The following is a 72,089-nucleotide window of genomic DNA, read 5'->3' as shown; positions in this document are numbered from 1 at the left end:
GTCCAGATCCACAATATCAACAAGTGCACTTTGAAGGAAATAAATGAGCAAAATAAATATAAGGCCCAATAAAGAGTCGAGATGCTCAGGCTCGGTTCTCCGAGAACTGAGCCAACCCGAACTTAGCAGATCCGAGTACAGAGCCAGCTCAGTACTTTCGTGCGCCTTCGGAATTGAAAATGAGGCAAAACGGTATTGTTATGTCGTCGGATCTCTTTAAGTACTGCCCTCCACGGCGATCCAGCACCATTTCACAGAGAGACACTGAAGGGGTAGCACGGTAGTCTCTAGTGCAGTTGGGCAGCGTCATAGCTAGAAAAGAAAGAGGAGGGGTAGCAGTGTCTCAAGTGACATTCTACTTATAGCTCACACAGAAACAGGAAAGGGTCCATTGCTAATTGTCATTGTTGAAATAGAAATAATAGGGCTGGCAGTGTTGTTCAAAATCTGCAGTCACATTGTACTGTGTTATATAGCTCACACGCAGACAGGAGAGGTCCATTGCTAATTGTCTGTCACTCACCGGACTGTGAGTGCTTCTTCCCGGACATTTAGGAACCGTGGTCGTCCTCCATCCTGAGGGACTGCGCATGCGCAGCCCTTTCCATACCTCCAGTGTATGTTCCTTTAACTAAATTGGCAGATCAGGCAACCTCCCTATATTAAGCACCTGTGGTCAACACCACGTTGCCTGATCTTGGAGTCTCATTCCCCATGAGTCTCTGAAGGTGTTCCTGTGTTTCCTCGTTTATTCAGCCCAGCTGATTCCTGTGGTTTCCAAACCACTTCTACCTCTGTGGTTTCCAAACCACGTCTACTACTGTGGTTCCCATACCACTTCTACCATCTACTGTGTCATCGTGACTGTGAGCTGATTCCTATCCGCTGCCTCCGTGCACTACAGTCTTCTTACCACTTCAACTCTACCTTGTATCATTGGGACTGTTAGCTGATGCCTATCCGCTGCCTCCGTGCACTACAGTCTTTCATTCACATCCATTCACCTGTTCCTGATTGTGTCTGCCAGCTGATTCCTATCCGCTGCCTCCGTGCACTACAGGCTTCAACCTGCAACTCGTCTGTGTTTCATCATCGTGACTGCTAGCTGATTCCTATCCGCTGCCTCCGTGCACTACAGTCTTCAACCTGCAACTCGTCTGTGTTTCATCATCGTGACTGCTAAGCTGATTCCTATCCGCTGCCTCCGTGCACTTCAGTCTTCAACCTGCAACCCGTCTGTGTTTCATCGTGACCGTTTAGCTGATTCCTATCCGCCGCCTCTGTGCGCTTCAGTCTTCAGCCCTTGTCAACTCTCCCGTGTTTCCTGGAGTCTGCTGCCACTATTGCTACCCGCTACTCTCCGTGATCAACTGTTCCAGTTCAACTCTGCTCTGGTGTCCCATCGTTACTGCACCTGCTGGTTGCTATTGGCTACCTCCGTGTTCCCGCAGAGACCCGCTGCTGTTACTTCTCAGCGCTACGCATCCATCTACTGCTGATCCGCTCTCCACGCCTTCCTGGGTTCCCTGCTGGTCTACCTACCTGTGCGCTGCACCTGCTAGACCTCCGCTTCACCCATCCAGGGACTTTGCATCCTGCCGGCCTCCTGCCGTTCAGGTATCTCTGCACTTCTGTCTGACTGCCTTCTCCTGAACCACGGTATGCATACTTCCCATTGACTGTGCTGTGTATTGCATACCTTGCTGGACTGTGTTGGTTCTCCTCTGGAGTGTACTATCCGCTGAGTCTATTGCCATCATTGACTGTGTTATCTCATGCTGGATTACTTCAAGAGACTTTCTATATTGGCAGTGTTGTTCAGTCATTTATACATTTATATTGTGCATATTACTGTGGATCAAAGTCAAGGTGCCCGTGTATATATTGTGTTGCAGTCTCTCCCCGTGCACCTCCTCACATATATATTCAGTGGTACAACTTGCTAGTGGCAGACCACTGACCCCTGTTTCCAGTTTCACCTGCTCCAGTATCCTCTCACATAGCAGTGGTACAACTTGCTAACGCAGACCACTGACTCCCCGGATACCTCCGCTTGGATTCCATTCCTTCACTCAGACAGCGGTACAACTTGCTATCCGCAGACCGCTGACTCTCATCACCTCCTCGTTTCTGTTGGACATTCCTCCTCACTATAGCAGTGGTATAACTTGCTACCGCAGACCACTGACTACCTTCACGTGTCCTTTGTCCATACAGTTCCTCGTGTATTACTACCTCCATATTGCCAGTGCTGCTAGTCATAGACTTTCCGAGCATCTCATCATCTGCTATTTCCTGTTCCGTGATCACCCTGCTACCAGAGTACCATATTACCACCTATACTGCTCTGGTAAGCCTATCACCTGGTGATCCCTGGGTAAAGACTCCTAGTGCCCGTGACAGTAAGATCAGGCCATGACAGACCCAGATACGGAACCTACCGCTAAAGAGATGCTGCAGCATCTGGTCAGCCGTGTGGAGCAACAGGATGCTCGCCAACAGCTGTTACTTCAATGTTACCAATCATTAACCTCCCAAGGAACATCTGGACAGACTGTTACAGCTAATATTGAAGCTCCTGTGCTTTCCTCCGTTTCCCCAGTGCCATCCCAGGTGTCTACAGCTCCTACGCTTCACCTGCCTACTCCGTCAAAATATGACGGGGACCCCAAAACTTGTTGAGGTTTCCTTAACCAATGTTCAGTCCATTTTGAACTCCAACCTCAAAATTTTTCTACCCATCGTTCCAGAGTGGCCTATCTTATCTCATTGTTTTCGGGACAAGCCCTGGCTTGGGCCTCCCCCCTGTGGGAAAGAAACGATCCAATTCTACAAGATAGTGCCAAATTCATTTCCACGTTCCGAAGTGTGTTCGATGAACCAGGTCGTGTGACCTCCGCTGCTTCCAGCATTCTTCGTTTGCGACAAGGCTCCCATACAGTAGGACAGTATGTCATTCAATTTAGGATCTTAGCCTCTGAACTTCAGTGGAACACTGAAGCATTAGTTGCCGCCTTCTGGCAGGGGCTCTCCGATAAAATTAAAGATGCACTGACTACCCAAGAGCTTCCTTCGTCACTAGAAGATTTGATCTCTCTTTGCCATCGTGTAGATATGAGATTTCGTGAAAGAGAGTCTGAGAAAACAACAGCTGTCAAAGCACCTCTTCGTTTAAACCCTCAATTTCGTCCAGCTCCATCCTCTGTGATTCCCATGGAGATAGGACGTTCCAAATTATCTTCAGAGGAAAGGAAACGAAGAGTAAAGAATAGACTCTGTATCTATTGTGCTGATTCCACGCATATGCTCAGCTCTTGCCCTAAGAGATCGGGAAATGCCAGGCCCTAACTAGTTCTGGAGAGGTGAAGTTAGGGTCCCTGGAGTCCTCTCCATTGTCTATGAAATCTAAAGTCTGCGCTTTTGATGTTACGATTTCCTTTGCTACCAAATCCTTTGAGTCACAGGCATTGATTGATTCCGGAGCAGCAGGAAATTTCATTTCTAAATCACTAGTGAATCAATGGTCCCTACCAGTGATCACTTTAAAAACACCCATTACTGTGACGGCTATAGATGGATCACGCCTCCTCAATGGTCTCATCACCCAGAGTACGTCTCCAGTAACCCTTCAGATTGGTGTACTACACCATGAAGAAATTTCGTTTTTAATTCTTCCAGTTACGACAAGTCCGATTGTCTTAGGCCTTCCATGGCTTCAGTGTCACTCTCCCCAGATTGACTGGCGCACCCCTCAAGTTACGTCTTGGGGGTCTGAATGTCACCATCGTTGTCTCTCTCAAGTTGTTCCTCTTAAAGTACAGCGATCTTCCATCTCATCTTCCTCCCCGGGACTCCCTCCTCAGTATGCTTCATTTGCCGATGTGTTTGATAAAGCTCAGTCTGAACGTCTTCCTCCTCATCGTTCTTGGGATTGTCCGATCGACCTTCTACCTGGCAAGACTCCTCCCAGGGGTCGGGTCTATCCTCTCTCGTTACCTGAAACTCAAGCCACATCTGAGTACATACAGGAGAATCTCCAGCGTGGGTTCATTCGACCTTCCACCTCTCCCGCTGGAGCTGGGTTCTTCTTCGTCAAAAAGAAGGATGGATCATTACGCCCTTGTATAGATTTTCGTGGACTCAACGCCATTACTATCAAGAATCGGTACCCCATTCCGCTGATCACTGAGCTATTTGATCGCATCAAGGGAGCTCGGATATTTACTAAGTTGGATCTTCGTGGTGCCTACAATTTAATTAGAATCCGTTCCGGTGACGAATGGAAGACCGCGTTTAACACCAGAGATGGGCATTACGAATATTTAGTAATGCCCTTCGGGCTGTGTAATGCCCCCGCTGTTTTCCAGGGTTTCATCAATGAGATCTTTCGGGACTTATTATATGTATGTGTCGTTGTCTACCTAGACGACATATTGATCTTCTCACAGGACCTGCCTTCTCATCACCAACATGTGGCAGAGGTCCTCTCCAGACTACGGAAAAACTCGTTGTTCTGTAAATTGGACAAATGTTCATTCGAGTTACCCCAGATTCCATTCTTGGGGTATATAGTTTCCGGAGTTGGCCTGAAGATGGATCCAGACAAAGTAAATGCTGTACTACATTGGCCTCAGCCAACTACTCTTCGTGCCATCCAGCGTTTTTTAGGTTTTGCCAATTACTATAGACGCTTCATTCAAGACTTCTCATCCATTGCATCTCCCATTGTGGCCCTAACTCGGAAAGGGGCTAATACTAAGCAATGGTCATCCGAGGCTCTCCAAGCCTTTCAAATCCTCAAAGAGGCCTTCTCGTCTGCTCCCATTCTGCGACAGCCTGATGTGACACTCCCCTTCTTCCTAGAAGTAGATGCCTCTAATGTGGGCTTAGGAGCTATTCTCTCCCAACGCTCGGAGCAACAAAAATTACATCCTTGTGCCTTCTACTCTCGGGGTCTTCTGCCCGCAGAGAAAAATTATACTATCGGGGACAAGGAGTTGCTGGCCATCAAAGCTGCATTAGAGGAATGGAGATACTTGTTGGAAGGAGCTCGCCATCCGGTGACGATCTTCACGGATCATAAGAACTTGTCATATTTGCAATCTGCTCAATGCTTGAACCCTCGTCAAGCAAGATGGTCTCTTTTCTTTTCCCGTTTTGAATTAATTATAACCTTCAAACCAGCCGCTAAGAACAAGAAAGCTGACGCTCTATCTCGAGCTTTTGTGACGTCCTCTGATGTAGAAGAGGTTCCCAACCATGCTATTCTAGACCCCAAATGTATTTCTCTGGCTGCTTCATCCACCAAAATGCTACCATTTGGGAAGACCCTTGTGCCTCCTACTCTGAGGAGGAAAATTCTTTCGTGGTTCCATGCCTCTCGTTTTTCTGGACACGCCGGTGAACACAAGACCTTTGAGATTCTCTCTCGTAGTTACTGGTGGCCTTCAATGAGGAGAGACGTCAAAGAGTTTATTGCTTCCTGTGATTTATGTTCTCAGTTCAAATCCTCCCGCAGAACTCCAGCAGGGTTGCTGCGACCACTACCCATTCCGTCCAAGCCTTGGACCCATATTAGTATGGATTTCGTTACTGATTTGCCACCAAGTAAGAATCACAATACTATTTGGGTAGTGGTAGACAGATTTTCGAAGATGGCCCATTTCGTCCCTCTGTCCGGTTTACCTTCCTCGTCTACTCTGGCTGAACATTTCATTAAAGAAATCTTCCGCATCCATGGATGTCCGTCTGAGATTGTGTCGGATAGAGGAGTACAATTCGTTTCCAGATTCTGGCGGGCCCTTTGTAAAACCTTGGGCATACGATTAGCACTCTCATCGTCTTACCATCCGCAATCTAACGGACAAACGGAACGAGTCAATCAAGATCTTGAGACTTTTATTAGGATGTTCTCTTCAGCCAACCAAGACAACTGGGTAGAATTGCTCCCTTGGGCTGAATTCGCCCATAACAACATGTACCATGAGTCATCATTCAAAACTCCATTCTTTGTGGTCTACGGTCACCATCCGTCTTTTCCGGAATTTCCTGCCCTCCCGCCCACCCAAGTTCCTGCTGTGGAGACTGCTTGTCAGACCTTCAAAAATATCTGGTCTCAGGTCAAAACCTGTTTAAAGAAGACATCTAACAAATATAAGTCTTTCGCAGATAAGAAGAGGCGGGCTATTCCACCACTAAAAATTGGAGATCGTGTCTGGTTATCTACCAAAAATATTCGTTTGAAGGTTCCATCTATGAAATTCGCCCCTCGTTTTATTGGTCCATATAGGATCATTCAAGTTATCAATCCAGTATGTGTTAAACTTCTTCTTCCTAAGAATCTTCGGATTTCCAATGCCTTCCATGTGTCCTTGCTCAAACCTCTCATCATCAACCGTTTCTCGACTCCTCCCTCAGCACCGCAGCCAGTTCAAGTTCATCAGGAGGAGGATTTCGAGATTACTGAGGTATTGGATGCAAAAATTTCGCGAGGAGTTCTCCGTTTCCTCGTTCATTGGAAGGGCTTTGGTCCTGAAGAGCGTTCATGGATCAAAGCTGAAGATCTTAATGCTCCTGCCCTTCTGAAGAAGTTTTATTCCAAAAATCCGGACAAGCCCGGTTCCAGGCGTTCTGTGCCCACCTTTAAAAGGGGGGGTACTGTCACTCACCGGACTGTGAGTGCTTCTTCCCGGACATTTAGGAACCGTGGTCGTCCTCCATCCTGAGGGACTGCGCATGCGCAGCCCTTTCCATACCTCCAGTGTATGTTCCTTTAACTAAATTGGCAGATCAGGCAACCTCCCTATATTAAGCACCTGTGGTCAACACCACGTTGCCTGATCTTGGAGTCTCATTCCCCATGAGTCTCTGAAGGTGTTCCTGTGTTTCCTCGTTTATTCAGCCCAGCTGATTCCTGTGGTTTCCAAACCACTTCTACCTCTGTGGTTTCCAAACCACGTCTACTACTGTGGTTCCCATACCACTTCTACCATCTACTGTGTCATCGTGACTGTGAGCTGATTCCTATCCGCTGCCTCCGTGCACTACAGTCTTCTTACCACTTCAACTCTACCTTGTATCATTGGGACTGTTAGCTGATGCCTATCCGCTGCCTCCGTGCACTACAGTCTTTCATTCACATCCATTCACCTGTTCCTGATTGTGTCTGCCAGCTGATTCCTATCCGCTGCCTCCGTGCACTACAGGCTTCAACCTGCAACTCGTCTGTGTTTCATCATCGTGACTGCTAGCTGATTCCTATCCGCTGCCTCCGTGCACTACAGTCTTCAACCTGCAACTCGTCTGTGTTTCATCATCGTGACTGCTAAGCTGATTCCTATCCGCTGCCTCCGTGCACTTCAGTCTTCAACCTGCAACCCGTCTGTGTTTCATCGTGACCGTTTAGCTGATTCCTATCCGCCGCCTCTGTGCGCTTCAGTCTTCAGCCCTTGTCAACTCTCCCGTGTTTCCTGGAGTCTGCTGCCACTATTGCTACCCGCTACTCTCCGTGATCAACTGTTCCAGTTCAACTCTGCTCTGGTGTCCCATCGTTACTGCACCTGCTGGTTGCTATTGGCTACCTCCGTGTTCCCGCAGAGACCCGCTGCTGTTACTTCTCAGCGCTACGCATCCATCTACTGCTGATCCGCTCTCCACGCCTTCCTGGGTTCCCTGCTGGTCTACCTACCTGTGCGCTGCACCTGCTAGACCTCCGCTTCACCCATCCAGGGACTTTGCATCCTGCCGGCCTCCTGCCGTTCAGGTATCTCTGCACTTCTGTCTGACTGCCTTCTCCTGAACCACGGTATGCATACTTCCCATTGACTGTGCTGTGTATTGCATACCTTGCTGGACTGTGTTGGTTCTCCTCTGGAGTGTACTATCCGCTGAGTCTATTGCCATCATTGACTGTGTTATCTCATGCTGGATTACTTCAAGAGACTTTCTATATTGGCAGTGTTGTTCAGTCATTTATACATTTATATTGTGCATATTACTGTGGATCAAAGTCAAGGTGCCCGTGTATATATTGTGTTGCAGTCTCTCCCCGTGCACCTCCTCACATATATATTCAGTGGTACAACTTGCTAGTGGCAGACCACTGACCCCTGTTTCCAGTTTCACCTGCTCCAGTATCCTCTCACATAGCAGTGGTACAACTTGCTAACGCAGACCACTGACTCCCCGGATACCTCCGCTTGGATTCCATTCCTTCACTCAGACAGCGGTACAACTTGCTATCCGCAGACCGCTGACTCTCATCACCTCCTCGTTTCTGTTGGACATTCCTCCTCACTATAGCAGTGGTATAACTTGCTACCGCAGACCACTGACTACCTTCACGTGTCCTTTGTCCATACAGTTCCTCGTGTATTACTACCTCCATATTGCCAGTGCTGCTAGTCATAGACTTTCCGAGCATCTCATCATCTGCTATTTCCTGTTCCGTGATCACCCTGCTACCAGAGTACCATATTACCACCTATACTGCTCTGGTAAGCCTATCACCTGGTGATCCCTGGGTAAAGACTCCTAGTGCCCGTGACATTGTCATTGCTAAATAGAAATAATAGGGCTGGCAGTATTCTTCAAAATCTGCGTTTACATTATACTGTGCCATAGCTCACCCAAAAATAGGAGAGGTGGCAGTGTTCAGTGCTGAAACACAAATTCAAATAATAAGGCTGGCAGTGTTTTTAAAAGTCTACTGTGACATTTTAGTGTGCCATAGCTCACTCAGAAATAGGAGAGGTGACAGTGTTTAGTGCTGTAACAGAAATTGTAATAATAGGGCTGTCAGTGTTCTTAATAGTCTCCAGTGACATTCTACTGTGCCATAGCTCACACAGAAACAAGAGGGGTGGCAGTGTCCTTGTCAATCTCCAGTCACATTGTTCTTGTCACTCTCCAGTCTCAGTGCTGATGGTCACACAGAAACAGGGGTAGCAGTGTTCTTGTCACTCTCCAGTCACATTATTCTTGTCAAGAGCTCTCCATGAACTTGCTTCAAATGACGTAACATGGATGAGGTTAATAGATGGTTAAGGTTCCTACCTCTACTGACTGTGGCTTTACAATGCGACAAATAGCTAGACAACTGTTGTCAGGATTTGGGTAAAAATAATTCCACGCATAATAGGTGGATTTTTTGGTGTTATGCCCAGACATGACAATGTCCTTCTTCCTATCACTGGCAAGAACTGCTGCAGTCATTGTTTGAAAGTGTATCCTCAATAGCGATCGGAGTTAGTCCTGCATCCAAGTTGCTAAGGCTAGATGACTCCTCCGCTATCCTGAATTCCTCAGAAGAATTCTTGAGCATTATTCCCACTGCTGCTGCTGCTGCTGGGGGTGAATCTTCATCCCAGACGCAGGCCAAGAAGAAGACTACTAGTAGTTTACAACAATTGACTGTTAAACAATCCTTTGCAAGAGGAAGCAAGTATGAAAGCTGTCACCCAGTGGCAAAGCGGATCACAGACGCCATGGCGACTATGCTAGTATTAAATCTGCGTCCAATATCCACTATTATGCAGCTGGTTTTAGACAGTTACTTGAGGTCTTCTGTCCCCGTTACCAAATTCCATCACGACACTATTTTACTAGAAAAGCTATTCCTCACCTCTACCAGACAGTTCGTAAAAATGTAATTATTGGGCTACAAAATGCCATTCTACCCACTGTACACTTAACACAGATATGTGGACAAGCGGAACTGGGCAAATTAAAGATGATATGATTGTGACAGCCCACTGGGTTGGTGATTCGCCTTCACCAGCAGCGACAGTCGCATTTTTCAGAGGCAGGCTACTCTGTGTATTATCTGATTCACTAAGAGGCATATCATTATTATTATTATTATCATATTTTCTAAGGCACCACAGTGCTCCACAGCGCCCTACAGTAGGGAAGACAAGTACATACATAAAATAAGACATACGTAAAACAAGAACAGACAAGGCAGACAAAATGAATGGAGACATGAAAACAAAGGGTATAGAGGACCCTGCTCATTAGAGAGCTTACATTCTAAAGGGAAGAGACAGCCCACTAGGTTGGTGATTCGCCTTCACCAGCAGGAACAGCAGCAGCATGTACCCAAGTACGTCACATTTGTCAGAGGCAGGCTACTCTGTGTATCAGCGGCTTCACTAAGCGGCATACAGCTGACAATCTCTTACAAAAACTAAGGGATGTCATTGCAACATGGCTTATCCCACTTTGACTCTCCTAAGGATATGTCATTTCTGACCAATATTGTGAGAGCATTACAGCTGGGTGAATTCCATCACATACCCTGTTTTGTTCACACAATAAACTTGGTGGTGCAGAGCTTTTTAAAAAATGTCTGTGGCCCGTAAAATATCTGGACATTCCCGGCATTCGGTAACAGCATGTAAGAGATTGCAACATCTAGAAGAACAATTTGATTTGCCTTGCCACCAACTGAAGCAAGAGGTGGTAACAAGGTGGAATTCCACCCTGTATATGTTTCTACGGATGAAAGAACAGCAAAAAGCCATCCATGCTTACTCTACAAGCCATGACATTGGGAAAGCAGGGGGGATGTATTTTACTCAAGCACAGTGGAGAATACTTTCCGTGTTGTGCAAGGTGCTGAAACCATTCAAAGTAGTCACCTATGAAGTGAGTTCAGGTACTGCTAGCTTGAGTCAAGTGATTCCCTTAATTAGACTTTTGGTAATGCAGCTTGAGAAAGTGAAGGAGGAGATTAAACTAAGCAATTACGCTAAGTATGTTGGACTTGTAGATCAAGTAATTTATTTGCTTCGCCAGGATTCAAGAGTTATCAAAATCTTGAAATCGGATCACTATATTTTGGCGACTGTGCTTGAGCCATGGTTTAAGAGCTATCATTCTATTCTACTCCAATAGAGAAAGTAGAAGACTAGATTATTTATCTAGAGTAGATAAGATTGATAAAAAAACATTGACTGAGGTAAAAATTGATCATAATGAAGCTCTTCTGCATGGATTTAATAAATTAGAGAATCTTCTACAAAAAGAGACCCGCCATTGGTGGGACAAAATCTCTTTACAGCAATAGCTAAAGAGAAAATTGATTCCACAAGGTTTGAGAATACAAAAAACTCCCTCATTTGTTCATGATGACTCTTTAATTAAGAAATGGAACTCTATTTTGACCTGCTGTTCAGAGTCCCTCATGGCATTGTTGATAGAATATTGCACTTCAAAATAGAGAAACTTGAAGAAATCAATGCAGTCAAAGAAGGTTTAGAAAAATTTTAAACAGTTTGAGTTATTTAAACAAAGAGAAATTGCTATTAACAAGAAAATGATGCACTTTGAAAAGGTCTTATTGCAAATAAGGAAAATAAATTGATTAGAGATCACAATGATTTTCTGAAAGGGGACATATATGTGTATCACAAGTCCAAATATGGTATAGGACAACAGCAGAGACATGATAACAGATATAGAATAAATACACACTATACAAGAGACAGTCCGCAACATAACAAATTGACCAGTACTGATAGGTCTTTGTCAGTGGGTGAGCATCTTGCCTCACCTATTAAGAAAGACTATTCTACACGCCCCAAACATTTTAACACCAATCAGGATTTGGGAAATTTGCATGCAAAATCCCAATATCCGGAAAGTTCACATTCCCCTTTTTTAGGGAAAAGTCCAACCACCTATCAGAAAGAGAGGAGGAATGTACCTTTAAGATTGTCCAACCGATACGGACCACTAAGTCACAAATCCATATCTCAAGGATCCCCAAAAAGAAAAAGAAATTCACTTAGAGGAAATAGAGGAGGCTCCAAATTACTTAAGAAAAAATCCCAGACTAAGGTAACCTCTAAGGGAGTATTTAATTTATCCTCCCGTACTCTAACAGACACACAACTTGCACTATTGGCGAAAGGTTCTAAATTTGCCCCTTCCAGTAATCCCAATTTTTTAACATTTTGTATATCTTAATCGTTATGTACATAATCTTAGTGGCAAAATATATTTTGCATCTAAACAACTCAAGAAAAAAAGAATTGACGGTGTTTCCTATAGTGTTAGACAATCATGACACCGAATGTATTGTTGCATTGGAGAGTTTGGCCTCGGAAAGCAGTGGTGCCTCCCTAATCTATGCAGATTTGGAGACACCGCTCCTTTTCAATGTCAATAATTCTTCTTCACACACTACATTTAATAGAAAATCCAACTTCTATCCACTTCAGTATAGAGGCTAACATATAGATTATTTTTAAAAGTCTACTTTATGCCAACTGAAAGAGATGTGTGAGGAAGACTCAAATTCAAAAGGCAAGTATCTTCGATATTAATTTATTAAATTAGAAACATTATTAATCATAATTTTAACATTTTACATTCAGACCCTCTATTGAAATCTACGTTGGGAAGAGAGGCCAAGATAATCTTTAAAAAAGTCAAAAATCTTGGCAATTATCTGGCTCAAAGCCATTTTGTTAAACGAGCAAATACCAGTTTAAAAAACACTGTTACTACTTGGCTTCCAGCTCCCAAGTCTAAGAAAATTTTGGGATGTTTCAAATGTGGGGCCAATAAGTGTACAACTTGTAATTTCATAGACTGTACAAATAATTATGAATCTTTCTCGAGAAAAGAAAATTTCCCTATAAAATCATATATCATTTGCAATACCGAATATAGTGTGTATGTGTTGTATTGCACATGTGGTTATCAAGATGTCGGAAGAATGACTAGAAAGCTTAAAATACGGTCAATTGGACAAAGGCGAAACATTAAGAATAACAAACAAGATCAAAGTGTTCCCCCGACATTTTGATATTTTTCATAAAACTAATCCTGCTGGTTTATGTATTATTGGTTTAGAATCCATCCCTGCCACAGTTAGAGGAGGCAATAGACTCCAACATCTATGCCTCCGCGAAAAATACTGGATTGACCATTTAAATACATTGAAACTGGATGGTCCGAATGAATACACAGAGTTAAATTTTGATTAAATGTCAAATACAGTGACGAGACCTTTAAATATAACATTTTGGTTGTATGATATTATTAAAAAAATATATATAGAACCCAATTAAGGAGCTGGATATTTGTTTTTTCCTGTTTTAGTCTGTTGGGTTGCTGGGCGGCTTCTTTACCCGTTCAGCCATCTCCAGACTATATCTTTGTATGAGCTTTACATTATATTTATAGAGGTCATAAGAGAATCATAATTTTGAACATTGTATTTATTGTTTATTTCTGATTGTATCTATATGACTATGTATATGAAAGATCCATTGATTATTCTTTTAATTTTATTATTCACAAGCAGTCGCATTCCCTTTTTTTGATGTTATTGTTTCTTTATTCAACACAACCTGCTTTAATTATTTTACTGGCCAATGATTGGCTGCTATTTGAATAAATTACCTCTGGGTTCTCTTACTACTCACTCCTTCGGATGAAAGTGCCTCAGGGCACAGAAACGTGTGAAGACTTTTCTATTCTATTTTACACTAGATTGTGCACTTGCTCTCCAAGATCATCGCTGAAGCTTATTGTAGAGGTTTCAATACATTATTTCATCGCTATATATTTGGAACTCGTATATCAGTATCTTCCACAGAACTTTATCAGCAGCTGAGGAACTGTTATTTGTGCGGCGCCTGTGGAGCTTCATTACGGGCGGCTCTATCGGGGAATCCCCCACAGCCACACTTCAGTTCCAGCCAAATCAATCAGTGTGTGCTACTGTTTGCATCTATGCCTTACTCGTCACAGCTTATTTCAACTGGTTAACATCTTGCTATTAATGAGGATTCTTCAATCAGCCGAAGCATCGGTTATATCCTCTCACCTTTACCCTTTACATATTTTGACGTTTATTCACTGCAGTGTTTTTTGGACTCCTTCTATTTCACTTTCACAAACAGTAAGTAGCTCGCTACAAGCAAGCAAATATATTCAATTACCTCTGCACTCAGAACTTATGCTCAGCTTTGTTCTATACCCCCTAATATGTATTCGGGACATATAAGTGCACATCTATATTCACATTATTTTTTATTGTTAATCATCTAGATGCTGACTATATCAATATTATTGGATCTTTATATTCTATGGTGCACCATTTATATATTCAATTATAATTACATTTTTTATGTGTTTATATTTTTTTTAATATATTATCATTAATAAATGTTATTATATGGTTTATGTATGAGTATGCGACTCATGTGTAATTTAATTTTATTTACTTAATAGTTTTAGCGCAGACACATTTTTGTATCGGTTTAAGAGCTATGTCTTCTCTTTGTTTCCAACTGACCCAGATCTAAGAGATGCAAGGAGCTCCTGGTGAACAAGATGACAGCTCAAGTGTTAAGTGACAGGACGGCGTCTCCTCCTTCAGTTTCTCACTCAACTGCTGCTAGGAAAAAACTTAGCTTTCCTAAGAGACCCAGGGATGATGCAGATGACTCAGCACAACATTTTGACATCTGGCCTGCTCTAAAAGAATTGAGCAATAAACGTGACACCTCTGCCGTAACTCCACCTGATCCTACTAACAACATCAAAAGGATGGTGGAGGATTATTTTCATGACAGCATACAAATAGACACATCAGACAGTCCCTTTACATACCGGGAGGAAAAAAAGGAAATTTGGAGACCCATGTACCAACTCGCTTTGCAGTGCCTAAGCTGCCGACCCTCCAGTGTGTACTCGGAAAGAGTTTTCAGCACAACCTTGTCAGCGATTGGGGTAGAAGGCTACTTCCTCATGTGGAAAAGATGATGTTCATAAAAATGAATTTCAATTTCCATGAGGAAGGCCTTTCCCGCCAATTACATCAAAATACTGAGACTTCTGTAATAGTGGATTCCAGCGGTGATGAATTAATAATGTGAGGATGATGTACAAACTGATGAGGGTGAGGGTGAGGCTGAGGATGATGACAACATCTTGCCACAGAAGAGTTCATAAACAGCACTGATACCTTAGGTGCCTTAAGCTCATTGTTAGTTTGTTTTGTGGGGGCCCAAATAAACCAAGCACATCAGCCTCAAAAGTGGCACTCCTTGTCGCTGAAGTGCTTAGTTTGTTAAAGTGTGCATGTTCTTTTTAAGATCCAACATAAGGGTGAGTGGGAGGGCCCAAGGGCAATTCCATCTTGCACCACTTTTCCTTTCAGCTACCGCTGTGTGCCAATGTTACCTACATGTGCTATATACTGTTGTGTGCTTTGCAAAAATCAAAGACACCCATTGATGATGCAGATGACTCAGCACAACATTTTGACATCTGGTCTTGTCTGCTGTAAAAGAATTGACCAGAATTAGTGACACTTCTGCTGCAACTCCACCTGATCCTACTATCAACAGCCAAAGAATGGTGGAGGATTATTTTTAATTTTTTTGAACGGTATAAAGACAACAGTTTTAATAACAAAGAACAACGTTGCTTGCAGAAGTAATGTAAGCATGGATGTCTAAATAGACGTGTATATGTATTACCACTTTGCTGCTGTTTCATAAGTATTGCACAAAGTGTTTGTAATCTGCACTTTACGTCAAAGGTACCTAACTATATTATCATTTTTTGTGAATTGGGGCTGAGTGATGAACTTGCTTTTTGCTGTGTACTACAATGGCTCTTTTTAGTGCATTGTCTGGCACCCTGGATTGGTCTGGGTCTGATAAAAGCACGCATCCTGGGCGGGGGGGGGGGTGGGTCAGCGCTTGTCGCCATGTATTAGCTGTAGAATTACCACAGTTATCCAAGGAACGGGTGGAGCGATCAAATGAACCATAACTGATTTCATGATCCATGGACAATTCCATCTTGCACCACTTTTTTTTACTGACACTGCTGTGTGGCAATGTTTCCTAGATGTGCTATGAACTGCCGTGTGTTTGAGTCATTGCTCTGTCGCTTAGCATCCAGCCAGGTCACTGCAGTCTTTGTATGAAAATAATATTGTGACCTGTGAGGTGGTCAAAATGTACTTTGTGTTAATTTGTGTTATTGAGGTTAATAATAATGTATGGGGGAAAAAAGCAAAAATATGTGATCTTAGCAAAAAAAAAAAAAAAAAAAAAAGAAGTGGTTTTACAAAAAAATAGGGATCCAAAACCAAAACACGCAAGGGTGGTTTTGCCAAAACCAAACAATGAAGTTAATTCAGATCCAAAACCAAAATCAAAACCAGAACAAGGGGGTCAGTGAACATCTCTACTTTATGGGCTGTGTATTGTAGCTCCAAGTAACCTGGCACTTACAGGCTTACATGGCATTCATTAAATGTTTCAGCGCTGAAGCAACGCAAATGCCTGATTTGTAACATAGATTTTTTTTTGGGGCAGAAAGAAGAATTAACGGCAAGAACCGTTTACCTACCTGTTATCAAACAAGAAAAAATTGATGTTGAATACCAAGATATGAAAGAAGTTATACACGAAGGCATTTAAATGAACATGTGTAGACAACTAAATGCTTTGGGCACATACCTGTACCGTTATAATAACCAAAACAGCGCCTGTTTTCCAGAATCTATGGAGGTTAAGCCCGCTATTGTTGCAATTATGCCAGAGGGACCACAACATAAACTGATCTTGAGCAGTGTGCAAGGTGAGCAAATGAAACTGTTTCTTGTGTTGGAGTTAGACTTTTGTTAACTTTATTACAGATATAGAAAATTAATGCTAAACATTTTTTATCTCCTTGTTTCGTAGATACCATCATCATATGCGATGAAAGTTCTAAGGGAGAAAAAACGTTCTACAGCTGAATTATTATTTTAAAGAACTCAAAGGGAATATAAGCAACATCAAGAAAATTTTAAAAACCTTGAGAATAATTTTGTTGAAATGTGTATGCTGTTTGGAACTGTTCTGACACAAACTACTAGCACCTTTAAAATGTAATACTATTTTTTTCACTTTTAACATTCAACAATTGTCACGAGCCACGGCGGTACTCACAGCCGCCGCGGCTCGCTTCCTGTCGGCCCCAGTGTCCCGGCCATCACCATGACGACCGGGACGTCACTTCCCCTTCCTACCTGGCTGTCGCCAAGGCATCGGCTGGACGCCTGTCAGGTAGCGCTGCGTCCCGGCAGGGTTGGAAGCCAGGCGCATGCGCAAAAAAGGACACAGCCTGGGGGCTAATTAAAGGGACTGATAGTTACAGGCATTAGCCTGCATCTGTGTTAATCTATCAGGGACCAGCCCTGATTGGTCTGGAGCCATATGGCTCATTAGTCTGCAGGGGTGCATGTAAGTTCTTATTGGGCCAGCTGTGTATTTAAGGCAATGAGGTCTGCTGCCTCATTGCCGGTTATAGCTTCTGTGCTCCAGTCTGCTGACCTGCTTGTTCCTGTTCCTGTATTCTGATACCGCTACTGATTTCCCGTGTATGACCTTTGGCTTTGAATTGGACTTTGCTTGTGTATCCTGTGACCCTGATCTCTGGCCTGTTTACCGTTTCTGCTATCTGCCTGTGACCCCTGACCTCAGCTTGTTTACCGTTACCGTTGTCTGCTGCCGGCCCTTGACCTCTGCGTGGACCTCACTCCGCTTGCCTGGGTTCTCCCCAGCCGGTACACACTTCACGACCCTCTGTCAGTCTGCGGCCCAGTCTGTCCCCACCATCAGGGGCTCCAGTGAACACCTGATTGGCAGAGTAGATTCCGGGTTGTGTTGTGGCGGCTGGAGGGTTTCCTAACAACAATAAAAAATGTTGTACTTTTTCCTGCAATAAAACTGTTGCATTAACATAACACTGTGTGGTTTATTCTGGGTATTTTACAAACATTAGTTAAAAAAGGTTAATATGACTTTATAAGTTTAATAGTTTATAAAAGTATAAGTTTATAAAGAGTAAATATGAATAGGTGCTCAATATAGATGCAAAGGGTTACATAACACACGTGTTTTATACAGTGTACAACCAGACAGGTGTAATACACATGTATACAAAACACAAGTCAGTGATGTGTGGATAACCCACCACGTGGGACAGGTACAGGCATCAGAAATTTTCAAACACACGCCCTTAACAGAGTCCCAGGTCGAGGAATTATCAGAGGATTGTCGTGGATTGGTAGGAAGTTTATACACACCACACAATGGAAAGGAGATTGAAACGAAAATAATGAACGGTACAACCAACCAAATGAGGTGACAATCTTCCATTTGGGCAGACTTTCGACCATTGTGTCACTACAAACACTGACCCGACTTTCGAACAAGCGGCCATATGTCTGCTGGTTGAGCCGATTATTGGACGAAAACCCTGTAGTGTGTACCCAGCTTAAGGCATAAGGCAAAAGAGTTGTTGGTATTTTTGTAGCTTCAGAGATATCTTACCTTAGGACATCTTACCATAGGATCAATGTCCAGTTTTACAATAAGAAAAAAATAAGCTTGCTTAACTATGGATAAGAAGTCTGGTGTAACGATACTGGTGGTAATACCTGAAGCCCAATAGCCGAGTAGATATCCAGAGAGTAGTCAAACGTTAGCCGGGTCGGTACACAAGCGGGTAGTCAGACGTTTGCCAGGTCATTACACAAGCGGGTAGTCAGACGTTTGCCGGGAAATAATTTGCATGGGATTGTGTTGTTACAAGGGCAAGGGGATGAGAATGTGTTAATGTGCTGTTACGGCAGTTGGTGTAGACATGAGAATGTGCTGCATGGGGAGAATGTATTGCTACATGGGAAGAGGGGACAATGGGTTGCTAAAGCAGGAGAGGGGATATGTATAACTATAAATGAGATGTGATAGGGTAGTTTGTTAATAAAGGAGGGGTTGCTATTACAAAGATGAGGAGTTGATGATGAGGAGCAGGGAATGTGTTGAGCTAGGCCAAACACGCTACAGGGGAGGGACATGGCACGCTCCCTATATGTCATGACCACACCCACCACATGGGCTGGCCATGGCCTCTCTGGTGGAACACATTTCTGTCCCATGGAGACTCTGGACCATGTTTAGAGGTATGGCATAACTGCAAGAGGTTCCGGTTTTCTGTAGTAAATTCTATATATTTTACGTTTAAGCAAGTTGTTTTATTGCTGCCCCATAAAATTAGTACTAGTATCTCAATGCGGCCCTCAGACCAAAAACGTTTGTGTACCCATGGTTTGACTGTTAAAGTATTTAAATGAAAAAAATAGGCAAAAATAGCCTTATCATCAAGTTAAATGTCTCAGAGGACAACAGTATTCTGGAATTTAAAATAACCATATCTGGGTATTTTATAAACCAGCTTTATGTTAGATGCTTTACAATATATATTCAACTGTAACAGCATTAAGATTCTGAGTTTCGCATAAACACACCTACCTACCTTTTAGTTTACCTGTCATTTACGCCAAAATAGGGATGGAGAAGTATGGGGGCCATAGAGAGAATGGCATGCTCATAATAACATAAAGAAGTCAGAATTAAATTGTATACTGTACGCTTGTACTGTAAGTAAATCTTAAATCATGTGATACCTATAGCAACTGATAATCACCTTGGGTGTAACTTGGACACCTTTGTCCTTTCATTTTCGTTTCCTGAAGTTTGTTATGACTGTTTTAGTATATGAAGCCCATTTACAGTTACATGTCTAGATGTCACAGGCTGTTGATGGTAAACGTTTATATAACGTTATACTTTGGGGGGGCGACTGATACTATAGTTTGTATTTGCTAGTTTTATAGTGAATACAGGCCCACGTGGATGCCATATATTCTTGAGAATCTACCCGAACGCATGTACCTCTGCTATACTGAACTCGCACCATCCATTAATGAGGTGCTGCTGCCCTCTTGTGTTCACTTTTATAACGACCACCAAAGCCACGCTCAGTCATGTTGAGCGACCAATCAGAGGTGCCGCCTTGTTGTGGATCAGGATGAGGAGGTCTCTGTGTGCGCTGTGCTCCATGTCCGGCACTGACAGCCATAGCGGAGGCGGAGATCTGTGACGTAATTCCGTTATACGCCCGTCACACTGTACCTCCCTGTATGTGCAGCTGTGTCCGGGGCAGAGACCCTCAGCTGACAACAGGAACAGGAGGAGGGGACAGGTGAGGAGCACGGTGTCAGGAGACCACAACAACAAGGTAATAACACATCAACACTGCCAGTAAGATGTCCCTGCAGTCCTCCTGTAGCACTACTAAGAATTACAGGAAGACACCACAACACTAATAAGACAATACAGCAATAATGATAACAGCAGCAGAACACAAAAGAAGATACTTAATCAGTAATAATAATAGCGACACTCACAATATTAACTAGATACAGCAATGACTAATAACATGCAGCACTAATAACAATATAACACAGCATTACTAGCAACAACTGTGTATTCCACAGTGCTAACCATAGAAGCAACATACCTAGTCTGTAATATTTAGACCACATATCATTTAAATACACATTGCTAATACAACCTTATCTGCAAGCATAAAAAGATGGTGTTTATGAGCAAATTAGTGTTAACATTTGTAATGATCTCTCTTGAGAGCACACAGATTGTACAATGACCACAATAATAACTGTAATTGTCTCAAATTTTTCATATGACTAAAATAATGCCAGAGTGTATATGTATACTGCACCACTTTGATTATATATATATATATATATATATATATATATATATATATATATATTTATGTCATATGTACTGCATTATCATAAATAAAATATGTTAAGTCATTAAAAACTGGGGGTCACAGGTGTCTATGGGTTTAAATGTCATTAAACCTTTCTGATACCTTGTATCTGTGGGTGGAGTACGTATTTCCGAATGAAATAAGTGTACTGCAGCACATAAAATCAGAATACAATGTGGGCAACATGACTAAAATATAGGCTTAGTTTGAAAGAGACTCTGAATATTTCCGACCCAGCTCCTATAAATTACGACCGCAGAATATGCCGGCACTTGAAAGTGCCATCACTTCATATGGCGACATTAAGATTTTCTGTTTTAAAGTGGCAATGGCAGGACCCAGCGGCCAACAGTAATGTTAACCCTGACTCTTATTTTGTGATATCTAGGGGACGGGTCCAGGTATTGCCGCTTTAAAAGCGGAAATATCGGTGTTGAAATGTAAGGGATGTAATTTTAAAGTGCCAGCATATTCTGTGGTCGCAATTTATAGGAGCCGGGTCGGAAATGTTCAGGGTCTCTTTCAAAGTAAGTCTATATTTTTGTCATGTCACCCTCATTGTATTTGGAATTTTTGTGCCGCAGTAGTCGGTGCTGTTATTATTGCATTCAGTAATACGAGTACCACCGGTATTTGCTATCTGACCTTACCACTAATATAGTCTTATTCCACAATTATTTTGAAAAGTAAGCTACACCCCCTTACCCCTCTTTATCTTTTCTTGCCCTTAACATTTTGATGTGCAAGCCCCAATATCTGTCAAACTGGGAAGTGGCACAATTACGATAGTAGGTGAGAGGGACGATCGAGGACCTGGCTTGCAGCCTACTCGCGTATCTGGCCTGTATTGTGGGGGGCGGATATAAACATGGACCCAGACAGCACAGGGACCAGTGCTATGTTTCAAATGTTTTAACTTAAACTTGGGATTATCCTTTGGCTTCCAACCCAAGACCTGTTTCTAGGCTCAAACACCATGTAATGCTAATGCCTATGCATATAGCAAAAGCTATATTTGCTAATCCAATCACTTATTTTTTCATGTAACCTGTTCCCGCCTTCGGTCTGTAAGGCTCTAGCAGTCTGGCTTTGTATTGCCATATCAAGAGCCTGGCTGACAGTGACTGCCATGGATTCCTGTGATGGGGCCAAGAACCAGTACATTTGATTGCAAAGTGAACGCCAGGGGCCGGCTGGGCAGGGGGGCATCTGCCCCTGGGCTCTGTCCCATAATGGCCTACCTTGGGTTGGGTCACTGGGCCACCTGCATATTTTTTTTTCCTTTAAAATGTTCCTAATAGGCTGCTGACTCCAGTTTGCCCCCCCCCCCCCCCCACCCGCCAGGCTAAACTTTGCCAGCCCTCCCCCTGCTGAATACCGTCTTTAGCTTGGTACTGTGGACTTTACTTCCAGATTGGAAGAAGAAAATCCTTACAATGGTGATACAATTATGGATTTCCATGAGTGAAGTGAAGCCTAGGTAGCTGCAGGGGAGATCACCCCAACCTGTCAGCACTGATGGATCCAAGTTACACTGAAACTAACAGTATCGTGCATGGTTTTTGTAGAAAGGTCAAGGTTACGTTGAATTTACCAGTGCTGGCAATATAAAAGGCTTGAAACAGGCTCTTTGGGTAAAAAAATAACAACAAATTGACAAAAGGTCAATTTGAAAACATTAAATTTACCTTTTGGAGAGCTAGGTAACTTATTTTTGGTCAAACCTTTTAAGGCTGCACTGTGTTAAAATATTGATGGGAAAAATCATGGGAAAAATAATTCCTGTTTTATTTTTACTTGTTTTCTTCCTTAATGCACTTAAAATAAGTGTGTTTATTTTACTATGTAACCAAAAGGAGACATCTTTAACAAGAAAATCAGAATACAAATGTAAAATCACGTAGCATACACAAAGTAAAAAAATTGTGCTCAGTTTTGCAGTCACATTACAAAACCTCATTGTGATCTGGTCACAAAGGTGTAAAATATGATGCATGATCACAAAAGAGTTATAAAAATGAACAGAGGATTTGTGTTCAGCAATGTCTACAAAGTAAAATGGGTTGTTGTTACTTAGACTTTGGAAAAGTCAGTGTTGCAATGCTGTGTTTAGCATTCTGTAAAGCCATGTTGGAGTGCCGTTTTTTTTAAGCATTGTGATAATTAGTAAAGCTGGACTCTCGCCTACATAAAATATTTTTCTAACGGTGGCATGCAGCATGCTTCTGAGGACACACAGACGTTTTTTTTCAGTGCTCTCTCAGTCCTGTAATACAGAAATGCAATTCAATTTAGTTTACAAATGTTAATGGCAGCGGTGAAGGGGAAAGGTGTGATCAGGTGAACCAAACACAAGCCGCGGACTCCTGGCTGTGGATTGGGATTGGTCCTCCCACTCGTATCTCCCTGGTTTACGGTCAGGGCTCTGAGAGGAGCAAGCTACATGCAGTTGCTTTTCCCAAGGCTCCGGATAAGAGGAGCAAAAACCTTGGTAAAATATGTCCTGTAGGTGCATCTTTAAGATAGGCAGAATATGACTAGCCTTGGGACCAGGACAGACTAATTTTGTTATTGAAACGCCTCAACATATATGAACAAATGAGGACTAAAGAGAATGGTATTGACGCTATGCAGCTTTTCTATCTTTTTTTATAGTGTTTATGCAATAAAGGTGACTAATAGATATTTTATGTTGACTTGCATCCATTCTACAGTCTCAGCCTTTGGTTACTGGGATTTCCATTAAAGTATACCCACTTACACAGAGTGGAGAGAGCCATTGGGCAACACGGTGGCTAAAGCTGGGTACACACTACACAGTTTTCATCCAATAATCGGCTAAATCAGCTGACATACGACCGCTCGTTCAAAAGTCGGGTCAGTGTGTGCAGTGACACGGTGGTCGAAAGTCTGCCCAAATGGACAATTGTCGCCTCATTTGGTTGGTCGTACCGTTTAATATTTTCGTTCCAATCTCGTTTCTGTTGTGTAGTGTGTATAAACTTCCGACCGATCCACAACAGTGAGTACGGAATTACAGTCATTGCTCACGACAACATGGCTGTAAAAACTCGCTAAAGGGACGTCCGCTCTTCCCTTTATCGTCCTAAACAAGGCTAGTGTGTATGCAGTCCATGGACCGAGCGATCGGAACATCGATCGCATGTAAAATCGCTCGGCATAAAAAGTTGGTTGAAATTTCTGTAGTGTGTACCTAGCTTAAGTGGTTAGCACTTCTGCCATCATGCGTTCAATTCCCGAATATGGCCTTATTTGTGGGGAGTTTGTATGTTCTCCCCGTGTTTGTGTGGGTTTCCTCCGGGTGCTCCGGTTTCCTCCCACACTCCAAAAAACATACTAGTAGGTTAATTGGCTGCTATCAAAATTGACCTTAGTCTCTCTCTCTGTCTGTGTGTATGTTAGGAAATTTAGACTGTAAGCTCCAAAGGGGCAGGGACTGATGTGAATGAGTTCTCTGTACAGCGCTGCGGAATCAGTGGCGCTATATAAATAAATGGTGAGGATGATGGTGATGATTGTATATCCTGAACCAACATTCACAAGATTACTGGTTGTCAATTCACTGCGGTATTAGGCCCTTTGCAGTGTGGACACATTCAGCTGTGTATATGATGGCAAGGAGAATTCTATGACAATGGATATATTTTGCTTGTCTTGTGTTAAAAAGGGTAAAATGTAAATGAGGTGAAACGCTGGCTGTAGAACATCAGTTCAGTGATTAGGGCTGGAGGACAGCAGACATATGTCAAAAGCTTCAAAAATTTTTCTTCTGGCATTCTAGGAAGGACAAGACAGTGCAATTAACTCTTGCAATATTGACTATTGTTTCATTCCTCTCCTAAGAATGACAATGACCGAGAGCAGATTCATTTTTTAGGTACTAAAATGCTTCTGAATTACAGGTTTTCTGTAGTAAGAAATATGTATTTTTTTGTCAGATTGTTATTATAAAGTTCTACTTGACCTGAAGTTCAACTTTATTTTATACCAGTACTTTTACATTTCTTCGCAAGTGTGTTGGTAGAAATATAATAATAATAATAATAAATTATGGGTGCTGAATGGAAAATTAATTTACAATATACGGTCAAGTATTCAGTCTATTCCGATCTCAGGAGTCAGTAAAATGCAAGGAATCTTTTGAACACCAGTTTTTAATGCAATAGTCTAAATTAGTGGTATTTACCATTATCACATCATATAATACATAACATGACTATCTGTAAGTGCACCCCAACTGACATACAAACGTTTGTTGTAGGTTGTATAAGAAAGAAGAAAGGTGCTATTTCAGTTGCTACCTTAGGCAGCATAAACTTTAGATCATCAACTTTAGAAAGTTGGTTTCCGGGAGCCTGCCGGGGGAGGTGGGCGTAATGGGGGGCGGGGCTCCAAAATGTGCATCATTTTGGACCCGCCCCCGTGATGTAATGACGCAAACACGTCATTTGACAGCGGGTCCAAACGCGATTCACCGGCGACCTAATTCTGCCCACTTCACTAGGAAGTGGGGCACTTCCTAGTGAAGTGGGCAGATCCGGGAGATTGCCACACTCCCCGGGAGTCTGTGAGACTCTCACAAAATGCGGGAGTCTCCCGGACATTTCGGGAGAGTTGGCAAGTATGCTTTAGATACACAAATCAGAACAGGTCTTTCTTTTGGGTATCATGTCAAGGCACACACAGCTTTTGTCTCCTGCTGGGCCACTTCATGAAGGGCAGTGCGGTGATGAAGTCTCAAAGATATTCTATCAACCCAAGTGGACAGCATTCTTGTTAAAGCCTCAGTAGTGTTACATTTAGACAAGAGGAAAGCGAACATGTTATTTCAAAGAGTCAGGCAAATTGTCATTCCAAGACAGTAAGCATTGAAATGTCACTTGCCCAATTGCAAGGCAGATCACGGTGCTGTAATGGTTTTTAATGAGGTCTCTAAGGAATTTTGTCTAGACTTAAAACAGATCCCCTTAAGGACCCAGACAATTAAGAAAAATGGACACAAATTATACACATTGGTGGAAGTGGGAATTTAGAAGTGCTGGTATAGAAATTTGAGGAGAGCAGCCGGCGGTCTGGGGGCCTAAGCTCTGGGGATTTTGAAAGTATGAAATTAATTTTAGATGCTTTGTATAGTATATAGCAGTGTTGGCTAACCTGTGACACTCCAGGTGTTGTGAAACTACAAGTCCCAGCATGCTTTGCCAATATATAGCAGCTTATTGCTAGAAGGCTATGCTGGGACTTGTAGTTTCACAACACTTGGAGCGTCACAGGTTAGCCAACACTGGTATATAGTATAATATAAAACATAAACATTTTAGATGATGCAAGGTTTTTCGCCCTGTATTTCCCTCCTCTCCTGTGCCCAATTACCTCTCCCCAGTGTCTCATTTCATTAATGTCTCACATTTTCCTAAATCTCTCTGTCTCCTTTATCCACACTTCCCATGTGCCTCTATCCTCATTCCAGGTAACCCCCTCTTTCACTTCCCACCTGTTCTCCCTTGTGCCCCACCCCCTGGTTCGCTCTCTTTCTTACTTTACCCCTGAACCTCTCACTCCCTCCTTCCTTCCTGCTCTTATGGGAGGACAAATCTTTAAAATCAGGCCCAAATTAAAATGTTTAGCTCCTCTAAGCTATTATTTCTGTTCTGCCCTATACCCCCACCTCCGTGTCATAGTAGCTTTCCATGGTTCTAGTCCTCATTGCATCCTGTATATGTTACATAAAAGAATGGAAATAATACCTATTTCAGCACATGCTCGAAAGTTTAAAATGTGTAAATATGGGCAAAGTGAGCAGAGTTCCTCCCATACACGCCTGTCACCCTAAACTGGAGCCTTTGAGGCCTTTCCATAAAATCCAGGCCTACTTACAGTCCTTATTAGCTTCATGCACAAAATACAGAGGAAGAGATTTAGAGGTGAAATCTTACAACTTTGAAAGGTAGTGTAGAACTGGTAAGTACTCGCAGGCAGTAACAGTCTGTAGCCTTGAGGAGGATTGGAGATTTGTGACAAGGAGGAGAGTGGCAATAGGAGACAACAATCTAGTCTACTGGCACCTTGGAGAAGTGGCAAATCTGGTGGGTATGGGGCAGGAGTATCACAGTGTATATGGGGCCCAGAAAGCCCTTGGACAAGGAAGAGAACATAAAACTGATTAATTGGGTCAGATGTAGGCTCACAGCCCCACTCTTGGTTAATAACAGGTAAGAGCTGCTGGTATTGGTGCTGAAGTTTGAAAGGCAGGAGCACAGAGGATGTATACCTTGTTCCCCCACTACCTCTCCCCTTCCCCCACACACACCCAATCGCACACAAAAAAACAGATCACCAGTTTTTGTGTCAGATTGTTATTATGAAGTTCTTTTTGACCTATTCAACTTTATACCAGTACTTCTACATTTCTATACAAGTGTTGGAAGAAATATTATAATAATAATAATAGTACAATAGAATAATAGTTTATAATATATACACACTGATCAGCCACAATATTAAAACCACTGACAAGTGAGATAAATAGCATTGATTATCTTGTTACAATGGCACCTGTCAAGGGGTGGGAAATATTAGGCAGCAATTGAACAATCTATTCTTGAAGTTGATGTGTTGGAAAACAGGAAAAATGGCAAAGTGTAAGGATCTGATCGACTTTGACAAGGGCCAAATTGTTATGGCTAGACAAATGGGTCAGAGCATCTCCAAAACGGCAGGTCTTGAAAGGACAACTGGTGAACCTACGACAACATCATGGGCGCCCAAGGCTCATTGATGCGCATGGGGCGTGAAGGCTAGCCCATCTGGTCCAATCCCACAGAAGAGCTACTGTAGCACAAAATGCTGGCTATGATAGAAAGATGTCAGAACACACAGTGCATTGCAGCTTGCTGTGTAGCCTCAGAACTGTCAGTGTCCATGGTTACCCTATCCACTGCCAAAGGTGCCTACAATGGGCACGTGAGCGCCAGAACAGGATCAGGCGGCCTGGTCTGACAAGTCATGTTTTCTTTTACATCATGTGGACTGCCAGGTGCATCGTTTACCTGGGGATGAGATGTCACAAGAATGCACTATGGGGCAAAGGCAAACTGGCAGAAGCAGTGTGATGCTTTGAGCAATGTGCCACTGGAAAACCTTGGATATTCATGTGGATGTTACTTTGACACGTACCACCTACCTAAACATTGTTGCAGACCAAGTACACCCCTTCCTGGCAATGTTATTCCCTAATGGCAGTTGCCTCTTTCAGCAGGATAATGTACCCTGCCACACTGCAAAAATTGTTCAGGAATGATTGAGGAACTTGACAAAGAGTTTAAGGTGTTGACTTGTCTTCCAAATCCCCCAGATCTCAATCCAATAGAGCATCTGTGGGATGTGCTGGAAAAACAAGTCCAAGCCATTGAGGCTTCACCTCTGCACTTGCTGGACTTAAAGGATCTACTGCTAACATCTTGATGCCAGTTACCAGAGGACACCTTCAGAGGTCTTCTTGACGGGTCAGAGCTGTTTTGGTGGCATGAGGTGGACCTACACAACATTAAGCAAGTGGGTTTAATGTTGTGGCTGATCAGTGTATGTGTCTGATATACTCCCATAGCCTACTTTTGGTGGCATCAGTCAGTTTCTTAGTGTACAGATTTCTCAAACTCTCACTGATCCAGTCGTCTCCTGTATGGTTGAGAGTTGTCATATACTTGCCAATGTTCCATGTCATGGGAAGTGTTTCTGATGTTACTTGTCCAACCGATGGGATGTTTCCTGATGGAAGACCAATACATATAGCCACCCACTGTAGACTTGAAAATATATAAGTTCTTTAGCACACATTTTATACTACAAAGAATAGTATTATACAGTATAATAAATAGGATTTTTTTTTTGGTTAATTTAATGATTTTTGTGATTTATTTATTTATTTTTAATTGCCATTTAAAAAGAAAAGAGAGAATTTAAATCACTTTCCCCTTGCTTTCTTTGCATATAACATTCTCTAGGTGTTGGACCACTAGATGATCCTCTGGTAACTTTAATAGCCAGTCCAATTATTTCTGCATCTGTAACTACATGCTACTTTTATTGACCTATTCACAGGAAGGTTTGAGGTGTTTTTTTTCTGTGTTAATAAAGAGCTAATTAAAAATTTAGTTTTGGTGGTGTTCAATGGATGATTTGCTTGTCGGGGTTCCCAATGGTTGTAATGTTGCCATACCGCACAAGTATTACAGCATAGCATGCATAGTAATTATTACTTTGTGTTTTATCTTAAATTACATTACTTTCAAAATTGCATTGTTTAATGTGAAGATGTCTTAAAGTTGCAGTGTTGAGTTGCTTTTTCTTTTCTTTCTTACAGGTGCACTTATAAGTCCGTCAAAGCTCTCTGAATGGGCAGCATTACACTGCCCTGGTGCCACGTTATTGCACAGCCTGTGCTACATTTTTTTAATTTTATTGCTGTAACTTGTGAAGTGCATGGAAAACCAAAGTGATGTGACAGGAAACTGATGTGATGTTTCCATTTTGTTGAAGTCCTGGGGTTTTAAACATAGACCTGGCCTGGAAAGCTTTTTCATCTTACTATGGATCAAGCTATGGTGGATAATCCTGTGACCCTGGTGATTAAAGCTCCCAACCAGAAATATGATGACCAAACTATTAACTGCTTCTTAGACTGGACAGTGGAGAAATTAAAGTCTCATCTCTCAAAAGTTTATCCCAGCAAACCGGTGAGTTCTGTGCACATGTTTAACATACCTGCCAACACTTCCTCATGTTACAGGATAGGTCTGTGGTCTTGCAAGAAATGGATGTGGTTTGGATGAAACTGGGCATGGAGTAAAAGGGTCAGACCTAATTTGTCTTGATTTCTAATCTTGAATTTTGGCAGATATGCTGTCAGCTCATCTTGCAATGGTTATTAAAGGCATATGGTTGCTTTTGTGTGAGAGAGAGGGGGGGGAGTAAATTTTGCAAAATTATAATTGATTTTGGCCTTTGACAAGTTGAGGCTATAATTGATGACGGCACCAACGTGGTATCGGCAGTATTACCCAGTATGATGATGCCCACCTGTTGTGTACCCCCTTTTTATACTTGCACTACCACGTACACATTGCATTTACTAACCTCCTTCCTTCCTTAACTGGAGCCCTGGGGATGCTCTATGAAGCTACTCTCCTTCAGTCTGTAATACAGCACGGCATGTAAATTCTCTTCACCACTTCTAAATTGATGCAGAGAGTGTGTGTAAGAACCAACTGGAAGCCACAACATTTCACCGGCATCATACAGGCCTGATTTTCGTCTGGGGCAGTGAGAAGAACAATGGAGCCGGGGATGTACACCTGCACTGAGCAGCCCGAGTCTCGAGCTGGTGGAGTGAGGTTATTAAAATATAACGTATATTTGATAGTGCAGACTAAATATACCCAAAGGGTTATTTCTTCCAAATGGAACCCACAGGTTTTTTTTAACTGCAGTTACCATTGGATGGATGCACTGCTAGAGAGTGTGCCTATAATCTAAAGAAGATATAAACAGATGTTCTATTTGTAAAAAAATATTCTTAAATATAATTAGATTAAAAATGTGTCAAAAGTGCGCTGTTTTTGGTTGTGAGCAGGTTGAACCAACTTGTTAATTTTGTAACAAATCACAGAATTCGGTGATTCTTAATTATACACCACTGTAATTTGCCAGCAGTTTGAACTGCTGTTTCAAGTCTTCCCAGGGAAACAGGACAAGCAGGCTATTATCTGCAGGTACAACAGGGGGGCCTTTCACCAGGGATTTGGTGGGCAGAGGTGAGTGGGAACTTGTGGCGCTAACAGGACCGGTTGCAGAACTTGGTGCTCTTGTTTGTCCCCTGTGGTCCTATGGTTGTGACACTGGGCAAGAAATACCAAGCTCTCTACATCCTTGGTCCACAGAGGCATGTTTCTTTCTTGGCAGGGTTGCATTGTGGGACCAGGTGGAGAACAAGGAGTCTTGGTTTCCAGACCTGGATGATGAATGTCCTGATACCAAGTGGCTCCTGTATAATTGACAAGTAAAAATAACAAAAGGGTACATGATTTTGATTGTAACATTTAACTTGACTGGAGTTCAATATTACTAACGGTAATATAATTGTACGGGTCAATATAGAAGTGGAAGTTGCTCAATCAATTTATAGGTTCATAGCAGGTGCTTGAAAGGGTGGGGTTATCCAGCAAGGAACAAATACAGAGAAAAAGAGTTGCTATTTCTATTTGTACATAAAAATGCAGAAATCTCAGTTGCACACATTTGCGTATGTATGGTAAGCCACCCGCCACTTCACGGCGCTTCTGCTAGTAGGGTAGTCCTGACTCTACACAATGAGTCCCTATTTTTGGGCCTTACATATGTGTTTTTAAATTGATAGCTAACTTACCACGAGGTACTCCAAACTCCTCCAAATGGCAGTATGCCAGCACTCTCCAGGGAGAGGGATGTTATGTTGTCGGTATCTGATGAGGAGTGCTGGTGCCATATTGCCATTTGGAGGAGTTTGGAGTTCCTCGTGGTAAGTTAGCTCTCAATTTAAAACACATATGTATGGCCTAAATATAGGGACTCTCATTTGTTTCTTACCATACATTTGCAAATGTGTGCAGCTGAAATTTCTGCATTTTTATGTACAAATAGAAATAGCAGCTCCTTTGCTGGTTAATAGCAGTGTGCTGGGGAATTTTTCTCAGTATTTGTTGTGACAGAGTCACTGGAAGGAGGCTGAATGGCAGAGGTATGTGTCCCAGGCTTCCAGCATTGTGTATATTAAAACACTAGGGAGAATGTGTAGATGTGTGGGTAAAGCCTCCCACAGGGTATTTCCCTGCGCTAACAAAACATGGTAAGGGTCCATGGTGTTATGTATGGAGAAAGAGAAGGATTGGTTCCATACGTAAGGCCCAGTCCTGGTCTTCTGATCTGCCAGTCTCTAAACAGACTGATCAAGAGATGCACCTGTGAGGTGCCTGTGAAAAAGCAGCTAGAATAGGCAATCCGTGTCTCAGACCTGGATAGGAGGTGAGTTGCCTCCTGAGACACTCTGCTGGAGTGAGCAATAATATGTTGACTGTGTGTTTGGCCACAAGGTCCAGCACCTGAGAGAGGGTCTTGCTAAAATGTATTAGCTAGTAGCCAGACGGCTAGGAGTTTGTTTGTTTTGTTTGCAAACTGGTGAATAAACTAGCTGTGATTCACTGCTGCTGTTCATCGCATCTTCCCCTGGAGATAGTACCTATTCCCCTGATTGTACTACATTGTTCATAGCTGAACCCTCTTCCACAACATGCCAATAAAATGTTAGGGTTTAGTAAATTATTATTTGCACCTGTTTCCATACAGCTTTAGAGATTTTCATTTACCATTTTTGCCTTCTGAGGGCACATAAAATATTTACACTGCATGTTTTTGTTATTGTAATTATAGCAATCAACCATGATTTTATCATTTTAAATGTGTAGATTAATAAATGTCCATTCTTTGTATTATATCTTTGTATAGCATAAGTTCTAATAATGATGACTTCTGTGATTTTATTATTTTCTCTTTAGTTGACCAAGGATCAGAGGCTTGTATATTCTGGCAAACTCCTCCTTGATCACTTGCGATTGAAAGATATTCTCAGGAAAGTAAGTTTTTAAAGCATATACCCTAGAAAATTGGAGAAAACTTGTTTGTTGTCCTAGTATATTTTTTGGCTGTATACTTTGTGATTATTTAGATCATTATTGCCCAATTAAGAAAACTATTACAGAGGTTTGTGTGTGGATATAATATATGAGAGGTGTACATGCATTGCATGGCTGTTCTAGGCTGTGGTCACTTTTGTAAACTGCAATGACAAATACAAGAACTATCGCTAAGTTGCCAACAAGCATTAGCATTTTTCAGTACATTTTAGGCTTAACAGTATTTTAGTGGTATAAAAATTAGAAGTCCAACGTACCTCAAATCTTTCTAGTCTTGTCAGCACTTCAAAGAAGTAAGAGTTATAGGCCAGGAAGACCATACACCTGGCAGAATATTCCTGCTACACCCAAACAGTCTTTTCAGGCCTAAAGATAGGAGGACAATTCGAGAGAAATCCACAATGACTATTGCCAGAAGTAGTCCCCACTAACACCAGTAGGGGGTAGAATTGTACAGTACGCAGAAATATGGACCCAAACTATCACAGATCAATGGGTTTTGGACATTGTAAGAAATATATGCAAGATAGTTTCACCAGTAATTTCTTTGTACAATCTAGGACTCTATCAACTCTAATAGAATTGAATGTTTTACAAAATATTTTGCAAACTCAAGCACTCTTTCTCTTTTGCGGTTTCTCTATTTCCTACAGGTTAATAAGGCACAGGCTTTTATATCAGACTTTTCCTTGCCAGGGAATCATCAGGAGCTTTTAACATGGTTATGGAGAGGCTCAATAAGTTTCTGTACTAAGCATGGAATCTGTGAATTCTGTCCTCACGGCCATCAGCTAAGGGGATTTTTTCACATCCATACACCTTCAGGATTTCTTTTTTTCATAACCATGTTGCAGTTCCTCACAGGACATTACTCAGCTTCTGGGTCAGGGGTCATCACTTTCAGTTCACCTGCTTGCCCTTTGAGAATGTTTACCAACGTGCTAGTTACTCTGGTGCTGGAATAAAATTAAGGGGTCGGGATATGGCTCTATTTAGAAAACATCATGCAGCTGGAGAGTTTGGATCACATTTTCAACTGCAGAACAGCTCAAGTGATGGCCTTTCTACAAGAACATGGCTGGATTGTGAACAGGACAAAAAGTAGACTCATCGCATCACTACAAATAAAGTTTCTGGGGATCCTGATAAATACCATAAAGAACAAAGTATGTATTTCAGAGGAAAGGTGTTTCAAGATTCAGACCAGGGGAGTGGACTAACCTATAGCTGACACATCTAAAGGCTAGTCAGCAAATATCAGTAAGATAGAGACTTTGATTGTTGGAAATGATTTCTTCCACCATAGGGATCATATCCTGGGCAAGTTGGCACATGCAGAGTCTCCAGCTGGAACTTCTTACCCAATGGGATCAGAGGCAGATTTCTTTAAATCGTGCAATTCCACTGTCAAGAACCAGCAGGAAATATATCTGCTAGTGCATAGCCCAAAATTAAAGACCAAAGCAATGTTGCTTTTAGAAACGGAGAGGATAATTATAACTATAGACTCCAGTTTTGCAGACTGGGGGATCCACCTTTGGGAACAGATAGCACAAGGACGTTGTCACAAAGCGAGAAAAGACTTCACAGAAATGTCTTAGAAATGAGAGCAATGTGGAAGGGAAGTTAGCCACTGTCATCTTCAACTAAAATGGAAATATCTCCAACTACTCTCAGACAACAGGACGGTTAAGGCCTTCATAAATCCCCAGCGAAGTTCCAGAAGCAGAACTATGATGGTGAAAGTAGCAAAAAATCATGTCCTGGGTAGAGAAAAATCTGAAATCACATAAAGCAGGCAAGCAGAACATAATAGCCGATTACCTAAGTTGAATTGGGCTCATCCAGAGGAGTGGACTCATGAAGGGTTCCAGCTATGAAAAGGAAACTTTTGGGTTCCTCAACTGGATATTACGGTAACAAGCAAAAATACCAAAGCACCCAGGTTCTTCTCTCGGCACAAAAGTCCAGGGCCCAAGTCTTCATTCAAACCCAGAACGGCTAGCTTTAATTACATGGAGATTGAGCAAGAGCTGCTCAGGCATAACAATGTCTCAGAGCAAGTAATCAATGCAATTTTGCACTTGTGAAAAGAAGAACTTCAGTAATTTTGTACAGAATTTGTAAGAAACTTATCACATGGTTCGATTCTAAGTTCAATCAAAAGGCAACAACTGTTCAACATATCATTGACTTCCTTTAGGATGGTTTCAGCAAAGGTCTTGACTTGCCTACACTCAAGGTGCAAGTATCTGTGCGGAGTGTATTCTTAGATACCAAAATATAAGATTTGATCAATTTTGTTTCCTCAGTGATGAGGTTCCTTTTTTCTATTAGGTCCTTTGTGGCTCCATGGGACCTCAACTTCATGCTCAACACTCTGATGTCTCGCCACTTTGAATCACTACAAGAGGTTTCTCTGAGATGGATAACTCTATAGGTGCTGTACGTGGTGTCAGTTACTTCTGCTCTTAGAGTTGGAGAGTTACAAGCAGTGTGGTGCAAGGAACTCTTTCTAAATATCTATGTTGATAAAGTGGTACTTGGAGCCAGTACAATATTTCTGCCTAAAGTAATATCCAAATTTGATATTAATCAGGAAGTCGTACTGCCAACACAACCTAGTGATGGAAAGAAAGCTGCACTCATGTACTTGGTAAGGGCAGTTTCCTTATATTTATCCAGGGAATAAGATTTTAGATGTGCAGTGTGACGGGATGGACCGCCTATGCCACCCTGTCTTTTATAGCTGGGAATCGGCTGGGCTTACTTTGCCAACGTTTACTTTCGTTATCCCAAATGCGCCCTCTTGCCGCATTAGGAGGGGCTTACATGTTCTGCCACCACTGGACTCCTTACCGGCATCCAGAACCGGGTTTCTTCTGGGTAACTGACGCTGCTAGCGTTTCTCGTTGCTGATGTACCTGGGCTTGTACTCCTGACCTCTTTCTATGGAGCAGGGAAGCTGTAGATGGATCCCCCCTGGCCTTTAACACTGACCAGGGCTGCATGGGTAGCAGGCAGAGCGGTGGTACCGGAAAGCTTGGGTCCAAACCTCAGAGACAGCCGGAGAACGGATTAGATTTAGGGTCTAATCTGCAGGTCACAGGATTACAGCAATACTGAAGATGTTTTCAAGCAGGTCTTTGAAGCAAATGATGTTTATTTGCTCTCACACTGGTTGGAGGTGCCAGTGATCAGGTCAGATGAAAATCTGAAGAAAAGTTTTACAAGCTAGTGCCTTTTATACAGTTTAGACACAGGCTATTTCTAGCATCAGGATATAACATGTTTACACAAACATGGATTTACATGCATTGTAAAGCCAATAATATTTACACTTGGCTATGAATATCTTGAAAACCTTGCTGTGATATCCTGTGTCTTATTTCAGAGGCAGGATACATACTAGCAAGTCAAAAGGTCTAACTGACATGAATACCTTCTTCAGACAGTCGCTGAATACACATTCCCACAGAACAACACAACCCCAAATAAGCCAATTCCCCACATCACAATACACCAAAGGCTTTATAAGCAAAGGCTCATTGTATGAGATATATACATCAGACATAATGAATTTCCTCTAGAAAGGCTAAACATAAAACAAATTTTCTACCCTGGTCTCAGAAATAAGGATTTCCTATCTCAACATATACACAATATCAAGCATAAGTGCTTGTGCAATTATATAAATAAGCACCATGTGCTATTTCCTTTAAATAAATTTATACCAGAAGTTATTTATGAGTGATCCAGTCACATACAGAAACAACTCTTTGTGGTCCCTTCAGGACTAGGAAAGGTTGTGCCTCTTTTAAGCAAGCCATTTTCAGAATGAATCCGAGAAGTAATTATACAGCCATAGGAAAGTAATTGGCATAAGGTGTCAGAGGTACTGAGAGCCCACTCTACGTGGGCAGTAGCAATATTTTGGGTGAGGGGTTAAGGCTTCAAAGACAGAACTTTGCATAGCAACTGGACGGATATCTATCCACGCCTTTTGTTAGTGATTATCATCTGCATGTGTTATCCTCTATTGACTCTCCATTTTAGACATGTTCTCCACACAGTCACTGAATAAATTCTTGATTATGTAACATGGGGTTGGTCTGTTCTTTCCCTATTGTGTTGACTGGGTACATTCCGTTGTCATGGAGGATTGAAGAGGAAAAATGCAAATCCGTTAATCCATTAATGGTAATTTCTTTACCTTGAAATTTCCACCCATATGGATATGGTTTGTTTTTCAGAGGAAGCTTGGGAAGTCACTCGGGCATAGGGGAAGAGGCCTTATATACTGTCGGGGAGTGTTTTTTTTTTTTATTTCTTTTTAGACTAGCTCTACCTAAACTGGAAATGGAACCTACTGATCGTAACGGCTGCCATGCAGTATTTTGTGTAAAAGAAAATAACGATATTCATCGTCTCTGACGAGAGGTGGCATTGTAGTGCTCCCATTATGCTAGTTAGCATACAGTGTGTGACAAGTGTAGTTATCCCTCCTCATGTTTGTCAGCTCTCTAGATGAGTGGGAAGACTCAGGAAGACTGATGTACAGGAAGGAGGCTAGTGTTGGAGAGACTCTGCTCCTCTCTCTCAACTTTCATACTAACAAGTCAAACAAGCATATCTGAGACTCTCAAGTGCCTGCCTGTCTCCTGTACATCATTCCTCTTTTAAGTTGTAAAATGTTTGTGTGCGTAGTCTATGTTTTGGGTGGACCTGCCGCAAAATTCTTAAGTATTTGAGACGAGGAAAAATCACTGTTGCAAATGATTTTGGGAATATAATTATTTAAGGATCTTTGGAACTTTTTATGTGGTCTCTAAATGGAAGCTCTCCTTCCCTTCCCTTGACCCCTGACCTGGCTCAGCTTAATTACCCATTGACTTTTCCTTCCCTCTCTACTTGCATTTTATTACAGTTTTTTGTTCTTTTCAAATATTAAAAATGAAAAACATTGGTGTATTCTCCATTATGCATATCGATTTCTCACTGTAATACTTACACCATTACTATTTGTGTGTGATGGACGTAACTAGCATACTTTGGTTCTCTAAATATAAGAGATAAGTTGCCGGGCCTTACACTTTTTGCAGCATGTTTAGGGATCCTCAGAATGAAAGTTGAGAATCCCCCTGCTCTAGACTTTGTTTTAAATAGCCCCCTGTTATGTCTGAGCTTAGCATGATGGTTCTAAAGCTTTCTTTGTTGACCCAGTTAAAGGTGTCTGATGCTTCAGCTGTGATCTCTTTTTAACATTCATAGTTTGATCATCTGAAATGTTCCAAAAGAATTCCTTGCTGTGAGCAAGTTTTACCAATTCACTGAAATGCTGATTCAGAACTACATTATCCCTTTTTTCTGATGATACCCTTTGATGTCAGTGTTGTTCTGCAGCACTTAACAGTCTAGTCCAGGCCTGTCCAACCTGCGGCCCTCCAGATGTTGTAAAACTACAAGCCCCAGCATGCTTTGCCAGTAGACAACCTGTTGATAGCTGGAAGGGCATGCTAGGACTTGTAGTTTCACAACATCTGGAGGGCCGCAGGTTGGACAGGCCTGGTCTAGTCAGTGGAAATGGATCACACAGTTGTTAAATGTGTAAGGACTCGCATACGTGATAGTTTTTTTGTTTCTGTCCTTGCTTTGCGGTGCTTACCACATGGTAAATAATGGGCTAAAAGAGCATTCTGTGTATATGCGCAAGTGCAGCAAAAATGATTGTATCAAATGGTTTTAGAGGAGGTAATGGGACAGATTATTTTTAGGCAGTCTTGTGTTAAATATAGGATTGGCAGCTCAGCCTCTCTCATTTTGTGATTCATAAGTGCATTCAAGCTAAATTAGGTTTGAGGGAAGTGAAAATTGTTACCTTGTACATATTTCAAAAATATCTTGTGCATCTTTCGTAAAATGTATGACTCAACCATATTTGATCACATTGCTGAAACAATTTATATGAACAGTATCCTAATGAATAGATCTTAAAATTACGAACAGAAATTTTAGATAGTTTTAACATTTCATAAGGCATAGAACAAGTAAAATAAGGAAAACCCAATGCCAAGTGTTGAGTGTAAAATCTATGCTTCAGCCATTGCAAAGAGATGCACATCTTATGTAAGTATGCTGGAACAGACCATTACTTTACATGCTGTTTATTCTTGTCATTCATCATGAACATTGTGTTTACTTTTCCACTAGGATCAATGCTCCATATTCCAAGTGATGTTGATGCTGTGTTTTTGGGGCGGAGTAATACACATTTGCACAGCTTTGCAGCATATGCTAGCAATATGTAAATTTAAACAAACTATCCTGTCATCAGACATAAAATTTACAATTTGCCTTGTAAATCATAGATGTAGGAGGAAATATAGCAAGGAAACAAGTCTTTCTGATATGCGCATGAACTTTGCCATGCTCTCTAACGAAGTTATTTAGGATTTTTTTTTTAAACAAACATGCTTGAGGGTGGTGGATAGCATGAGATGGGTGGTATTGAAGGGAAAAAAAGTAATTTGCATATGCTTTATATCAGATTGCTTATATAGCACTATGTATGCTACAGACAACAAGGGGTTAAAGGGGCTCTCTGTCTTTATATGACTTTAATATATTGGCTTGTACATGCCTTACTGCAACTTTTACCAAATACTTTGCTTTATATTTCTGGTGGCTTCTCTGTTTTAGCTGTGTCTGCTCTGCATACAAATGTAACCAGGGAGAAAGCTATTCTTTTATATCTCAGGTTATCAAAAATAAACAAATCTGTTTAATGATATAAATATATGGCTGACAAACACAGAAGTAAGGCAATAAGGTTATAGGAAGGTGTAACTAGAATATGCGTTGTATGGCAAATTCCATGTTCTCTGTGCCCTAAGCTCAGTATGCCAAAAAGTAAATTATGCATTAAATTGCTAAATTACGGTTTTGTTTGGAAACCAATACCCACTGTACACAGCCCCCTTACCCGTCATAGACACGTCATGCCCACCACATCAAGTTCCTTGCCCAGCATATCAGTGCTATCCCTATGACTGTAGCATGTCCACCATTCACAGCTAAGTTGCCAGCACATTAGTCTCCTATGACCACCATATAAAGCCCAGATGACCGCTTTTTGACCACCACAATCCCATGTTATCCTACCCCCCCTTCCCTCCCCATTTTTGACTATGGTATTATCTGCACATAAGCAGGGATAAGGACATGCTGCTAGTGTGCAGAGTGAGCCTATGAAGTGGAAGGCCTGCAATTTCATCTAACAGAATGGTGGGGTTTCTGTCCAGTGATACTGGTGTCTGTTTCAACTAACAGAACCACTTTAATAAAGCCCCAGTGGTTTCATATTGAAGCCAGGCATCTAACACAAGCAACAATATTTTCAAGTAATGAGAGGGCTTGTTGCTGTGATGGGGATAAGTGAAGCTGTTCAACTCCATGGAGAGCGCAGTGTCCAACAGGCTGTTGGTGGCAGTAGGAGTTAATCATAATAAAGTGAGTAATAAAATGTGATTGTTTTTTTTTTTATTATTATTATTTTTTTTACATAGAATACTGTCTTTCTTTAAACAGAAATGCAATGACTATGTTTTTTTGTGACCAAACTTCATTAATAAGAGAATGCAAATAAGATAAATGTTAATTAGGATTTTGTTATTTATAGCAGCATGACTGAGGCTATTGTGTTTTTTCAGAGCTCATGACAAAAGTATTAGATGTTTTGTCTTTATCTCTATGCAAACTGCTATTCTGATTTTTCTTTATAGCAAGATGAATATCACATGGTTCATTTAGTATGTGCCTCCAGGACCCCTCCAAACTCCCCCAAAGCAAGCACGAGAAGTGGGAGCACTGGAACTGCAAGCACCAGCAGTAGATCAGTAAGTTGTGACCTGTGGATAAGTTTGAAAAATATTAAATTACGTTAAAAAATTCATCACCAGGAATTTAAAAAATGAAATTTGACACCCGTTCATATTCCCACTATTGATCTCACATGTGGGTATATTGAGTAATGGGCATGGGGTCACATACATTTTTGTCCATGAAGCAGGGATCGTGGTGATCGCCAATGATTGAAGGTCCCAATGAGCATGCTGATTCATGCGTACACCCCTTCCCAATTTACCTTCAGATTTGTGATCTTCATCTCATAACAATCTTCTGAAAAGATCATAATTCTGTACACTCTACAGATATCTGCCTAAGCTGCTGTTTGTGAATGCATTTGCCCTTTACATCATTGATTGTGATTTTTAGGAAGTTTTTTTTTTTGGTTTTTTTTATGTAACCTCTGTGATTGCTGATGTTTAATGTTGTAGGGGATGTTTTTTTACATAATATTGCCATTATACTTCTAAAGTGCTCCCATATTCTTATTTTGTGTATTTATTTATAGAGTAGATAATGTTCATGTGTAGAATTGTGTAAATGAAAGATGGGCTGCATATATTTGGATAATCGCAAGATGAATTTTATTTTAGGGTGCTTTTTTAATTATTTAACTGTTTGTTATATTTTTGATACATCAAACTTGTAGCATGGGTGAGAACAAATGGGACTGTGCTGGTGTCATAAACAACATAGTCAAGTAAACCCACAATTTCATTCTGAGGTAAAAATCACACAAAAATTAGGAATAACTGGTCAGTTATTCGTTTTTATGTCTGCATAATGCTGACCTTAGCAGGTAATCTTGACATTATCCTGTATGTAAATGCATCCCTCTCTGAACAAGCACATTTCATCACAGTGAATTACAGTGACCTATTATCTGTGGTGATTTAACAATCAATAGTGAGCTAGCAGGAAATGCTACAAGAGCAAGTCCAGTAAGGTATGGAACTGTGAACCAATGCAGACGGGAAGTCATTCTGATGATCAAGGGCAGATTTGTACATGAACAGAAAATTAAAAAAGGTGATGAATTACTTTCAAAGTATTTTTATTTTAGTGATTGAATGCTCAATTTTGGTCATGATGGTAAAAGAAAAGCCACCCATAACGGCACCTAATACGTTTCAGAAATAATTATAACATGTGACTTCTTACAGAATTCAGAACACTCAGGATCTTCCCCTGCACCTGTCAGCCAGGATATGCCGTCCACATCCTCAAACCTTAGACCTGAGGAAAACCTGAGGCATCGCCATAGCTCTCATACATATATGAATGCCATGCACAGCCACTCCTTTCCATACAGTAGACAACAGTAAGTTAGAGAATGCGCAGCTTTGAATGCATTTTTTTTGAGGTTGTTTTTGTATAATTTTCTATATAACTTCTTCATTTTTCAGTTAAAGATTTAATTTAGAAAGTGATGGATTATTGATAGGTTCGTGGTTGTTCTGACATTGCAGGGAATGTGTCACCTTATACATTTAACAACTTCTTAGGTGATTGGGGATTTAATGACAGACGATGCCGGTCATAGTGAAATATTTTTATTTGCAGGTTTTCTTTCATTCACGTCTCTATACTTCTGGATTATTTTGTGGGGTTTTTTTTTTTGTTTGTTTTTTTTGAAGTGTTGCATTATAGTGGAATTCAAATAGAGGTGTTTGGTTTTGGCAGGTCTTGCTAATCAGTGTGTGTACTGCAATGGGGTGGTCACTTTTCTTTCTACTTTGTATAAATATCTATACTACAGTCATGGTTAAAAGTTTTGAGAATGACACAAGTATTTGTTTTCACAAAGTTTGCTGCTTCAGTGTTTTTAGACCTTTTTGTCAGATGTTGCTATGGTATACTGAAGTAACATTACAAACATTTTATAAGTGTCAAAGGCTTTTATTGATAATTACATTAAGTTTATGCAAAGATTCAATATTTGCAGTGTTGACCCTTCTTTTTGAAGACCTCTGCAATTCGCCCTGGCATGCTGTCAATCAACTTCTGGCCCACAAACTGACTGATGGCCGCCCATTCTTGTCTAATCAATGCTTGGAGTTAGTCAAAATTTGTGAGTTTTTGTTTGTCCACCCGCCTCTTGAGGATTGACCACAAGTTCTCAATGAGATTAAGGTCTGGGGAGTTTTCTAGCCATGGACCCAAAATGTCGATGTTTTGATCCCAGAGCCACTTATCACTTTTTCCTTATGGCAAGGTGCTCCATCATGCTGGAAAAGGCATTGTTCATTACTAAACTGTTCTTGGATGGTTGGGAGAAGTTGCTCTTGGAGGATGTTTTGGTACCATTCTTATTCATGGCTGTGTTCTTAGGCAAAATTGTGAGCTTGTAATTTTATTTCAGTATACCATAGCAACCTCTGACACAAAGGTTTAAAAACACTGAAGCAGCAAACTTTGTGAAAACCAATACTTGTGTTATTCTCAACTTTTGGCCATGACTGTACAGGGATACCCAGCACGGAGGCATTGCTGCCTTGCAGCACTGGCATCAATCACTGGATTCAAACCAGGGCCTTATCTGTGTGAAGTCTTATGTTTTCCCTATTTTTGCGTGTGTTACCTCTGGTTTCCTCCCACAGTCCTAAAGTATACTGGTAGGATAATTAAGTTTCTGACAATGTACCTTAGTGTGTGTGTGGTTAGGAAGTAGAATGTGAGCTCCATTGGGGAAGGGACTGATTTGAATGGTTATATTTGCTTTACACAGCGCTGCATAATATGTTTGGTGCTATATAAACAAAAATAATTCTAAATTAGAGCGTTTTATTTATTTTAAGCTTGTGTTTTTTTTTATTGATGACAGTTAAACTGTTCTGTGTAAGACTTTGTTGTTGAAACTTGGGGATTCACTTGTAGACATGTTGGGAATCCTCTTCCTGGACAAGGAGCACCGGCTGTATTTCCAGTATATTCGGTCCTCAGCCCTCTGCAAATGATGTGGTGGCAGCAGATGTATGCGAGACAGTACTACATGCAATAGTAAGTTGCTTTTTTTTTTTTTATTGACGTGGATATATTATGAACTTACACGTAACATGTTACCATTAATTTACAATATCAATACTGTTTTAGCTCCTGATTACTCTTTGAATACATTTTGATAGAAAGCTGGGAATTCATGTCTCAAACACCTATTTTGTGTGCAGTAGAGCTAAACATTTTGTTTTTCTAATTTATACATGCTGCTTGCAATTCCACTGAGTATATGTTAATCTAATCCCCAATTTAGTATATATAATTATTTAAGTTTGTCAGTACAGTAAATAACTTTCTACCTACATATAGTATATATCAAAAGAAAACCATTTTAATTTTACACATGCCACATCAGGGACGGGCCGGGCCACTCGGTCAGCTTGCTATTAGGGCCGGGGGGTAGGCTGGCCAGCCGCCTCCCCCCCCCGGATGCAAAATACAATACTTTCCACCGCGGCCGCATCTGATGACATCGGATGCGGCCACGTCAGCGCACAGGCGGTCGCATCACATGACAGGGGATGCGGCCGCGTCATCAATGACGCAGCCGCATCCCTTTTCATGTGATGCGGCCGCCTGTGTGCCCCCCGGCCACGCCTCTCCCAGCCCGCCCCTGTGCCACATACTGTTCTGTACTGCAGCAGGGCTGAATCTGATCGTTTACCAATAAGAGGGATAGGTAATCAACAAAAAATTGACAAATATTTACAAGTTTTGTCATTATTATTTTTTTTATTTTGACACTACTAATAATTGCAGGCTTCTCAAGACAGCATTTGTCTGTGTTACCAGGTAACTTCCTCTCTACTACACCCAAGTTGTATTTCCTTTCTAAGACACCTGTATTAGTATTGGGGGGTAGAGCAAATCTGTACACATAAGTCCCAAGTTTTGAAGAGGGTTTAACCGCGCTAAATAATCCTGTATTGTACGTGCTTTCAAATGGTACAGCCCATTAATATGTATTATTTGTTTTAAATATTTTTTTTTCTATTACATTCTAGCCTTGATTTGTTGGGTGTTTGGTAGGGGGAGGTTGCTCTTCATTCCGTATTGGTTTGCATCACAGAATCAGAAGCATAAATACACATGCTATGCTATTGTGCAAATCTAATGTCTTCCTCTTTTTTCTTTCACCTTGTAGTCAAGCAGTAGCCTCCAGCCAAGGCACACTTGGTATTGCAGCAACACAGCCAGCTGCAACTGCCACTATAAACTCCGACCGCCCCCCTCCAAACCCTCCAAGAGCAGCTCCAAACATTGTACCAGAGGCGAATCAAAACGTCCAAATGAATGCTCAGGGAGGTCCTGTAATGAATGAAGAAGACATTAACCGTGATTGGCTTGACTGGATGTACACAGTGTCCCGAGCAGCTATTCTCCTCAGCATAGTGTACGTCTATTCGTCCTTCAGTCGTTTTGTCATGGTGATGGGAGCTATGATACTTGTGTATATGTAAGTATAAACCCAATCAGAAGTGTGTGCACAGTTGGTGTTCTTATGATCTTTCAGCATTTGTTTAATATACATTACATCTGTTTTAGGGTTAATGGAGAAGTACCACACTGGACACCAGAGTAGCATGGCGCTGAAGGATGCTGTGTCACTCTGTTGTATTGAATTCCTGATGGTTAAAGATGGATAACCTCTTTAATATTCACTAATGTATATATTTGTTCTAAACTTTAGTTATGTGAACAGTTTGATATTTATTGCTATCCAATAGATTGTTTGTTCATTTGTTTTACTTTTTAGTGGCAAATGATTAAACTAAAATATATGGTAAATATTGGATATTTGTTTACAGGTTCATTAGGTTCAAGGCTGCATTTCCTGTGTAGTTCGTGGATATAGATAAAAGCAAAAAGAAGTTACGCTTGAATTGGTATTGCATAGTAACGTTTGTACCAAACCCTGGAAACATTTGTACAGTAATACTTTCTATGCCTTGTGTAATATTTACAAGAGGAGATGCCTCGCAGAGATCTATATTGCATTGCTCTGAGTTGGGTATTAAGTCAAGGTATAAGTCTTGCAATCACTTGGGTAGGAAATAGGATGGAAACAGACAGGTTAAAAATATTGAAAATTGGGCTCGATTTGCAAAACATAATTGGTAACTGAACTGTATAAAGACCAAACCACTTGTACAGATTATGCTGTGTTAGGGTTTCTTACATTTATAGAATATGGGCAGGGAGAGTTAGGACTTGGGAAAGTTTTATAGTCTGGATTAGGGCTTACACTTCAGTTGAGTGTAATGTTATCACTTGGGTTGATTCATTTTTAGGATTTGGTTATTGATAGAGGTATAAATATCTAAACTAAAACTTCAAATAAGTCTTATTTGCCCGAGGTGATCTATGGATAACACGGCCAAATAACTTAAATAAGAGCCCCCACCCTTTAAAACAAGGCGTCATTTATATTACTAGAACACCAGGGGGCTTAAGAGAGAAACCTCATCTAGGCTCGATTACCAATTTCCTCACTGATGGGCCCACGCATTTGCCCTATTGGCTGAAAGCTTTAAAAATACAAAAACCATGCTGTGACTGGATCACTATTAAATAACTTTTGGTAAAAAATTATTTAAAGCAAATACCATAGGGAAATTATTTATGTAATTGCATGTGCACTTATTTTTTGATATTGTGTATATTGTGAGATACGAAATCGTTATTTCTGAGACCAGGGGAAGAAATTTGTCTCGTTTAACCTTGCTATAGGATATGCCTATTTCTGATGTATATATCTGATACAATGAGCCTGTGTTTACCAAGCCTTTGGTGTATTGTGATGTGGGGAAGTAGCTTGTTTTGGTTTTTTTTGTTGTTCTGTAGAAATGGGTATTCGGCGACTCTCTGAAGTATTCATGCCAGTCAGACCTTTTGACTTGCTAGTGGGTCTCCTGCTTCTGAAATAAGATCCAGGAAATCACAGCAAGGGTTTTAAGAATTTCATAGCCAAGTATAAATATTAGTGGCTTTGCAATGCATGTAAATCTATGTTTGTGTAAATAGAGTACATCCTGATTCTAAAAATAGACTATTTCTGAACTGTTTAAAAGATGAGCTGTGTGAGCATGTAAGTGTTCTTCTGATTTTAACATCTGACTTGATCACTGATACCTCTAATCGGTGAGAGCAAATAAACCTCTTGCTTCTAAGACCTGCTTGGAAACATCTTCAATATCGTTGTGTTCCTGTGATCTACAGATTAGACCCTAAATCTAATCCGTTCTCCGGCTGACTCTAAGGTTTGGACCCAAGCTTTTCCAGTACCACCGCTCTGCCTGCTACCCATGCAGCCCTGCTAGTGTGATAGGCCAGGAGGGGATCCATTCACAGCAACCCGGATCCATAGTAAGAGGTCCGGAGTTACCAGCCCGGGTACACCAGCAACGAGGTAGACTAGCAGCGTCGGTGACCCAGAAGGAACGTGGTTCTGAGTGCCATAGAAGGAGCTCAGTGGTGGCAGCATTATAAGCCCCTCCTACTGTGGCAAGAAGGCGCATTTGGGATAACGAAAGGGAACAGTGGCAAAGTAAGCCCAGTCGGTATTGTATTGGAGAAGATGATGCCCACAATTCTAAGTCTATTTAGAGCCTATGACCTGTATCAGTCTACAACATTACCATCCGTTTTCTGTCTGTGCTGGTGGATTCAGTGAAGGTGGGGGAGGTAGTAAAACGCTGTTCTTAATTGAATTGGTAGTGGCTTTTGTTTCATTAGAGGAAACGTTTATTAACTATGTACTGAGCAGGAGTTTGAATCTTCCATTTACTGTCGGCGTTGGGGAGTGCATGGTTTTCGTTCTGTAACAGTAGAGACCCCTTTTGGGATATATGTAGAAAGTGACAGGTCACTAAATAAGTTATACAACACCTGCACATTTCTGATTTTGAAAGTGAATCGAATCATCCAAATTTTAAGAAAGGACTTGTATTGGATAAAGGAGCTTTTTTTCCCCCCATTTTTCGTATGAAAAACATATTAAAAGCAAAACAAAAACATGTCTTTAGGTCTAAGTGTGAACATAAGGTACTTTGAACATCCTTTCCTCCGATCTCATGTTTTAGTTTAGTTGTCCTCTTGTCGCATCAGCGGCACTATAAGTATATATTTTGTTTGACATAATGCTTTCCTGAATACTCATTTCATTTATCAGTTATTTTCTGAGTTCCCGTTTCAACTGTTGTGACAATGTTTGTTTGTTGTGCTCCTTAGTTCTGGGAATCTCATTTGATGCTTAAAAAAAAGGAAAGAAAGGAGGTGTTCCTATACTGCTAGTTTAACATTAGTAGAAAGTAACATTAGTATTCTCCTATAAAACCAGAAAATCATTGCAGGTGCACGTATGTGTATTGCTCCTTATTTCCATGCTGTTAAGCCACTGACACAGGTCGCCCAAACAAGTTGTTCTTTGGGACTTTAAAGGGAAAGTAAAACAATATAAAGTCATACATCTTCACGTTAACTTTTGCATAAGTAAAACTCTTGATGGAGGACTACAGGTAAATTACACAGTATTCCATTTAGCTCCCTGGGTGTTTATGCCCACTTCTTCTTTGGGTCTTTGGAGGTGAGGCAGACCGCCAGATTGGGCTTTAGAGAGAAGGATTTTGTATTTTTGTCTGTAGAGAGAAGTAGAATGGAAGCTTAAACATTATATAATAATCAGTATTGAGAACTTGAATAGTGTTTCCTGTCTCAAATTCCAAAATGACATGTTGATTTTAATGCACAGGCACCAGGCTGGATGGTTCCCTTTCAGACAAGACGATGGGCAGCCACGAGCACAAGAGGATGCAGCAGATGTGAACCGAGATAGAGTAAATAACAATGATCTTCTGGAGATGGTAACTTACTGAGCTTAGTTCTACTGTTTTTACAGCTGTGTATCATTTATTTTGCTAAATCTAGCAGCTGTGCATCCAACACACGTCTCATGTGTCATTGTTTTCAGAATCTGATGCATATGTGATATTATACTAGTCCGTTTTTAATAAATATGACCATTCTTAAACCAGAACACGATAGAGGCTGTATATCAGCATATATTGCTTATATAATTAATTTTTCTGTTGCTAACCTGGTTAAAAGAACCCTCACCACCATGGATTCTTGTGGAGTTGAATATAAAAGTATATCGCGGGTAAAGTTCTCAGTTCATATTGGATATCATCATCCTTTATTTATATAGCGCCAACAAATTCCGTAGCGCTTTACAATTGGACACAGACAGTAACAAAACAATACTGGGTAATACATACATACAGAGAGGTAAGAGAACCCTTCTCGCAAGCTTACAATCTATGGAATCATAGTACATTGTCCCCAAGAAGATACTCCTAGTTTAATATTTAGCACAGCGGAGGGCAACAGGCGGCTCCGCCAAGCCATCGCCTGCAGCCCCCCAGCCAGCTGTTCCTGATCTTATCAGAATGCAGACAGCCAACTTCTGTGTGGTGTGATCACCTCTGCACAGTGCAGGGGAGATCACACGGCATTCCCGGGAGAGGAGGGGGGGGAGTGCACTGTGCTCTACATATATCCTGCTCAGTATAAAGTTATTTTGTGCAGCACATCACTCTAATAATGTAACAAGACAGGTACAGTATTTTTTACTAGACAATGCTAAGTGCACAGGCAGAGGAGATGTCCCTCATGGCTTTTATTTAGCTATAGCCATTTTTGCCCCTTTCTCTGAATTTGTCATGTCGAGAGATACATACACTGATATCCCCCAGATGCTTTTGAACATAGCTCAGCAAGTCACTTTGCATTCAGCCATTTTCCATGCAGATACTGTACATACTGCGTTTTTTTATAATAAAGGGTCAACAAAGTATTTACCTGCAGCTTTTGGTGAAACTCAGTTGTGCGCACAGTTGCTACTGACGATGTGTAACGTAGTAACCTCAGTTTGTGTTCTGTTGAAGGAGCGGCATATGGATGAAGGAATGAATGAAAATGCAGCAGGTGTGAGAGGGGAAGAGGCCCCAGCAGTTCCACGCCCAGGACTTGTGGCTTCAGCATGGTCGTTCATAACCACACTCTTCACATCACTTATACCCGAGGGCCCCCCACAAGTTGTTAACTAGACTAACTGTCATGTGACTGTAAATGCAGGAAAAGGGAGAGTATTTGAAAAAAAAGTGCATTCTCAAAACAATTGATTTTTTTTTTTTTTATATTCTAAAAATGTATATGGTCCCTTGCCATTTTTACATTCTATTATTAATATTTAAGCACAAACACAAACGTTATACCCTTTTTATTTTATTTATAATCAATTTCTCTTTTTAAAAGAGCGTTAAAAAGTAGATGTCTTCCATTGCTATTTCCTTTTTGTTTAACTGATCAAAATTTTTCTAAAGTCCTACTACTGTCTAATTTTACATATTCATCTTTTTTTCATATTTAGTTATGCCTAAGCTTCAAGTTATGGCATCTATTCAAATGTGCAAGTTATTATCTTGTAACATTTGGTGTTGGATACATGCAAATATGTTAATAAGCCTTGTAAGTACGTTTTCCCACCTCCACACAGACTTTTTCTGCCTCTATTAATAATGCTTTATTTCCAACATGGGCCAGCCATTTTGTGAGGATTGACATTTGGAGCAAGGCCTGGTAAATTTATCATGCTTGGCTACTTTGTAGGAGCCAGTAATCCTCCAGACATTTTCATATGGTTTACATGAGTTAAAGTGGAAAGAAAAGTTGTTTAAAGCAGCAATTCCATAAAAATTAGGTGTTTTTTAAAACAGAAATCACATATAAAAAGCAGCTTGGTAATTGGCTCTTACCCTTGATTTATTTCTTCAGACTACTATTAATAATTGATACTACTTTAGATTTTCCAGTGTCATGTGACTACCATGGCAACAACAGTCACATGGCACAAAATGTAATGAGTAAAAAGACTTTGTCACTCCCCTCTGAGATCTGTGACATTCTCCCCTTCCTTCTCCCCCCCCCCCCCCTCTCTGCCATTACATAAGGACATACTGAGAGTCACAAGCCTATGTATCAGGCTATGTATCATTTCTGTGTCTGGAAGCCAGACCATTCTTTTTGTGACAGCACCCCCTTCCCCCATCTCTGCCATCACATGACATTCTGGAGAGCTATATGCCCTATTGGAAATGATCTCTAGGAGGATAGCTGAGAACAATCTCTATCTGATGCATGCTTAAAATATACGTAAGTTGATATTTAATGAAAAAAACCGTTGTGGTATTGCTGCTTTAATTCAATGTTGTACAATTAAAGAGACAGTAGTTTAAAGTCTAATAAACATCAAGTACAGGTGGTCTGGCTGCTTCCATCTCAACACAAGCTTGTAATATTAATTTACAGTTTATTTGAAGGTTATCTATTTCCCAGTATTGGTTTTCTGTACTCGTCTTCATCATTACTGCAGGATGTCCTTTCCTTACATTCAGTACTTAAAATCTGGCTATTTAACATTAAGCTTAGTCAGGTTTTCTGAAATAGTAGGGCATGTCGGTTGTCTTCAGTTTGATTTTCCTCTGAGCAGTTGGAATTTAGTTATGTATGGTTATAGATGAGTGCATAGAATGTTTCAGGCAAATAGTATATGCCCCAATCTAGACCCATAGGGGCATATTCAGTTAGATTGGCGGTCTGTGATTACGCACCGGAACGGACAGCGACCGTAATAAGCGGTACCACAATAAGGCAGATTTTTTGTGCACACCCCATAGGGTTGCAAAGGGGAATCCGCAGTATTGCGGTACCGTATTACTTTGAGTAAAGCGCAGCTGGCGCGTAATCGCGGACCACCAGACTAATTGAATATGCATATTCAGTTAGTTTTGGTGATCGCGGCTGCACGTGTAAAGTGACAATATGTTACTGCAGCATGCCGGATTCCCCTTTGCAATCCTATGGGGTGCGCATGGCAATCCACAGTGTCCTGGTAACGGGACTTGTGTAGCCGCGCGTAATTGCGATCACCAAACCTAATTGAATATGACCCATAAATGCTACTGGGTACATAAAGCTACCAAAAAAGAAATTCAGTGATTGCAGAAGCATCTTAATTCATAAATTTCTCCTTTAGCCAAGCAGTTAGGTACATTTTTAATATAGTGTTTCAGGTATCTAAAATGTAAAAGTTGATGGAAAAGTAGAGTGTAAGTATACAGCTGAAAGATACGACTTCACAAAGCACGTCTGTGTAAGGAAAATAATGGTATTCTTTCAAAGGAACAAACTAGACGGTCACTACTGCTGAGGCTTTCTTCTAGCTATCAGTATGTTGGAGAATGATCAGAACCTCAGTACAGCACAATATTGGAGTATTTTAAATGGAAACTGAGGGCACCTTAAACCTCAGTGTTTACCCACAATAACCAGTTTCATTATCTTCATCTGTTTAAGACAGTGTTTGTATGTATATATTTTTCTTTGCTGAAAATGTTTATTTGCAATATACACAAAGTGCAGACATCCATTTTACTGGCTGAACCAACATTAGTGGAAATGCAGTCTGTCCTTGGCATCATTGTCATTACTGAGGCATGGAGCGTTAGACAATAAGTACATGTGAAAGAACTTTGGTTTCTTTATGTGTGTGTGTTTTGACTTTTGTAGGGCCTGCTTATGGCGTATATATGGAAATCATATGTTAGGTCATGCTAGTGCACAACAATGGTTTTTGTCTTTTTGGCAAAACATCTTAAATCAAGCTCTGTTACATTGTTCCCTCTCAACAAGATCATAGAATCTAATATGAAGAAAATTATGTTGCTATTGATTCGCAGTATATAAAACTGGACTTCTCATACTCGTTGACTTGAAGGGGCGGTATACGAAGAAAGTACTTTGTATTGATATATCCAGTTCCTCCTATCAGAATGTTTGGGATCCTCAAGTGGTCTCATATCATGGAGCTTGGAGTATTTTACATCATAAATATGTCACTCTGTTTGGCTTTTCTTGTGACCCATTAATATAATTGGCTACTATGCGGTCTTGTCTACCATTCATAAATCTGCATGAAAAACACCTGTGTGTCATATGAACCCTTTCAAAATGCTATCGGGACAAGCCAGTTTCATAGGTGGGATGAAATAATTATGAAAGCAGCGGTGGTAGACACTATTGTGACTATTAAAATTCCGGCAAGAAAGAGAGCGACATTAAAATGCTGAAAGTAGTAATTGCGACATGTCAAAAATGCAGACTTAGTGGGATGGACGTTACTTAAAAGGGCTACACTTACATTGCTAGTATTAAGGAAGCGATGCAAGGACTAGGCGCCTGTATAATGGTTTTTTTTTCTACTAAGGCTTGCACAGGTACCGAGTCCTTGCATTGCCCCCTTAATACTTGCAATGTAAGTGTCGTCCTTTTAAGTGACGTCCATCACACTCCCGCCTTGTTCGGCTGTCTGCCTTTATATGAGCCATGCCGGAAATGTTGTGTGTAAGTATTTCATTAAGTCTGCATTTTTGACATGTCACAATTACTACTTTCAGTTTTTTAATGTCGCTCTCTTTCTGGTTGGAATTTTTCTAGCCGCACTTTAGTACCCCACCTGAAAGCAGTACAAATGTGCAATCCAGTCTGTTGGAAAACAAAACAATTGTTTGTGCAAACTAAGTATTGTGTTAAAAAGTATTTTATTTTCAGAACGTTTTAAAGTTTTCTCTTCAGTGTAGTTCAGTGACATCTAGAATATGTTGTATGGTCACATGCTGTACATGCAAGTAAAGTCCCAGAAATCGGTTTGGTTCAAAAACAAAGATGTCCTTAGAGTGCAGAGTGCTCTCAGTTGAATTTGGTTAGGGTGTGAAAACTTGAATTGGGTAGACACCTGTAGCCAATCAGATCAGCAGCACAGAGGTGAGTCTGCAGATCATGTGTATGTTCTCTCCATGTTCTCCCCATGTTTGCGTGTGTTTCCTCCCACAGTCCAAAAACATACCGGTAGGTTAATTTGCTTATATCAAAATGGATGTGTGCGTGTTATGGAATTTAGATTGTAAGCTCCTATGGGGCAGGGACTGATGAATAACTATATATTCTCTGTACAGTGCTGCGTAATATGATTGGAGATAAATAAACAATAATAATAATAATGGTTGCAAGTGAAAAGCCACAGGCTGAGTGTTAGATAATCCAGCAGTAGCATGAGGCTCCTGTCACACACCTCTATAAGAAAGTTGATACATCTGCTTTGTTAAAATTGTACATTGAGGGGGAGGAGCAAGTTTTAAAGCTGGATATATCAGCAGAGTGAAGACATTGTTTTATTTTGCAGTGTTATGGTTTTATGCAGTCATAACAGTTCAAATATTTTTTAAAGGGCTGACTTTTACTTTTATTACCATTTTAATATGTTTTCACTTTTTTTCTTCATTTTTCTCTTAGATATCCAGATGTCTAGATCTGGCATTAAAATCAGGCTGGGGATTTTACTTTGCAGTTTGTAGCATCAGTCTTCAGCTAGTAGAATATGCAGAAAAGTGAAAGAAATAGTGGAGCAAAGTCTCTTTTGGACGCCTTAGGAAATGATCTCTTGGTTACCAACACTAAATAGTTTTTATTCCCCAAGAAAATGAACGTGGACCTTTCATCCGGTATTACATAAAACTGCCCTGGTATAGTTAAAGCCTCCAATAACAATTGACAGTTCACTAGGAAGAGAAACACATTTTTGCAGTTTCTATCTCTTTCTAAAACTACAGTAGTACATTTTCTTTTCTGAAAAAATCAAAACATTGCCTCATTTGCATTTTGAAAACAAAGAATTTAATCATTAATCAAAAATGGTATAAACTGTATGTACTGTTTAATCTGATTTGTATTTTTTATTCATGGTGAAAGGTCCACTTAGAGGACACTTATACACTGAAGTATCTGTATCAGACTTTTCTTTACCCGGTTCTGCAACAGCATGAATCTCTTAGATTGTATTACACAATATTTTTGCTTTGTATTTGCTTTACAATGAAACATTTCTACTATATATAAACACACAAGTAGATTTCAAATTAAGAAGATATTTCCATTTTTGCTACCTGACTGGTTAAAAGATGGCCTAATTTACATTACAATTCTAAGTATTTTCTACAAAACACACTGCATCAAATTGCAAAGTTTATTTGGAGAATTTAAAATTTTAAAAAAAAAATAATTATTGGATCACATGCAAATCTCCGTGTGTAATATGCATACATTAATATACTTATAGCTGAATTGACTTTTCTAGAATGTGAGATATTGAAACGTTAAGAGAGAAATTAACTTCTTAAGTGGTTTTTGATTATTTTTTTGTAACACTTAAAAGTGTGTAAAACATAACCAGTTACATACGTATCTTATGCACACAGTATGTTTTATGTAAATGGAAAATATGTAAGAAATGAAAATCTGTAATTATGCTGTTTTATAATGAAAATAAATCTGTTCTCAAAAACTGCAAAGTGGAATCTGAATCTTTTATGGGTTGTGTGTTTATTGGTAGCTGTTCCCCAAACTCAAGCTATAATTAGAAATGACTCTGAAACACTTAACTGTTTAAAAGTTTCTCTGCTGATCTGAGAGGGTTGTTACCTTGCACAGTGGAAAAAACAAAATGTAATAAGTTTGTACTTCTGTGTTTCGTTGTGCTTTTATTGCAGACACAGCAGATTAAGACCAAATTATTTTACATTGCTTATCCCAAATATATTTATAACTAAAACCACCTCCTATTGTCTGCATGTAAAATAGATTGTGATAGCTAACATCTCATTCTAGATAATTGTTGCTCTGTATATATTTTTCATCTATGCACTATTTTGGTTTGGTCTCAGTTTGTGAACTGGTAAGATATTAGGCACCACTGTTTTATACAAACTGAGCAGTGGACAATATTATTGGACTTATTTCTTGAAGAAATGCAAATGTTGGGCAATTTATCTATATATCTGCCACATTGAACAAGTAGCAAAGCGAACAATATAAGGTCCCAATCACTGCTTTAATTTTTAAAGGATTTCTTATGTCAAGATGTGAAGACTAAAATGACACACACTTTTTCTACCACTAGATGTCACTGCAAACTCAACGATCAGTATTGCAGTGGCTGAGTCATTCTCAGAATAAAAAAAACAGCTGTGAAAATGGCTAAATGGTATTTAACAGTCAATAAGGTACTTTCTGTCTACACTATAATATCTGCATGTTTCCATCTTTTATTTGTAATTGTCATTTTCCTACCATTTTTTAAAATCTCCCATAGAAGTAAACAGTACAGAAATAAAAAATACAGTACATTTAGAACAAATTGTATCATTCAGTGACCTCATTTCCGTTAATTCCTATGTCAACACTTTTAAATTTACTTTTGCCTGCCAGCTTAATACTACTAGAAGCTTGTCTATATGCTACATGAAATAGAAGTACTTGTGGATGGTTTGATAGGGCACTAAGCCAAAAATAAGGCTGTCGCCATTTTCATCATCATTTATATAGCGCAAACATATTCCGTAGCGCTTTACAATTGGGAACAAACCTAGTAAACTAATAACCATCTTCAAAATAATACACAGAAGAAGGATGTTTGTACCTTTTCATTACATCACAAGCGGAGATTGTATGGATCAACCACAAGTGTGGCTGGCTATACAAAACAATGGTGCAGATTGAAAGGTAACATTGTTCAGAAAAAACCTTTTGTTTCATGTTTGTATGTGATGTCATGTAGGTCATTTGTTTTGTAGGGGGAACCCTGTAATATAATGCTGTATCAAATGTTGATGCTTTATAATTTAGGGGTGATACTAGTAATTAGTAGTAAGGTAACATAGTTATGATGTGGAAATATCACAAATTTGGAGATTTTTAGTGGTGTTCATAGGGTTGAAAAAAGTCAGTGGTTCAACCTGTTATAGATTCTAATTAGAAATGAGCTGGCTCAGATTCTGCTAATCCGAGCCCACCCGAACAGTGCGGATCCGAACGGGATCCGAGCACTGTTCGGATATTTCCGGCGGGCAAAAAATTGAAAACGAGGCTCTGTCGTCCAAGTCTCGCGTCGAATCTTGCGAGGGGTGGGAGGGAGGGCCCAGAACAATTCCATCTTGTACCTCTTTTTTTGGCATTATGTGCTCAAGCTACCTCGGTGCAACCTTTTGGCCTAAAAACAATATTGTGAGGTGTTCAGAATAGACTGGAAATTAGTGGAAATGATTGTTATTGAATGTTACTGAGGTTAATAATAGCGTAGGAGTGAAAAAAAAAAACAAAACTGGTTTTTAGCAGTTTTTATGCTTTTTTAAAAATAAATCGGAACCAAAACCTTTCGTCAGGTGTTTTGGCAAAACAAATCCGAGCCCAAAACCTCAAGCTAATCAGAACCCAAAACCCAAAACACTGAAAGTGGCCGGTGCACACCCTTAATTCTAATTGGGCTGACCCAGAGGAAAACTAAGCAAATACACTATTGACACAGTTGCCAATCTAACCTTCACAATCTGGTGTAACTAGTGACTTTATGTGCTCTATTCATCTTTCTGTCCACTAGTCATTTTTCATTTTGGATTTCCCCAATTGTATTCCAGTTCATCTGTAAGTAGCATAGCTATTACCTAAGGGCATAATCCTACATTTATCTACATTAAATCTGTCAAGTTGCAACCAAGTTTGCCATTTTGTCTAAATCTTTCTGTGCTAAATTCCATACATAGCTTGGTGTCATCAGCAAATATAGATACCTTCTATTCTAGGCTATCTACATTGTCATTAATTTTATAAAAAGCAAACATTACTTATTTCTGTGGTACACTACCATTAACTTATGCCCCAGTCACAATGTTCTTTTTAGAAATACTCTTGGTTACCAAACTTTCAGTCGTGTTTCTACCCACGTGCATACTTTTCTACCTAGACCAAGTACTCTCATGTCCTAGACTGATATATGGAAGGCATAATCAAGAGACTGCCATTTTAAAGCAGTTCACTTATTTGATTTGTAGTACAGAACCGGCAGAGCCCTGGGAAACTCTGTTGCATTTAGCAGCCCCCAGGGCTCTGGTTAGGGGTCCCTGCACTAGGTGCTAGTGTAGCTCTAAATTGTAATTGATGTTATGTTTGATCTGTGTTTTTACAGAAGGTAGGGTGGATAAGTGTGGTCATTTTTTAAGCTCACCTTACTGCTGCCTTTGTACCTAGGGTAAAGGGATGGGCAGTTTTGTAGACATCCACATGGCAAAGTATAAAAGTATAGCAGTCCATCACCAACTAGTAGTGCTATATATATATATATATATATTAGCACATTGTCTATATGCAACATGGCCTACATTATAGATCTGCACATACACATGTACACAACTGCACTGAGCACGGCCGCGGTTCATCTGATGGCACTGACCACATCCATTGCTCGTTTTGAAGGTGAGACTTGAAAGCGCGTGTCTTGCAAATGCCTTATTTGCAGCTCATTTGTTTCTACATGTAGCAAGAGACTCCTATTCATCATCATTTATTTATGTAGCGCCACTAATTCTTGGAGTGTGGGAGGAAACCGGAGCACCCGGAGGAAACCCACACAAACACAGGGAGAACATACAAACTCCTCACAGATAAGGCCATGGTTGGGAATTGAACTCATTGATCCCAGTGCTTTAAGGCAGAAATGCTAACCACTTAGCCACCGTGCTGCCCAGACTCCCACCAAATCCAAATTTGATGTTAAATGCTATTTAGTGTTGCATGTTATCATCATTTATTTATATAGATCCCGCTGTGCTTGCGAGAACGGTCCTACAAACGGAAACCCCAAACCGCGAAGTGCGCATGCGCGAAGAAGACGACGCGGCCGCGTCCATCCCTCTGGATTATAGAGTCATCCAAGACTCGAAATAACTGCCGAGGATTGGCACATTTGTGCAAAATCAACTACCGGGTAAGCGATCCTTTGGGCATACTTTATTGAGAGAGCATTGTGCCTCCAAGTATCAGACTGTTTTTTGGCATTAAGAGGCCCTCGGTCTTGGAATTAGTCCTCACTATTAGAGTAATTATTTTATTAAAGACATTTCTTAGCTGTACGAGTAAGAACGGGGCACCTATTCTTACATATTTCTGATCAGTATTTATTTACGGAATTCAGTCCCGTACCGCTCGGGTTTGGTGTTAATCAACCACCATGGATTGCAATTAAGTGGTTCACCACCTCATTTATCCCCGGAAGGCTGGATCTATATGGATATATGTGATTTATTGCTATAGCTGTACACTTTGTGAGTAGCGGTAACGGGACATCGTACATTGAAATACCACATGCATAATTTTGTCATTGAACAAACAACCATTTGAGAATTGGTCACAAGCAGCTTGTTTTTAGTCTGCACATGACTGTATCATGAACTGAGATGCACAGTGGCTATATTTATGCATATGAGCGTACCCTTACAGCACTGGATATTTGTATGTAAGTGTGTAACGATATCGATGAATTGTATCAGTGCACTGATTTTATATGCTGTTCAATTGGAATGAGAATAAATTTGTGCTTACAGTATATATCAATTTGGCGCTTTTGGGAAAATCTGTTTTAAATTTATTTATATAGTGCCAGCAAATTCCGTAGCGCTTTACAATTGGAAACAAACATTAATAAAACAATACTGGGTAATAAATATAGACAGAGGTAAGATAATAAACAAGAATGCATTAAAATGTGCTGAATAACTATCCTTTCTCTTTATTTTAAGGCTTTGGGACAAGGTATTTTATTTTTGCTCATCAGACCTGAAGACCAGTGCTTGTCTTGCAGTGATGAGGAATGGCCTCATCCACCCATAGCTGCTCATTATCGTATGAAAAATTTGCTTATTCCTCACTTCGCTGCATAATATATGGTCTCACAACAGCTGTTGCAGGACTCTTGACTCCGGTTCATAGATTAGGATTCAAAGCAATTGTGTTTCACAGCTAGAACAAACTTGGACTGCATTGTGTGAAGAGTACAGAATAAATCTGCTCCTACATGTCAAGTGGTTACATAGTGGGGATTCCTTGATCATTTTGCTTAGACAGAGTCTTACAGCAGCCAAAATTATATTTTTTGGAGTAGGTAAAAAGGTATTAAGCTGCCGTTTTTAATAAAATAAAAAAATAAAACCTTCAAAGCTAGATGAGAGGTTGTACAGAGCGGTTTGATTAATACAAAAGCAGAATACAGAGTTGTGTGCAACTGCCGTCTTTAGTAAATTATGCATGGGGTGACTGTTTGGTAACGGCTCTGTTCATTACTGAAGTTTAATAGAGTAAAGTTGTCAGATATAAGATCTTCACGTATTTAAAATATTTTTTTCCCATATAAAGTAGTACATGTATCTTGCTTCTGTTTGTATTGCACAGGGGTATGTTGTTTTTTTTATATTAATATCCTAGCTCTTCAGATTTATCTAGCCTTATGTACATTCTACTGTATCGATTAGCTACAGAGCTTAACTATAAATATAATGCAGATACAAAATTAAGCACTCGCATCCAAATGAAAGTCTCACAAAAAACAGGATGAGATCTATGAAAAAGTCAATTGTTTAACTTCCAGACTGCTCAATTTAGAGTAAACCACTGTAGTGGGAGCATCATAGCTATGCCGATATAACTCCTAATGTAGTGCACTTGGCTGAAGTCATTATCCAGCCAATTGTTAGTAGACTTGTGAGAGAAAGTGAGGAAAGTTCTCAAAAACACTTGTTCTACTGCAATGTGAAGAGGTGACATTGTGCTGGATATGGTAAATGATCCCCTGTGTTAATTACTATGTTAATTTGTTTTCAGATTTACAACATCTCATTTTATTGTCCCATACCTCTGCAATGAATTATCCATGCCATAGAGAAAAAAAACAACAGAAAAGTACGGAACAAAAAAAGAAGCAAAATGTTTATAGCGACCTGGTGCTTCTTGTGGGGAAAAAAACTCTTTACTCTAATGAGAATGGATTTTGTGTGAAAGATTGTACAAGTGCAATTAATTATGCATGGCTTCCACATCATTAGGATTTCATTTCGCTTAAAGGTCTCTAAGTGAGTAGGGAAATTGGGTTAAGTCAAAAAGGAACCTCTGTGGACAGGAAAAGCTTTTTATTATATTGGTTTTGTATAATATTTTCTAGATAAATATTATGAGAACAAATCAGCCTAAATTTGAGAGAGTGTCTACTGGAAGTTCTAGACAACACTTTGCACTTAAAGCTTTATGTAGTATAAATAGTACATATAGCTGAATTAATAGCTAAAGTGCATGGGACAATGGCCTTTGTTTCCTATTTATGGATGACATCACAAAGCCTAGTAGCAAATAAGTATGAAAAATGTCGGTTTCGCCAAGTCTTCTTTTAAATCTCTACACCTAATGTAATTACAATGCTTGGAAGAAGCTTCATGACGTTCCCATTAACCAGCAGGGTTGTTAACCTTCAAAACATTTTTTTTTTTAGGCCAGGCCTGTCAAAATCATGACTACTGAGAAGGTATGCCTTCTAATGCAGTAAAGAAACGGAACATCAAAATCATAATATCTTTACATACTGGGCCTGAGTCATTAAGGAGAGCAAAGCAAAAAAAGGAGTAAGTTTTCTGCTAGACGAACCATGTTATAGTGCAAGGGGTGCAAATTAGATTATTATTTTGCACATAAGATAAATACTGGCTGCTTTTTCATGTAGCACACAAATAATAGCTTTATTTTTACACTGAAATTTAAAGTTGATCTAGGACATGCCCTACCCCAACTATAAATCTGTCCCCACATTTTAAATTTAACTCCCCAATGCAACATGGTTTTGCCAAGATGCAAAGTTACACATTTTTTATGCTTTGCTCTCCTTAATGACTCAGGCCCACTGTGTTTTAGTAAGACTTCCCTGGCTAAGAATCTGCAGATCAAGATTTAACTCCTACTTGCCAACTCTCCCGGAATGTCCGGGAAACTCCCGCATTTCGCGTGAGTCTCATGGACTCCCGGGGGAGTGTGGCAATCTCCCATATCTGCCCACTTCCTAGCGATTCACCGGGTATCACAGCGTTTGGCCCCACCCCCGCTGTAAAATGACGCGTTTTGCGTCATTACATCATGGGGCGGGGCCAAAATGACGCACATTTTTGGGCCCCGCCACCTTCACCGGCAGGCTCCCGGATCATACTTGCCATAAGTTGGCAAGTATGATTTAACTTTTTGCTGCACTTGGTGAATTTTGCTGCTCTGCAATCATCACACAACCTTCCTGTCGTTGCCATGGAGGGCCCTGACCACCACATAACCTTGTGGAAAAGAAATGAACATGTTCTGCCAGTAACTATATTAATCTATTATGATGATAGGTGTGACAAGGGGGGGTGGGAAGCCTGCCAACTACAGCCAGGCTTGTGGCCTTTCCACACATCCAGAAACTGTCTGTGAGAACCAGAATGGTTCTGTGATGTTAGACAGTTGTGTAACTGGTTATTGGTGACATTGGACCTTCTAGAAGAAGGTCCTATCTGGAAATAAGTGGATGGGGCACAGAAAGATGCACAGTATGTTTAAAAAAAAAAAAAAGGGGTGACAGAAATAAAGTACAAAATAATGTTTCTCTGTTGTAGAGAATTCCCAACTGAGTCGGAGATATATTACGTGATGCATGACCGGTGCAGAGGTTAAACAGCAAGCAGCAAGCTTTTACTAGTGTTTTTAAAATACCAGCAAAGCATGCAAATGTGTATGAAACCTATTGGTTCCAATGACCTCATACCTATTTCCAGTTGCACTTGTGGTTGGGAGCAGCGGTGCCATGTCAGCACGTTTTGGACACTCCATGCCCCATTTACCGACATTCATTAAAGTATATGTACGGGTCAATGGATTATCCTCCGTTGACCCACATGACCACAGGTGTAAGCGATGGTTACATGCTGCATGTCAATCACTATTGACGTGCTATTACTGGTACTTTATTAACACCAGCAGGTAACTTGTCTAAGGGACTAGTTTAGTGCTGTTGCACTACAGCTGGCCTGGCCAACCTGTAGTTCTCCAGGTGGTGTGACCCTACAAGTCCTAGAATGCTTTGCCAGTAGCTAGCCAGCTAAGAGCTGACACAATGCTGGGCGTTGTAGTTTCACAACACCTAGGGAGCCACAGGTTGGCCAGGCCTGCACTGCACTAATGTTGTACTTTCCAATAACTCCAGCCAAACAATGTTCAGTAGGAAAGATAAACTTGAAACCAAATTGCAGAGCTAAACCGAGTTAAACTGGCCCCACTGGTAAGATTAAATGCATTATAATTAAATAAGAGCACTGATTGCTCTTCGAATGTTTTAGAAACGATGTGCAAATGGTCATAAAAAGATGTCTAGCCTTAAACTAAATTTCTTCATGTAAAATGATTAATTCACAACAACAAAGAACACATGTCTAGCTTAATTAAGAACAGACGGAATGGCACGCCTCAGTGGATCTTGGTTACTAGTAATATGTTGAAATATTAAGTTCAGAACACCCCTACGGCCCTTATAAGTTTAATGCTACTAAAAATAAATCAAATCAAGACAACATATATATAAACTACAGATATTATCATGTTGACAAGTTTGATGTAAAAAGGTCAGGTATAATCTAAAGTGTTTAAATAAACACTTGTCAAAACCTACAGCCAGGAAAACTGTATTTAAAGATTTTTTTAGCATACCAAGAAGTGATTGAAGTATCAAGAATGAAATATGAAACATTAAGTGGTTACTTGAAAATCTGGATCCATGTCACATTCAAATGATCAGTTCTAGTAAGACATTTCTAGACATACTAGGGAAACCCGGCAGTAACCGCCTTAAATTCAACTGAAATGTAATTATTAAATTACTTTATTAACAGAATTCAATAACTTTAACTTGGCAATATTAGCTTTGAAAGATGCGAATGCAAATGAAGTTTGCTGAGTTGTAATGGAGGATGTTATGGAGATAATGAGTCTGTAATTTGAGGGTATTGGTCATAAAAAGTTCTGCTAAATATCGTGCAATAGCCACATTGGGCAATAAAACCTTTCCGTTGTGACAGCAGTCTGTAAAATGGTCGTTAACATTCACTACCAGAATGTGTCGGGCACCACAGTTCACACATTGCACGCCCAAAGAGTAGTATTGTGGCAACACACCTGGGATTTGTTTGTAATTGCTTTCATCCTTTGCCCAGTTTGGTACATTCATATGTATGTTACCACGGTATTCTGGTCCATCGTGACCCCTTTCTTAATATCTGGGGACAATCAGTAGATAAGTTACTGTTGGTGGTGACCTCTGGCTCCTGATCCCTGGCTCCACATCTATGTTGGTTCTAGTTCCTGACTCTGGGTTTTAATTATGGTGATTTCTGGCACAGACTACTTGGCTTGGTTTACAAACACCACCTTCACCTGCAGCATGCTACTAATTCTACTATGTTTACATACTATAGTACTTCTTGGGTCAGCATTACTTCCATCCACACTAAGGGGCTCTGGGCCTGTCCCAGTAGTGCCTCTGTTCTTTCTGAGTGCTCAACTGTTTGTGCTTTTTTGAGTGTGTTACCATCAGGCTGTCTGCATACCTACCTCAAGTGGACCTAGGTGCAGGAAGCATCATTATAAGACTGTGAAATGCTATATGGTCAGGGGGACAGGTCCAGACTCTAACAAGCTAAGATTCAATCAAAACTTGAGAATCAAACAACAGGAAGTATGAAAAAAATCAACAGGAAAACTAAACAATGAACAGGCAGTTGTCTAGTGAGAGTGGCCAGGTTTAAAGAGGCAGAGAGTTCAAATGATTTGTTTGAGCCACAGGTGCTCTTGCTTTCCAGGTCTAGATTTTAATTAAAGCATTTGCCAATCCAGTCTATTACACTATAGTAATGAAAGGATATGTAAAAAATGACCCTATGTAGGCAGTCACTAATTTTTGCTCAGGTATTGACGGTTGTTGAACGCTTAATTTATTTAGCAAAATAAACATCAAATAAAACATATCAACATTTGCATGTTTAAAGTAGAGATGTTCACTGACCCCCGTGCTTTGGTTTTGCATCTGGCAAAACCTCCCACGCGTGTTTTAGTTTTGGATCTGTATTTTTTTTTTTTTTAAAAATAGCTAAAATATGATAAAATCACGTAATTTTGCTCTTTTTTAGATCCTACATTATTAACCTCAATAACACTAATTTCCAGTCATTTGCAGTCATTGTGACCTGTGAGGTGGTCAAAATTATTATTTTCATACACTGTCAGACAAAGACTGCAGCTAGCTGAATGGATGCCTAGCGACAGAGCAAATGTACAAGCACACGGCAGTTCATAGCACATCTACATCTAGGAAACATTGCCACACAGCAGTGGCAGAAAAGATAAGTGGAGCAAGATGGAATTGTCCTTGGGCCCTTCCACCCACCCTTCTGTAAGATATTGAAAAGGACATGTGCAGTTTAACAAGCCAAGCACTCCAGCGACAAGCAGTGCCACTTTTGTGGCTGAAATGTTTAGTTCGTTTGGTCCCACACAAAACAAGCTACCAATAGCTTAGCTGCGTTAAGCCCAACAGTGTTGTCAATGAACTCTACATTATTAAACCATGTCTGCTCGTGCTGCATCTTTAATCTCCTCCTCTCTCGATACCTCCCTCTCATCCCTGAAGAACTGCCAAACTTATGTAGACACAGGAATGCATATTACAACTGGAGTGGCATTAGATCAGACAGAATGTGACACGGAACACGTGGGCAGCATGGAATCCGTCATGTTGGAATATGTTGCATTGAACAGAAATTTAAACCAATATATACAGTAGATGCAGTTGAGGAGACCGTAAATAAATTAAAACGTGACTCACCGGATGAGATCCCGGATTTGGAGAGCTTGTACACAAGAGATACACTGTGCTTCAGAAGAATAATACAGAGGAGGCCCTGAGGCAGGATGATAAATATGTCCAGTTTAAAGAACAGCTAAGAGACCTGAGAAAACAAATGGGTGTATCACCGGCCCCTGCAGACGAAGATTTGGAAAATGAAGACGAGGAGATTGCCGTCACCCAGAGCACTCCTATAATACAGTTGGAGATGGTGAAACAAGTGAAAAACAAAGTATGTTGTCACATGCATGAAAGCGAAACAATTATAAGGATAATTGAAAGCAAACTTCAGCACTTATAGCACATGTAGGTAACACAGCGGTAGCTGAAAGGAAAAGTGGTGCAAGATGGAATTGTCCTTGGGAATTCTAATGGATCATAAAAAGGACAAGCATACTTTAATAAACCAAGCAGTTCAGCAACAACATAGCCACGTTTGAGGCTGGTGTGCTTGGTTTGTTTGCCCCCCCCCCCCACAAAACAAGCTAACAATGGGCTTAAGGCAGCTAAGGTAACAGTGCTGTCAATGAACTCTACAGGGCAAGTTGTTGTTGTCATCATCTTCAGCCTCATCTTCACGGTCATCAGTGTGTACATCATCCTAACAAAATATTAATTCATCACTGCAGGAAACCACCATTACAGAAGTCTCTGTAACATAAATGTCAAAAACAAAAATGTAAAAAAAATCTTTTACCTTTTTAAAGAAAAAAACATCTTTAATAAAGGTGAAACTTTACTGTAGAAAAACATAAAATTGCCTACATGTCATTTTATCCAAGCATCAGCTAGCTTCCAACTCTCAGCTATATCACAGCACCTGCAATCTACACTGTCATCATCCTCAGCCTCATCAGTGTGCGCATCATTTTCACACAATACTAATTAATCCCCGCTGGAATCCACCATTACAGAAGTCTCTGTACTTTGATATAAATGCCAGTAAAGGCCTTCCTTGTGGAATTTGTACTTCATTTTACAACAGAACTGTCACAATTTTGGGCAATTCTTTTAGACCAGATTAAATGTCAAAATGTTCCGCTAAATCAGTTGCATCATACTTGGGTCTCTTAGAAAAGCTATGTTTTTTCCTAGCAGCAGTAGCCTGAGAAACTGAAGGACGGGATGCCGTTGTGTCAGGTACCACTTCAGCTGTCAACTTGCTCACCAGGAACTCATTGCATCTCTTGTGAATTTGGTAACGGGGACACAGGACCTCAATTAACTGTCTAAAACCATCTGCATTAATTTTGATATTGGATGCAGATATAATACTAGCATAGTTGCCATGGTGTCTATAATCCGTTTTGCAACTGGGTGACAGATTTCATACTTGCTTCCTCTTGCAAAGGATGGTTTAACAGTCAATTGTTGTAAACTACTAGTAGTCTTCTTCTTGGTCTACTCAGTTGAAGATCCACCCCCAGCAGCAGCATCAGTGGGACTAACGCTCAAAAATTCTTCAGAGTAATCCTGGGTAGGGGAGAAGTTATCTAGCCTTAGCAACCTGGATGCAGGACTAACTCTGATCACTAGATCACGAGGATATTGATGAGGAAGGTGTTGTCGGTGTGGCTTTGCAAACGCTACAAATGGCTAGACAACTGTTGCCAGGATTGGGTAAAAATAATTTCACACATAAGAGGTGGATTTTTTAGTCTTATGCCCAGGCATGACAATGGCCTTCTTCTTATAATTGTCAGGAACTGCTTCCACTGGTCCTTGCACCCTCCCACCCACCCTTATGTTGTTGAAATAGGACATGCACACTTTAACAAACCAATCATTTCAGCGACAGGGCCTACCAAACTACTGTGGCTGAAATGATTGGTTTGTTTGGGCCCCCACACAAAAAAAGCTATTCATCTCTCCCTGTACAAACTAAACTGGCTCTACTGAGGCAAGATGTCGTCCTCATCCTCATCCTCTGATTCCTGGCCCCCTTCAGTGTGTACTTCCTCATCCTCACACATTATCAATTCGTCCCCGCTGGACTCCACAATCACAGGTCCCTCTGTAGTCTTTGGAGGCCAGTGCTGGTCTTGATTGAAGAATTGATTATTCATTTTTATGAACATCATCTTCTCAACGTTTTGTGGAAGCAACCTCCTTCGCCGCTCACTGACCAGGTTCCCCGCTGCACTAAAAACTCTTTCGGGGTACACACTGGAGGGGGGACAACTCAGATAAAATAGAGCCAGTTTGTACAGGGGCTTCCAAACTGCCTTTTTTTCCTGCCAGTAAGAATAAGGACTGTCTGACATGTCTACTTGGATGGTGTCAGCAAAGTAATCCTCCACCATTTTTTCAATGGTGACAGCATCCAATGCAGCGACAGTAGACATGTCTGCAATGGTTGGCAGGTCCTTCAGTCCGGACCAGATGTTATCAGCATCCCCGCCAGCGGCTCTTTTAGGAAAACTGAGCTTTTTCCTCGCAGCCATAGATGTGGAAGAAAATGAGGGTGGAGCTGTTGGCATGTCACGGTCCTCTTCAGAGGACAATCTCCTGACCAGAAGGTCTTTGCACCGCTGTAGACTTGTGTCCGCCGGAAACAGAGACACAACATACGCTTTAAACCGAGGATCGAGCACGGTGGCCAGAATGTATTCCTCTGACTTTAAAAGAGTGACCACCCTCGGATCCTGGCAAAGCGTACAAAGGGCTTCATCCACAAGAGCTACATGCTTTGTGGAATCGCAATGCTTTAACAGCTCCTCCCTCACTTTCTCCAGCTGCTTCTGCAACAGCCTGATCAGGGGAATCACCTGACGTAGTTTAATCTCTGGTACTAATACTTCTGGACTGCAGGAACAGTGAACGTAGTTTAATACTGCTGTACTAATATTTCTGGACTGCAGGAACAGTGAATGTAAACAAGAAAAAAATGCAGTAGATTTACTTAGTCCACCATAAATCGATGAATGCAATGTGGATGGTTTAGATTTTTAATAAACAACATAAAATATTTAAAATACATAAAACTCATAAATACATGCAGCTATACGTTCTTACTTCAGATACAAGGAAACTCATACATTAGGTGCACCTATGTAGATTTACCAGTTCCCAATTAGTATCATTAATATATGGTCATAGACCAAAAGTGTTGAAAAATTGTTCATATGGGCTCTCAAAAGCTTTCAATCATACTCAAGATGTAATAAGCTCGGATTAGAAGTATGCTGGATATACGCAGGTTTAGTAAAGCTTCTATAATCACAAACTTAAAGTCCTCAGTACGGATATGGACTGTCTTTATCCAATTTAGTTGGTCTTCCGTATGTTTATCAAAGGAATGTATCTTCACTCGATATATCGATTTAAAGGTTACAATACAGACCACCGCAGTGTGATTCTCACATTAAAAACAGAAGCATATATTTAACCTGTTGTTATTCATTAGTATTTGTGCTTTCTATTTAATCTTTCAATATTTTAATAATAATAATAATAATATTCTTCCATTTAGCATTCAGAATTCATAGCTTATATCATAATTTGTAACAAATTGGTAACGAAAACTTTTTTGAAAAGAGTTACATAAAAAACAACATGAGGTTGACTAGTACATTTGTGTCAGTCTTGTATTCTCATTAAACCTCTCTAGAATCTGGAGAGAATATAAACAACCCATAATATATCGTCAACTTAATCTGTTTAGCGCTAGAGAAAAGAGAACCCAAATGTCTCTGACGATTATTTTATTCCTATAAAATAAGACAAAAAAGCCACTATAGAAAGTATTCAGGTATATTCAATTAAACAAATTATAGCAAATGATCTCTCTATTGCTATATAGAACCCGGACGAGGAGGTGTCCAATTAGATCTTACTCACCACAAGTCCACTTAAAAGTGACTATTAGTATATCAGATTGAAAATACAAAGCAATAAATAAAATAAATAATTAAATAAATAATTAAATAAATAAACAAACAAAATAAATTAGGTGAAACATCATTTAGATTATATGGTTTAGTTCAATTGTCTCATTTAGACCCATTGGGTATAATGTATTCAGCAAGTGTATCCAATAGGCCTCTTGTTTGCATAAAGCCTTGAACCTATCACCCCCTCTTGGGGTAGATTTAATAAATTCCAAACCTATCAAAGATAGATGTTCCAGGTTACAGTTATGTTTTTCCAAAAAATGTCTGGACACACTATGTGTCCTAAGTCCCTTCATGACATTCCTCCTATGTTCATTGAACCTCACTTTTAATTTTCTAGTAGTGCGTCCCACATAATATAAATCACAACTACATTTTAACAGATAAATAACAAAAGTCGAATTGCAATTAATGAATCCTCGTGTATTAAATTTCCTACCATCCTCTTTTGATTCTACCGAAGTAACCCTATTGCAGATATAATTACATGCAATACATCGTTGGCCCCCACATCTAAACGTGCCATCAGGAATGGAAGGCTGAATTCTGAATGCTAAATGGAAGAATATTATTATTATTATTATTATTATTATTATTATTAAAATATTGAAAGATTAAATAGAAAGCACAAATACTAATGAATAAAAACAGGTTAAATATATGCTTCTGTTTTTAATGTGAGAATCACACTGCGGGTAAGCCGTGTGGCTGTTCTTTCAGTGGATAGAGATCGTTTTTTGCAATGTGGATTACTGATTGATGTCAGGTGAATGTGATGTGATGTTTTTAACTCAATCTAATTATCTGTAACCAAACTATATAAACAGGAAAGGGGTAATGTGAACACTATCTCTGAGGAAGTTGTATCTATACAACGAAACGCGTAAGGTAGGATACTCAGGATTTGGAGTGACCGTTTTTTACATGCAGAACGGACATATGGAGCTCAACAGTTTTTAAAATAGTACCTGGATTTTTTACTTTGCACAAACAAAACCTTCTGAAGGATCTTGGAGCGGGGACTATTTATGCCTAAAACACCGCAAGAGACCTCAACCACTATTGAATATACATTCATCTAGGGAACGAAACACAAAAAATTCCCCCGCTACATCTATATGTGTAGGAACCAGGATCCTGGTCTATAGAACGAGGGGAGGACTCCGTTTGAAACACACCAGCGACACGCTGTTTAACAGCAGAGTCAGCGTGGACGGAGCGAGTGACTGCGAGCTCGAGACTGGGTAAGCTTACACTGTATACACTACGGAGGATAGTGGTCTGTATTGTAACCTTTAAATCGATATATCGAGTGAAGATACATTCCTTTGATAAACATACGGAAGACCAACTAAATTGTATAAAGACAGTCCATATCCGTACTGAGGACTTTAAGTTTGTGATTATAGAAGCTTTACTAAACCTGCGTATATCCAGCATACTTCTAATCCGAGCTTATTACATCTTGAGTATGATTGAAAGCTTTTGAGAGCCCATATGAACAATTTTTTCAACACTTTTGGTCTATGACCATATATTAATGATACTAATTGGGAACTGGTAAATCTACATAGGTGCACCTAATGTATGAGTTTCCTTGTATCTGAAGTAAGAACGTATAGCTGCATGTATTTATGAGTTTTATGTATTTTAAACATTTTATGTTGTTTATTAAAAATCTAGACCATCCACATTGCATTCATCGATTTATGGTGGACTAAGTAAATCTACTGCATTTTTTTCTTGTTTGTATCAGTTGATGTGACGGGGAGGCAGACCCCGTGCAGTAGTTTCTGTCCCCTCATCCATTCTTGCCCTTAGAGTTTATTCTGTTGTTATTGAGGAACAGTGAATGTAGTTTAATCTCTGGTGCTAATATTTCTGGATTGCAGGAACAGCGAACGTAGTTTAATCTCTGGTACTAATATTTCTGGACTGCAGGAACAGTGAACGTAGTTTAATCTCTGGTACTAATATTTCTGGACTGCAGGAACAGTGAACGTAGTTTAATCTCTGGTACTAATATTTCTGGACTGCAGGAACAGTGAACGTAGTTAAATATTGCAGTACTAATATTTCTGGACTGCAGGAACAGTGAACGTATTTATATATTGCAGTACTAATATTTCTGGACTGCAGGAACAGTGAACGTATTTATATATTGCAGTACAATTTTTTTATATATTTTTTTTTATTTTTTTATAATTTTTTTATAAATTTTTAATAACAATGGACTTAGCAGGACAAAGCACAGGACACAGCACCACTGGACTCAGCAGGACAGAGCACAGGACACAGCACCACTGGACTCAGCAGGACAGAGCACTGGACAAAGCACCACTGGACTCAGCAGGACAGAGCACAGGAAAAAGCACCACTGGACTCAGCAGGACAGAGTGACAGGACACAGCAGCACTTAAAAAACCAACCTCCCTCTTCCCTGATCTGAGCCCGACTGAAGATGGCGGCGGCAAGCGGGGAATTTATAGAATCCCAGTCTCGCGAGATCCGACGGCGGGATTTGGAGTCAGAGCCTCGCTTTCAGTGTTTCTCCCCACCGGAAATACTAGAACAGTGCTCGGATCGCCGTCGCATCCGCACTGTTCGCATGGGCTCGGATTGCGATAATCCGAGCCCGCTCATCTCTAGTGTTTAAGCTTCCAGCAATAAGAGCAGTTTAAGTACCACAGTGGCCCCTTTGGTGGACAATGGTACTCCAGGTAGAATACAAATATATACAAAGGTCCAACAAAGTACCTGCAGACAGGAGCTGCTGGATGCAGGTCTTGACACTACACAAATATCTCCCTCATCCTGTTGCAAATATAATGTGGTATTTAACATTTGTGTATCACCGGCTACACTAAGAGGCATACCACTGACAACCTGCTTGAAAAACTAAGGGATGTCATTGCAATTTGCCTTATCCCGCTTGGACTCTCCTCAGGATATGTCATTTGTGATAACGCCACCAATTTT

At 40.4% G+C, this 72,089-nt stretch overlaps 1 protein-coding gene across 2 annotated transcripts; it reads left to right on the top strand.

The window, feature by feature from the left end:
* The first annotated feature begins 19,943 nt into the window (after window positions 1-19,943).
* Window positions 19,944-54,778, top strand: HERPUD2 (HERPUD family member 2). Of its 2 annotated transcripts, XM_075212551.1 has the most exons (10): window positions 19,944-20,103; window positions 21,053-21,191; window positions 29,048-29,420; window positions 32,274-32,351; window positions 40,193-40,306; window positions 41,480-41,637; window positions 43,194-43,316; window positions 44,458-44,769; window positions 48,064-48,175; window positions 49,259-54,778. In XM_075212551.1, the coding sequence occupies exons 3-10, from the start codon at window positions 29,274-29,276 to the stop codon at window positions 49,418-49,420; spliced, it is 1,206 nt and encodes a 401-aa protein (XP_075068652.1). In that variant the 5' UTR covers window positions 19,944-20,103; window positions 21,053-21,191; window positions 29,048-29,273; the 3' UTR covers window positions 49,421-54,778. The 2 variants fall into 2 exon arrangements, with proteins under 2 accessions (XP_075068652.1, XP_075068651.1); XM_075212550.1 differs by lacking the exon at window positions 21,053-21,191.
* Window positions 54,779-72,089: the final 17,311 nt, after the last annotated feature.

This window comes from Mixophyes fleayi, chromosome 5, assembly GCF_038048845.1.
Source record: "Mixophyes fleayi isolate aMixFle1 chromosome 5, aMixFle1.hap1, whole genome shotgun sequence".
NCBI lineage: Eukaryota > Metazoa > Chordata > Amphibia > Anura > Limnodynastidae > Mixophyes > Mixophyes fleayi.
The sequence above is the reverse complement of the archived record's forward strand: the minus strand, read 5'-3'. Positions and strand labels throughout refer to the sequence as shown.

Excerpts from the sequence above, each read along its gene's own strand:
- HERPUD2 (XM_075212550.1), top strand. The coding sequence starts at position 29,274 with ATGGATCAAGCTATGGTGGATAATCCTGTGACCCTGGTGATTAAAGCT. Across the intron at positions 43,317-44,457 it reads AGACAGTACTACATGCAATA|TCAAGCAGTAGCCTCCAGCC; the intron begins GTAAGTTGCTTT and ends TTCACCTTGTAG. Across the intron at positions 44,770-48,063 it reads GCTATGATACTTGTGTATAT|GCACCAGGCTGGATGGTTCC; the intron begins GTAAGTATAAAC and ends TTTAATGCACAG.